Raw genomic sequence first — 72,089 nt, 5'->3', positions numbered from 1 at the left:
GAATATCATTTCAAAAGACGCCTTGAAGGTTAGAATTTGACAAGGTCGACTAATATGAACATCAAGCACAAGCACCAGCTATCCTCTCATTTATTATCTCACTATGGAAAGTTCAAAAATATCAAGCTGACAGTTGAAAAATTAATATTAATTGCATGTATATAGCTACAGTTTGTTATGCATATGACAGTACTTTTGGGAACAATTTTCCTTTCAAATTGTTCAATGCTTCATAACCAAGTCAATGGCGAAGATCCACAAGCTGACCATTTTAAAAAAATAACAAACCTTAGCACATGGATGTTTTTTTTTTTAATTTCAATTTCATAGATTACAAAATCACACGAAAAATGCCTTGGGGGCTGTAAAACATGGGTAGTCGAGTCCACAGGCAAATCCAATCAGCAACAAGAAAGGGATTCAATCAATAGATTGTAGAACCTCAACTTCATTCATCCCAAAGAGAAGATTTTCACTTGACAAACACATATAAGGAGTTAAAATGAGTAGAATATAAGAGAGGAAAGGATAAATGGTTTGAAATTATTTATCAACAAAAGTCATGGAACCAAACACAAAGGACCAAGCATCCCATAAAGTCAACATTCTTCACACATTGGGAACCCTCAAGTAATTTAGCTGAATATTCCAGACAACGAGCATTTATGTATAAACTAGAAAGCAGCTTCCAATAACGTCGTATTTTGCAGGATGCATTTATGTTTTTATGATTCATGTGTCTTAACCATAGTCACAAATATTGCTAAGTTTTTCAATTTACCATTTATTGCCAAAAATTAAAAAGACGTGGTTATGGGGAAAATATTGTGAGATTTTTTATTTATGCCAAAACGAATTTATCAATTATTGCAATATTATTGTGAGAACAAAAAAATGTATCCTTCTGGGGGCAAGGAAAACACCATCAATATGCATGTGCTTTTTGATGTTTTAAAATTGGGAAAGCTGTAAAAAACAAAATGGAACATTACAATCCGTGTATGTAAAAAAATTATGGTTTAAAGACTCATAGGGTCCACGTCAGCCCCCCTCTTTTTCTTTCTCTGAAGCTGCACTGGAACCTGAAGAAGATTTGCTATGAACCATGCCCTGCATGAAGACCGAAGAAGATCCTGTGCATGTCTGCTGCATTGTGTATTTGTTTGACATATTTTGTCAAATATGATTTGTTTGTGTTATCTAATTCTTAGATATTTATTAAGGTGATTAAATGCTGGTTTCCATATTGGTGTTTAGCTATATATGTGTGACTTTGGTTGTTCTTTGTCCTTTTTTTTTCATTACTTCTATTGATATTATATGTTTTACTTGTTTGAACTTTGATCTTGAAGTGTACACTTCACCGCCTCACCTCGTAATAGGCTCAAAGCCTCACTTTGCCTCTATGGCTCCAACTATTATCACAAATTTCGTTCTTGGGTTTTTTAACAGCGAGGTTTTTCTCGGGTTTTTTTTTTCAGCAAAGTTTGTTTTTAGGAAAATCTTGGCAATTTTTGTAAAAAAATAAATTGTCCTAAAATTGGATAAAATAAAATAAATGATAAACTAATAAGAAGGCATAAAAAAATTATTTTTAATGATAATAAAAGTGATGATACATAATTTACTTCAAATTTAAAGTTTAATCCATGATGATGTTAACATCAAAAAAGAGAAAAACGAAAAGAATGAGGAAAATGTGAAAAAAAAAATCTTAAATTAACTTTTACCATTTTTTCAAAAAAACACGTTTTTTCCCCTTTCTTTGTGCTTTCCTTTTTTAAACATTAATACCATGTTTTTCTCAAGACGAAAGCCATGTTTGTGACAATGGCTCAAACAACATTCCTTCCTAGAAAACAGCATCCTCACACTACCAGTTATTAAAAATAAGCAACTTTACATTATAACCATTGATCAGTTCCAGAAATCAAAGAAAATAAAATTGTGGCATGATAAGTTAGAATCTCCAAGTAATGCACGATTAGGTTAATTCATGCATATAAGACATGGGCAAGTGTACCTGCAACAACAACAATTGTGAGAGCATCTCCAAGCCTTTTCAATCGCCACACATTTCTCTTATGTGACTTGAACCTCTTCAATGCAGGATCTTCTTGTAAAAGCTATCAAGAAGGAAAAGATATGAAGATTAGAAGTATTTTCCTTGTTCTTTTGTTTTTTTGGTGAAGTGGTTGCAGCGGATGCTGCTCAAAATATAAATCTGTCGCTGTGTAATCTGAGAAAGCATGATTTTCCTTAGAGACGGACATTTTCAGCATTATCTAAGTCTACATGAATTTAAAAATAGAATGCAATACATATTCAGGAAACATCAATGATCAGAATTAAGTAAGGAAACTACCAGGAAGCAAGATCCTACAGGAATATTTAATCAAATTCACGTACGCAATATACACTCATATGTTTACAAAAAAGAAGAACGAATTGGAAATCAGGAGTACTACATCAACTAGTTCATTCGTCAAAACAGCACAAACTTATTTTCACGTTCTTTGCAAAAAACATGCTTTTTCGCTTTTTTTCTTTTTTCTCATTCTTCTCATTAATATCGCAACATTGTGATATCTGTGATAGTGATATTAAACAATCACCAAAACTAAAAGCATATGAAAAAATTGGTAAGCAAATTATAACATCTGCTAATATCATGACATCACCCTTTCTATTGAAGCACAACAAAGCTCGATATAAACCACTTCAACATAACACAACATATCTATCAAATTTGAAGTATTGAAGAACAAAATGAACAAAATCCACAAATTTTTCACAGTCTGCCACAGCATGAATAATTCCTCCCTACTCCACTAGAACAGCTATTTACAAACCAAATAAGAATCACGCTCTCTTTTTCACCATATACATCAGATTACACCAAATGCAAGAAAGGGAAAGGAAACAGAACCAATAAGAAAAGAAAAAAGGCAAGCATGTGATGATCTGTCCCATTCTCCAATCAGTCTAAAAGAGTCATGAAACTACGTCTAGAATTTTGTATGATATCAAACAAACAATACAAGGATCTAATACCACTGTCTCCTTATACAGTTATACCTTGCTAGGCAACAAAACTTAGACACACAAGTCCTTTCAATACATACTGTTGCAGTTTTACCTCACCACCTGAAGAGCTTCATTTAGTTAAGCTGACATAATCCCCACATGATTAAAAAGATGACTTGTCGATGGTGAAAGACAATCCATAAGCATAGTTACCAGTTATGCCTTCAGAAAATCACAGGTTTGTGAGAACTGAGAACTTCAAAAAAAAAAAACTTGCGATTTTTCAAAATATCATAATTATGAAGAATTGAGCACATCTTAATGAACCAAAAAAGAAACAAGAAAAAGCAGAACAGCAGATTTCTCTTAAGCAAAATCCAAGAAAACAGATAAAGTTTTAATAAGCAAGAAATTATCTTTTAAGTTTTAATTTTATCAGTGGCTCGAAGTTTGCCGTCGTTCACCGTGATTTAGAAAGTAACAAAAACGATCAACAAGCTAATGAAAATCAAGGCAACAATCTCTTAAATCACAATTCAGATGGGTGGTTATCAAAGCACTTCGTGATTTAAATGGCTCAAAACCACCTACAGACTGAACAATGAGTTCTCCAAATAAAAAGAATCAGGAAATCAGGTACCCTCCGCCTTACACAGAAAGTGAAAAGAAAAACAAAGAGTTGGTGTTCATACGGATTCAAAAAATGTAATCATTCTGCAATTCGAATAGCCGATCAATCTACAAAAGAAACAAGCAAATACGCTATCTGTAGCCAACCCTCCCACTTGAGTCAAACCATTATTGACAGAACTACATACCACCAAATTCATTCCTCATCAAAATCAAAAAAGACGCAGAAGCTAAAGTTCTATCATATAGCACTAAGTGAAGTCGGAAAAAGGAGTATCTGCCTAGGATGGTCGAGTAAAAAAAGGCGTAATATCCTGGAATATGCAACAGAAACAATTTCAAGGGAAAAACTAGAATACCCAACAAAGATCAAATAAAAAACAAATAGATTCGATTTGTTCAATAGGCTTTGTTGGGGATGTGACTCACAGCTTTCTCGCGAGCACCAAGCTCAATGTGGAGGGCCCGCGAGTGAAGAGACGACGGCGGATTCGCTCCTGTACTCCCTTGCTGATCTCGCCAGACCCAAAAGGCACAAAAACGTCCCAAAGTGAGCACGTAAAACCCAGATAGGGAACGAAACAAGAGAGGGAGGGAGGAATATAAGGGAGACCTGTGGATGGAGATGCGAAAGCAGCTTGCTTCTTGAGAAGAAGGACATCATCGCCATTCCTGCTGATGCAGGGAAACAGGAGAGAGAGAGAGAGAGGAGAGGGCTTGAGCAGTTGAGAACGGCCCTGGGTGCTGTGTTTTCAACTCCATGGGTTCCTAACTCGGTGTCTCGGTCTGCAACTTGTTGGATCTGGATCTTCTCTGGGTATGGACTTGAACCAAGCCGATCAAGTCGATGCATCATGCATGTGAAACTAGGACCAATTTGGAAGATAAGAAATGGGTCCTATGTGGATCAGATTCAGATCCATCCGGACACCTCGCTCTGATTAGTTGGATCTGGATCTTCACGGGACAAAGATTTGAACCAAACTGCTTTGTGGATGCACGTGCAACTACGTTCAAGTTGGGGTTGACAAATGGTTTTATCTGGATCAGGTTCAGATCCATTTGGATGCCTCGTTGTGATCAGATCCATCCGGACACCTCGTTCTGATTAGTTGGATCTGGACCTTCACCGGACAAAGATTTGAACCAAACTTCTTTGTGGATCCGTTGCAAGTTGGGGTTGACAAATGGTTTTATCCGGATCAGATTCAGATCCATTTGGACACCTCCTTCGGATTAGCCCTCAAGTCTCGCCACCATCATTTCATCTCCATAAAATTTAGAAAATTCAGATGCTACCATCACTTTCCCACCTCTTTTCTCTTGGTTTTTCCCTCTCACGATTCAGACTAAAATTGGATCCATTGTTTGATTATATGTGATTTAATTGAAGTAGTTCTTTGATTTGATTTTGGATTTGAATTTTAGAGACCAAGTTAATGTTTGGCAAGAGTAATATGTGAGTTACATGTAAAATAGGGTCTAATCTTTGACAAATATGTAAATGAAATAAAATATGCGTTTGTGTGGGCAGCTGTCCACACAAGCCCACACCTAGTTCTGCCATTAAGTATTCTGTTCATCATTTTCTCGAATATATAACAGTCATTTAGATTAAAAATATATTTAAAATGGATTCATAAGACTAAACATATTTAGTGCCAAACTTGCTTTTTAATTTAATACTTTATTGGAAACTACTTTCTCCTTAAGACATTAACTTCACTACCCAATTCATATAATCATAGTATGTGGACATCTTTAAAAGAGCTGAAATCCAAATTTCAAAACACCAGGCTAAGTGAAATGACAAAAATGTGGTCATCTGGCCCTCTCAGTGGCGGAGCTACGTTATAGCTGGTGTGGGCAGCCCAAAAATTTTACAAATAAAGAAACATAATTTATTTTTAGTTTTTTACATATTAGTGTTCCCTCAGCTACGAATTTCTAGCTCCCCCACTGGGCCATCTCATTTTAGATTTCACCTCATTGTCTTCAAAAAGTATAGGACTACTGCATCTACCCTCACTTATATTGGGTTTATGTATGTGAGCATTGATGTCTACTAGCTTCAATCACGTCAAGCTTGTTCTTTTTTAGTATGATGCATCAAGTAGTTCAGCAAGTCAAGGTGAATGAAGTTCTAAAAAGCATATTTCTTCATTCAAGGGAACAATCCCTTATATGTAGGAGTTTATGAGAATTCAAAAATGTCATTATTGGATTACCCTCGATTAGTCTTTAGAAATGAGTATGATATCTTACTTTCTACATGTTTCCCTCCAAATCAAACATAATTTAGTTTTGGTAGTTTGAGTTAATTCCCCCCCTTCTTTTTTCCTGCCTTTGTTTGCTAACTCTTAAGTGAGTGCAAATAAGAATAGGAGCATAGTCACAGATAATGTATCGGAGTTTTAAATGATGAGGTTTTTTTCGAGTATAATATGGCGAACTTGAAAAAAAAAATATGAAAAAAATACGGTAAAATTTTAAAAATTATAAAAAACTAAAGAATAAGGGGAAACAAAATGTGTGAGAAACTAATAACACAAACATCAAAAGATAAGTAAAGATTTACAACAAATAAAAAATAAGAAATGAAAAAAAAAACTGTGGCATTAAAAATTGAAAAAAAAACATTTTTTTTTTTCATTTTTAACATTTTTTTAAGTTTTAAATGGCCATTTAATTTAACACATTTTTTCTAAAAAACGAGTTTTATGTGACCATAGATAGGAGATGCCAACAGAGATAAAATGTTTTTACATATTTACGTGATTAATGAGCCTTTGAAAAGATTGAATGCTTTAAATATATCGACAAATAAAACCTAAGCATGCTGGCTGCACTAACGACATTAGAAAGGCAAAAGTCTTTTAAAACTTTCCAAATTCATGCATAACCATAACAACATTGATTAGCAAAAGAAGCATTACCCATAAACTTCACAGATATCGGAAGCTTCATATCAGCAATAAAAGTAAACCAATATATTTTTCATGGATATATCCAATTATGTAAAAAAAATTAAAAATTCATCAGTACTTTTTTATCATGAACGCTGGAAACGTGTTTGATTGCACTAATTTTATTCAACCAGGCTAAAAATGTCTCTGGATGGTTTAGTTAACGTAAGTATCATGTACATATCATACATTATATGCAATGTTCAGGTTTCTCTTGTCTATTAGATAAGTCATATGGAGATTTTAAGTTTTTTTTTATTAAACTAAATGAATGAAAAATGTCCAAAATGCTTCAATAAAAAAGTACTGAGACGTGCAATTTCTGTGGTTGAAAATCTATGTACATGTTTCTTGATGTTTACAAATTATTTTGTAAGGGTTGAAAAATTAAGTATGAATAAAAGTCATGTCTCTTCAATATTCAGAACTTATTTTATAAGATTTAGAAAACGACCTTTGTGTTGTTTTAAGTTACACGTTGGCACCATTATTTAGAGCACCACAAAATATATAGATTTATTGGCGTGAACAAAAAAAAACGTCACTAAATCTCTTAATAACATTTGTGAAGGTTTTACTGACATTTGCTGTTAAACATTAGTCCAGATATTGTCAGCAAAACTACTACTGACGTTTATGCAAAGGACATTAATGTAATCATACATTTATTGACATTTTGGAGAATGCCAGTGTAGGCTTGCCTTTTCTGGCATTAATAAACGTCAGTGAGAAGCAAATATATACTGACTTTTCGGTCATCAGTAAAAAAATTTTTGCCAACGTCTACTAAACATCACTCTAATTTTGCATTTACTGACATTTGCTTTAATATTGGTACAACTTTATATACTAACGACGTATGGACGTATACGTTTACTAACATTTTTTGCACAGTAGTAAAGACTTACATTTTTTTTTTATATAATTCAATATATCTGATAAATCACAATTTTGAGAGTACATTTGGTGCTAGAATATTATACAAAATAACTTGTCATAAACATGAACTTTTTGAGTCACTAAAAAGCGCGGACCATAATTCTTGTTATACGAACAGGGATTTTCCAAGTACCCAATTTCCAAAAAGAAGCTTTGTGCATAGAGGGTTTTCCAAGAACCCAATTTCCATTAGAAGGTTTTCTTCTACAGCTCTCGACTCAAAGACTCCACAACTTCATTCCTTTGCTTGCAATCTCTGCAACTTGCATATTAAAAAGAAGTAAATAAAATAAAATAAAACAATGTACATTCTCATGCATGGGCCGGGGTTAACTGATATATAAACAATAGTTTTTTATTGGCCTGTGTGGTCAATTGCCCACCCACAAGTGGCTCTGCCCCTGGTTATAATGTTACAAAAGTTCGATATGAATGATTTCAATGATTAAGCATAGATTTGGCATGAGACAATTACACATTATCCAATGGCATGAAAACAGTAAAAAGGGGATATATACAAGCTAGACTCACTTGTCAGTTATTTTGGATCTTGGATCTTGGATCCTCGAATAGAATAACATCTGTTGGTAAAGCCGGTAGGTCTTCAGTTTTTTTTCTTTTTAACTTCCTTCATGAATCACACATGGATTCATAAATGGTAAAATCAAGTGGAAACAGAAGCTAACATTAAATTCTTACCCTCACGTAGTAATTGTCAAACTTCAACCGTTTTACTGTTCAAGACCGTCCTTCAAGTGCTCGAGGCCCATCTTTCAATTCAAATGACCAAAATGGAAAATAAAAACTTAAAAAGAAAAGGAGTGAGCACGGTGTTTTAGCAAAATGGCATTCTACATAAATAACATCTTTACTCTTCAGTGACATCTAGTCAAGAGCATCTGTAAGCAGAGCTATGAGAGTGGAACTTTACTGACGTCGAGCCAACCCGGGCTAGCCTGACAACTTATCTGACCAGGTCAGTGCTTAATTTTCAGGCCCGAGCCCGGCCCAAGTCGTGCTGGGCACTAAGTTAGTCGGGTATCCAGCCCGATGCCCAAGCTTAATGTTAGTGGCGAGAGCCCATATATGCACCATTCTTTGACGTGTGATGACACCTACATATACGTGTGTGTATATGTATATATATTGCCATGTAGACATAAACCGTAAAGGGTCCGTAGAAGGCACCATCTTGTAACAATTGTTGAAGGTTTGCTAAACCACATGCGAATTCAGACTAAGAACAATCTGTATCATATTCAAATCTGAAATCTGAATTCCTAATATGAAACTGATCCGGATCTGATTTTTAGAATACCATCTGAATCCAAATCTGATTTTAAAACTGAATGTAAGCCATATTATAGATATTGAGTATATGATATTTATTTAAACTTATGTCTGATCCAAATCCAACCAATATTTACTTAAATGTGAATCGAAATCTGAACGGATGTCAAATTTTTTTCTGTATCCTTTTTTATGCAGTTCGGTGGGATATCGGATCTTTTTGATTGGTATCTTTTGGTATGAATAGTTATCCATTTGGGTATGAATTCGATCATGGTGAACATGTTCGGGCTATTATTTTCATGTTCTTAATTTCCTAGCATGGATGGTGATAATAATTGGTTTGAACCTTTAGCATGGACTCGTGAACATGTGCATAATTCAAACTAAAACTTGATTTATGAGTTATTATTTACATTTTGATATTTCGTGTGCCAATTTTTCTTATTTTTAAGTTTATGCCTATTTTTTCACAAATATAGAAATAATTCACAATCAATAGTTGTTTTAGTTATATTATATGGTTTGTTTAATAAACAAAATAAATGGAAAATGGAAAAGAAGAAAAGAGATCAAATTAATATGAATGAGAAACATGGGTTGGTTGCATGATAGCGGCGGTGGAGTGACTACCAGCCCACAAAATTCCTTTTATTTACTTTATTTACATATATAAACTTCATTTTAAAAGTCCGAAATTAAAACCTAGAGTGCCTCCCAGCTAGAAATTTTTATTTCTCGTTCCACCGCAGCATATGATGACATTCTACAACGTAAACATGGCCACCTTTTCTTCTATTGGGGATCCTAAAATTGTTCTTTCAAAGCACTAAATAGTGTATTATATGGCTTTGCCCATATTGCCCTTACAAAAGTGTGAGCTACCCAACTTATCTTTTAAACAACCCAAGTCTAAGTACTCATTTACAAGTCGAGATCAAGCAAGTCGAGGTCCATGCATTTAACCTCAAAGGCCCATTATACATACTAAGCCTCGGCATCGGGCTCGGGTACCTGACCGGATCGGATCCAAAAAAACCCGCGCAGGTGGGCTTGACGGGCCCAATTAGACCCGATTAATTTTTTAAGACTATTTTTATTTAATAATGATACATATTTTATTATAAAATATTATTTTATATTCAAAAATTTTGTTTTATATTTTAAAATAATTTTTTTATTTTAACCATGCTGGACTCACAGGCTTGGGATTCGGGCATCAAGCCAACCCAAGCCCAGCTATTATCAACCTGGCCAAACCTAATAGATACTTCTAAAGCACATCTTTTTAATGCAGCTTTGGCTATCAAATCCGGCATTTAAAGGATCTATTTCCTTTGGACGGGCAACTTCTCTTTACTTACGGTATTTTTCATTTTCTTAAGGGTAGAACTGTCACTCAAAATGTGTCTTCTTGCACTTTTACAATTTTGTCTTTATAGTTGCAACTGGAGCATGAATTCTCTCCTGTATATTTCCCTTGCTTTTGTAGTGAGTTTTTTTTGTTATAAGAGCGTTTTGTGAAGGCGAATCATGTTACATCAATGTAATCAAAACAAATTTTTGAGTGGAATCAGAAAGCTAAATGATTCAGCAAATTGGTGAATTCAATGAGAATCTGAATCATTTGTTAATCGATTTGATTAAAATGTATGTTAAATTTAAAATTAAATAAAAATTAAACAACTAAAAAGTCAGCCAGAAAAATAAAAAAATTCTAAAAGGTAAGATAACACAATAAACACACTTTATTGGAGACTTGCACCTACTAGCAACGTTTTCTTTTAACCTGCATTTAGAACCAGTTATTATTTAAGGTCAAATGCAGAAAATTAAAACTTGTTGTGTGATCCATTTTGTAAAAAAAAAGTTGATGGGCTTTTTTTGTAAAGCTGGAGTGGGTTGTATGAGATGACCTTAACGCTCTGTTTGGTTGGAGGGAAAGGGAAGGAAAAGGATGGAGGGAAAGAGAGGGAAAGGAATGGAAAGGGAAGGGAAGAGAAAGGGAAGGGAATGGAATGGAAAGAGGTGATTATAAAAGTTTGTTTGGATAAAAGTGAATGGAATGAAAAGGAAACGATACAATTTATAATAATACCCTCAACAGTCAAAAGGTTGGGAGGCAGAGAGAAAAAAAAACGTGGAGGGGTATTGTGGGCAGTCAACACTTTTGTACTTACTCCCTTTCCTTTTCCTCCCAATCCGTCCGATTTGGGAGGGATTAAATTTACACTATACAATCATTTCCTTTCATTTCCCTCTCCTCCCATCTAAACAGACTTTCTCTCTTTCCCTTCCTTTCCCTCCTTTCTAATTAGCCAACCAAACACAGGATGGATTGCTCAATCCCTCCCTTTCCCTTCATTTCCTTCCAACCAAACAAGCCCTAAAAGAAGGCTGTGGAATCAAAGAATCGCCCGATTTTCACACGATTCTTATGAACATCGGCAAATGTTTTATGGGCAATGAATCGGCCTTCGAACCAAACCAGTGAAGGATTTGATTCGAATCAACGATTCAGACCGATTCCCATCGGTTTTAATAACATTGGTTATATGTGGGGGCATCAATATCCCTGATTTGGATCCGATATCTGATCAAATCATTTCAAATAAATCAGATATGAAAAAAATATTGGATTAAGAAATCGTATAAAATTGAGACTTAAGAAATGACATCTAATTGGGTTCAGATATGTATAAATCGATCAGATTTGGATATAGATTCGTATTGTCAGCTAAAGTTGGATTTGGATTCAGATATCAATGTAAAATCAGATTCACCTTGGATTTTGATTGTGAAATCAGATTTCAAAGTCGGATTTAGATATAACTTTTTTTGTTCGTATTTGAAGTCTGAATTCAAGTACAAATATGTGAACATTTGAAAAACATATACAATTAAGGACAGATCTGATTCAAATCTGATCCATTGACATTGGTACTTACCTGCAAGGGCAGATATCAAAGCCTGCACCCCCTACAAAAAAAAGGTGGATTCACTTGCACATGGGAAAACTGACGTCTTCTCATAATGCTTTTGGTTTTTCTTGTGAATCTGATGTTTGTTTCCTTTCCTATAACACTAAAATAATTAGTTGAAAACTTGTTATTTTGTTCAATGATGAATTTCCTTCATTCATTGTTCATGGTGCATCGATCTTATTCTCTTTTGGCTGACATTGATCATTGTTATTGTTTGTTTCTAGTGGTGGAGTTGGCCAGCTCAAGCTCGACTCGGCTCAAAAAACTTGAGCTTGCTCAAACTCGAGTTGAGCTCCTTATAACAAGCTCGAACTCGACTTGACTACACAAAATCGAGCTCGAACTCAACTCATTTAATTTAGGCATTAACTCGTTTAGCGTTAACTCGCTTAGCGTTAACTCGTGTAAGCATTAACTCGTCTAACTCATGTTAGCGCCAACTAGTGTAACTCATTTAACTTGTGTAAGCATTTAAGTCGTGTAGCTTGTGAAACCAGTTTTTATAATATTATATGGGGTATCAGTTTGCGAATATAAACAAGTCGAGTTCTTGAAACTTGAACTCGACTCGTTTATCGTTTCGAGTATCTTTGTAAGTTCAAACTGAGCTCGTTTATAAACTAGTCAAGCACGAGCCGAATTTTTTCGAGTGAGTTCGAGTCAAGCCCGAGTTGGCTCGGCTCGTTGTGCAGCCCTAGGAGTTGGGCATGTGCATCTAAGGTTACTACGAGTGCATCAATCGTTAAAGACGAACAACTGTTAGGTGACGTAGGTATACAAGAAAATGATAATCAAAGTTTAGGCTACTTCGTTTCTATGTATGAATTATTGTCATGTGTAAGCTACTTTATTTTTAATCATTTTATGTCAATAAATAATTAGATGTACTCGATCTACATTTGTTTCTTGATTGTGCGTTTTTCATATTAAAAAAAAAAAGCATCTGAGGATAAAATATTGGAAATTGGTGATATAGTTTATGAAGATAACTGAAAGTATCTATCACTGTAATGGAGAGTCTGCAGAGCCTCTGGTGCGTAGCGTAGCAGAGCCTCTGGTGCGTAGCGTAGCTGGTTAAACTGAAGGTACGTAAGTTTCATATTCATGGTTCAATTCTCATTGGCGCTAAACTCATTGATCATATATGGTGTTGATACAAAACACCAAGCTTAAGGTACACCATTTCTTCACCAGGCTCTTTGTGGGTGCTAGTTAGTAATCAATATGCGCTTTCCAACATTTCTATACATAAACAAGATATTAGGTACAAAAACATTCACAACATCGGAGTTCCAATTTTCCAGTCTGTTTGTCTTAGATCTAGGGACGTATCAAGAGCTAAATTAAAAGACCCAATTCCAATTTGTAGTAAGAGTAAGTTTTACCTAAAACTTGATCAAGTATAAGCCACTAGCATGCATATAACCGTCACATTAATTTTCTCAAGATATTTAGGGCTTGTGTTATTTAGATGAATGAAACTTAGGTTAACCAGTGGTGCATATGCACAAAATCCCATGAATTGAATGAGTATCCGACCGCTTGAGTGAGAATGTGAACTGAAGCTGCTCCCAGGGGCGGAGCCAGGAATTTTTTGTTGCATAGTCTAAACTATAGTTTCATAATTTTAATAGGGGCCAAAATAAAATTTTTCAAAATTTATATATATATATTAAACTAAAAATTTTTAGATTTACATATTAATTTTTAAGGTTTTTAAAGTCTAAAGGAGCCAAGGCCCCTGCGCCCCCTCCCTTGTGGCACCAAAAAAAAAGGAAAAAAAAAAGTGTTGTGCATGACCCAATACACTTAGTCTCGCCTAATTAGCTCAAACCAATTTTTTTTTTAAATTGTTATTTTGTGTTTAAATGGATCGGATTTTTCTAGTTACCAATTTAATTTTGAATTCATTTAGCCACAATTTGGTAAAAGAATCTGAATTTGATTAATGATCAGATTTGGGTTAGGTATGTTGTCTCGTAAAAGAGTATTAGCTGCTAGTAAGGTAGTTGCTTTATTCTATTTGGTTCATGTCTTTTTTATTTTCTTCTTGTCTATTCTATTTGGTTGGTATCTTTTCTTGTTTATTATATTTGATTTATGTCTTCTCTATTTTCTTGTTGAATATCATCATGTTGTTTTCTTATTGGAGGTAATCATTTTAGGTTTTTTGTTTCACGTTTTTTTCAATTTTGTCGCACCTATTTATGTTTGGCATAAATGCAATACACACGGATATGGGTCAAGAAAAATAAATATATTAGCGATGTCTACTTGTAAGTGGATGCAAAATTTTATTGATGCTCCAAAAAACATTTTTTCTTTTTCCTATTTTCACATCGACTGGTTAGTGAAAGAAGGTCACCCAAAATTTCAAAAGCAGCTTTTAAGGGATAAATTAATTTATTAATAAATATGTTTTGTTCACATAAAATTTGACACAAGTATTCTTAAAAGGGAATAACGATTAAAAATGAATTACAACCCCAACATGCCGACATCTTTAAATAGTAAAAGTAGTTACGTTTATCAATATCATTTAATAGATTAGCCTTGACAAGTAAGAAATTATTTTGGAGAATAAATAAAAAAAAGCACATTTACATTTTGGAAGCAAGACCCCACGTTCCCTCAAAACCGGTATTTTTGAACTCGGTATGATATATACACCTGTTAACTAAAGTGTCATAATCTCACCTTCAAAAATACACTTGTTAACTAAAGTATCATCATTTCACATTTGACAATATACTTGTTAACTAAAGTGTCATAATCTCACATTTGACAGTTCAATAAAATAGTACCCATGAAAATCAAATAGGCAGTGCATTTTTTTTTGTATACCCACATGCTGCTCGACTAGTCATGTTATGCCCATTCTATGTGCTTGTTGAAGTTAGTCCCTTAAAAAAATTAAATGGTGAAAAATCTATTATCAACAAACTCAAATAAGGTGGCCATTAGTTCTACTTAAATAAAATAATGTAAAACAACCTATAACTACTTGTTTGTTTGTCAAATTACGAACAATTGGTTTAGATCATAAAAGTATGACCACATTTCAAAATTTTATTCCATGTGAAGCTAATATTGGTATTAAACTCACATTACTTTGCAAAAAAATACAAAAAAACCTTTAAAAGTTACTTGACAAACAAATATAAAAAGTTTTGGTTAAATTTGGCAGACAACAAACACCACTCAACTTTTAAAAGTTAAAATACATGTACTCACTTTTTTATAGAAATTTTGGAAAACGCACCCGCTAAAGGGATATTTAATTTTTGGTATAAAATATCAAAATTCCCTTCTTAAAAATAAACATATCTTTTAGAAAATTGGTCTTTTTTGAGGAACATTTTACCATTTTATGAAAAAAAACAACTTTTCTTGATAAGCGGTCAATTGAGAAATTTTCACAAAAGTTGTGTCCCCATTTATTAATTTTAAAAACTCGACCATTCATTTGTTAGTTGTGGGAACATTAGATAAGTTCTTATAATTTGTTCTATTAATTATACTCGACTTGCATGTTTAAGACTAAGCATTTCAAATAAGCAAGTAACTAAGTGACTTTATGTTTTTCACATATAAAAAACACAAAATGCAGGTGAAATGAATATCGCATTTTTGAAATACAAATATTTATAATCGCAATATTTTTCCTCAAACAAAAGAGATTGCGTTTATAATGTTTTTCTTCGAAAAATGCGGTATATTCCTCTTTGTCCCTTTTTTTTTTGTCTTTAAAATCTCCGGGATCGCCTCTGCATTGTGCCGCTCGTCGTCTTCACCGTGCTCTTCGGCTCATACTTCTTCATAATCGTTCAACGGGCGTTTGAATTGCTGGTATTATAGTAAAACGCCTAAACAAACGTAGAAGAAAACTCCCGGCTGTTTTCTTGTGTGCCTGTGGTTCCTTTAGAAAATCAATTTTGGTGGACCGTGGTTCCTTCAAAAACCATCTGCCTGCGTTTGCCTGTCTCTGTCTTTCTCTCTTCCTCTCGCTGTCTCCCTTTCAGAAACGCCCAAAAAGGGGTCGCCCACAAGGTTGTTGATTGGAGCAGTTATTTTTTGCAGGTATCTTCGACACTTCCTCTTTGGTGGAATCACATTGCCGAGCAAGAGGTAAATGGTTGCCCTCCCCTCTTTGGATTTTTCCTTTTCTGATTGAATTCGTGAAACATATGTCCCTAGCTGTCATGATATTGTTTCTTGAATAACCTTGGATGCTTGAATTTCTGTTGCCCAATCCGTTTGAAATTTTCTTCTCTGTCGTTGGATGATAAACTGAAAAGAGTGCAGAAGAATGTAATAAGTAGATCAGGTGACCATCCATGCTCATTTGTATGCGGAAGGAAAGTTTGCAGAATATGTTTTAGGTGACCAAGGCGATCCGATCGTGCCATGTCATGTCAGCAAGTTGAGCCCAATCCTGTTTAGGACAGAGTGTTTGGAGTTAAAATTAGCGACTGTAGGAGAAGTTTTATTGCGGGTTAATGAGAAGTTTTTTGCATCTGTAAATGATGTTTGAGCAGCTCAAAATATCTCCAACTAAGACAGAGCGAGTGCTCAATTATTTTATTAAAAATTATCTACATGTTTGGTCTTTCATTTCGTACATTATTTTCACCACTTATTATTCTGAAAGTGTCCAAATTGTACCAATTGAGATGAAGATATGAACCTAATGTCTTACAATTTTCTATAATACACATATATATCCATTGGTGCACTTTCAACACGTTTTGGGGAGATGATAATTACCTGATCGGAGCAGTTCGATTACTTTTTCTCTAAAAACACAGAATGGGAAGCATGCATTTTAAGTACTCGTTCGAGTAACTTTTTGCCATCTAATTTCTTGTACTTTTATAAAATTATTACTATGATGGTTTTAAGAAACAAGGACGTTTCACTGAATGGGGTGTTTCACTTCTGAGCCTCAAGAAAATCTCCATTGTTATCAAAAATAGTATTACCTTACAAGTTAGGATTATAGGAAGGCAAGTGGCGAAAGAAATCGAAGTCAACAGATGCAGCGGGAATTTATCTTCTTCATGTATACTGGATCAAGTCACAGAAATAACTTACAAATTGCTCAGTGTGTCTTTGTTGTATGTCTGTCTCTCACCTTCACATATGGATTTCACACGTGAAAAGTTCTCGTCCAGGCTATCTTCTTGAAAACCAAATATACCCATTTTTATCAGTCTGGGATTAATCTCTACCGGCATAGGTTTTTCGGCAAGGTCCATCTGTCCATGTTCTTGTGATTGATACTCCAATGAACCAAGAAACAATATGTGAAGTTTTTCTCGTACATGTCCTGATTCATCTGATTGAAATTTCTCCCAAAGATGACTTATGAACTGAGAGTTGACGTTAGTCATTGCAGCCCTATCTAGAACAAAATAAATCTTGAGTTGATTATGATGCATTGGCTAAACCTCTAGCATGTTCCATCTTTATAGGTTAAGGCCATATTGGTTGCGACATATTTTTCCTTGATATTTTTGTAGCTAAAACAGTTCAATGCCACAAGGCTTATGCCTTCGTGGTGTTTGAATAGGAAGAATTCCATTGTAGCAGAGGCACTTTACTTCCATCATCGACAAATGGTTTTCCGATACCTTCCGTCAAAGATGGAAATTAATTCGTGAGAGGTTTTGATAGACCTGGTATCTCAATACCAGCAATAAAGTTTCCCCTGGGTGTTTAATTCCACCTGTACACTTGCCTTTCTTCCATGCGCAATAACCCTTTCACTCCTTCTGTCCCTTTTCTGGGCTTCTCCATTTTCATCGAAGTTGGGTTCAGCTCAGAGGGCAGCGTCCTCACGATCTCCTCTCCTCTCAGGTATGGAAGGTCGTCTCTCTTTCTCCCTCTCTCTCTCTCTCTATTTATCTATCTATCTATCTATCTATCTATATATATATATATATATATATATATATATATATATATATATATATATATATATCCCTCTCGTTATCTGTCTCTCTCCGTCTCCCTTCCTCTCATTCCCTGTTGCTCCCTGTCCCTCTGTTTGTCTTGAGGGAATTGAAACAGGTCCATACCCAAGCGATTGTCTCCGGATGCATTCTAAATGAGTATTTCTCTTCTAAAATTTGTGTCTTTGTGCAATACCAGAACACGATTATCTTGATTACGTTTGTGGCATCTTTCACCAGCTTGCCCATCCTCCAATCTTCGCCTAGAACATCATGATCTGTGGCTTCTCAAAGAGCAAGGCCCCAATTCTAGCCATTTTCTTGTATATGCAGGTGTTGGTTGCCACAGTTTCGCCAGACCCTTTTTGTCTTGCAGGTGTGCGTGAGATGGGCGTGAACTCGACATATTTATTCAAAACCTTTTGATGCACATGTACTTTTCTTGTGGTGAAATAACGAGCATCAGGAAAGTGTTCGACGAACTGGCACAATAATACCTTGTGTTGATGTAGGGTTTGTGCGCCTCCTATTTGATCAAATGACCGAGAGGGATGTGGTCACCTGGAGCCTATGTCACATAGGTGCGGGTGCTGGGATGGGTATGGCATTTTCGCCAATCTTGGTACGGCGGTATGGCGATAGTTATATATTTTAATTAATTATATACATGAAATCAACAAAAAAAGTAGCATAAATACAAGAAATTGATGTTATTTTTGCCGTAGATATGTTGTATGAAGGTAAGGAAGAAGGAGGAAGAAGCATCATGTGAAAATAGGTTCATTTAAAGTGACATAGGTATTATGTATGAGAAAGAAGGAGGAAGAACGTACCAAGACGTACTGCCGTTCCGGTACGGGTACGTGGGCCTCCCCACGTACCACTCTGACATAGCCTCGAGCACCACGAAATGCGGCAGAAACTAATGCAAATTCTAACAATTTCATCAAACTCTTTTCATTGTATGAGGAAGAGAAAATACCACTCAAATCTGCAGCTTCCAATCGAGTTGGAAAGTACTGTCGTTGTGTTCCCAAAGATCCCAAGTATCAGCTCAAAGTCCCACCGTCGCTTCTTCTCGCGAAAATCATCTGCTGAAAGAAGGCCTGTGATCAAATGTTTCACAACGCTGAAAGAAGGTAGAGATGGTATTTAAATACCATGTGCATCAAACATGGTATTTTAATACGGAGAACAATTAAACGAGGAACCTTAGTTCCACCTTCCAAATACGTGGTATCAAATGCCTGACATTTTAATGCCAGACGTTTAAATGCCATGCGTTCAAATGCCCAGTGTTATCCGTATCGCACGATACGGGCCTGTATAGTGTGGTCCTAGAGTGGCTCTACCGACTGGAACACTTAGAGGAGCTCACATGTCAAACCTATATGACAAGCCTATGATACACGATACACTTATGTATCATAGGCGTATCACCTGTCAATGTTGTAAAAAGCATATTGTAAGCCATATCGGTCTGGCTTTAAGATACATTGTATTGTAAAATATTGTATTCGTAACGTATCGTAACTATATTGTATTTTTTTTAAAATAATCAGAAAAAATATAAAAAATTCTAAAAAAATAATAAAAAATCAGTAAAAATTACCGTATCGTACCTGTATCGTAACGTATCATAACCGTATCGTAACCATATCGTAACGTATTGTAATCGTGTCGTAACATATCGTAGCCGTACCGTAACCGTATCGTACAATATGGTGCCTGTATCGTAACTGTACGATACATGTGGTGTATCGTATCGCATTTTTGAAACGCGATGATACGGCCCTGTATCATACAATACGTACAACACTATCGCCTGTATCATGTGACACGGAGGCCGTGTCATACGATATAAGCCGATACAACCCTATATCGTACGATACAGGGATAAAATGAATTTTTGTATTTTTTTTACGAGAGAACCTCTCGTATCATCTTTCTAAACATGTCTAAAATTTGTGAGAGAAGGAAGTTTTATTAATTTTTTCTATAAAAATTGCCCATTTATATCATAAATCATTGGTTTAGGGGAGAACTCATTGGTGGAAAAGAAGACTCATGGTCCCGTGGGGACGATGAGACCTTGAGTAATGATAATCATGATATATTATATGTTGTGAACTTGCAATGTAATCTAAAACAGTTTAAAGTTTAAACATTAAAATTGTGATAGATGCTTACTATGTTATTATGAATTTCTTATTTCCAATTTCTAATGTGTTGTGCTTATGAATGATGTGATGAGTTTTTTTATATAGAACACATTTTCTCTGAAACTTTCTTTGTTTTTCCTGATTTACTAATTTTTTTATTTTTTAAAATTTTTATAAATTAAAAATTAATTTATGATATGTTACGATACAGTGTATAGGTCGGCCTGAATGATACACGTTACGATACGCCTTTTACAGCATTGCAAAATGTCCACTCAATGCTTCTAACAACATTGCTTTTGGCAACTGCAAATATCTCTTAAATTGGATTTGTGTGAATGTTCGTTGTGAAATTCAACTTTTTGCAGGATTTTGACTGCAATATTATTTGGTTTCTGAGCATTCAAAGATGATGGCTGGATCCACGGTTGAGAACCTCTCCAACCCAGAAATGAGTGATGGGGATTGGGCTCCTACCAATCTGAGAAAAAATCTATGCATCCTCTCCCGTAATGAGGTCTCTCTCTCTCTCTCTCTCTCACACACACACACACACACACACACACACACACACACACACACACACACACACACGCACACACCCGGTGTGTTTTTATTGAGGTTTTCTGGTTGTTCATTTGTGCTAGGGCAGGTAACCTTGTTTTATCTCTTTTCTTCATTTCCAGTTTGATGTTTCTAGCAGTGTTTCATGTAACATGGTATAACATATTGTATGACTTGCTTTGTCACCTCACCTCTGAGAAAACTGATATGTTACACCTTTCAAACTAGTTTAATGGTGTAACGTATGATGTGTAATGATATGCCTCTGTATCTTATGTTACAGTACGAAAGGGGGTGTTTCTTACATTACACCTCCAAATTAAGAAAACTGATTTCGTCATTTACATAGTTCCTTAAGGCCGAATGTAAAGTTTTTCATGGAAGATACTCTTGCACACTTAAAGTAAAAAACAAATCCATTTTTTTTTTAAAAAAATTCAAGTTTATGACCATTGAATTGCTTCAAGGCTTCAAGGATTTAGTCTTACACAATAAAACTTATCTCATACTAGAGAAGCTTAGTGTGAAGATCCTTGAAGGTAGGCAATACTGGCAAACAAGATAGAGAAGTATTCCCATCCCAAGCCATTAAGAGTCTGCTGTAACTTGCACCCTACTAAGGCAAATTGATTTCTGACACCTTTAATTTTATTGTCATACTTCTAACTGTCATGCTTCCTTTCCTTAAAGTTTAAAGTATAAACCTCCCGTTCAAGGCAGGAAAAATGTGCCTTTGATATCAAAGAGTAAAATTGGGCGAGCTCATTCCATAATTCAACAACTATGGGTTGCCAATCTATACCTCTTGAGATAAAGCGGAAGTGATGTATGCTGCCAATGCTTTGTTTTCTTTATCTAGGTGATGAATTCAGGATTACAAAATTCAAGACGGAACATCACTTTCATCTGTCTGTTCTTCATGCATAATAAACTGTGGTGGGGCTAGAACTGGTCCATCCAGATGCCTAGAAAGATCTTGACTCCTTATAAAAGGGACAGCTTGTGTTTTCCAAGTTAGAAAATTTGAGTGATTAAGTTTTTCAAACACAAGTTAGCTCACTGTGGTGGGGCTAGAACTGGTCCATCCAGATGCCTAGAAAGATCTTGACTCCTTATAAAAGGAACAACTCGTGTTTTCCAAGTTAGAAAATTTGAGTGATTAAGTTTTTCAAACACAAGTTAGCTCAAAACATTGGAGGATAGAGCTGTGTGACTAGAATAGACCATAGCAAAAGAAAATATGAGAAACCAAAGAGTAACAGAGCACATGATGAAGAACTTTGATTTCAGGATGCCCTCAAATTCTGAATCTGATTTTTGACCACTCACAAAATTAGAACTTCACGTGGAAAACAGTTAACATTCCTTTCCCCTTTTTTCCTTTTCCTTTTAGAAGGAATGTTTAAGACTCTGTGCACTTACAACAGAGCAGTCAAATTGTACAGAGATGAAAATCATGTTAGACAAAAGAAACCTTTTGTTAGATGACAGAATAGGGTTCTGATTGGCACAAAGGGAAATTAGAAATTTTAGGTTTTTGGATAGATAGGATAATAAAAACAAAGAAGCAATGAAAACCGACTGGCATTTAGGCCAAAGCTCAGATTAAAAGGCAGAAGACGTGTATGTGCAGGACAAAACAGAATTAATGAGGAAAATAACAGTTTGAAAGCCATGCACAGCATGACTGAGTTTAAGAGGACAGAGCATATGCTGTGTTATGTTCCAATGCAGAATTAAGAATAATGCTTGTGAAAAATATTTCAAATAAACATAGCACATGCAGATGAGTAACAATTAGAGGTGGTGGCAGAAGTGAAAGAAGAACAGATGAACAAAGATACTTGAGAAAATTGAACCAGATGAGGAGAATGAAGGAGGAAATCTGAAACAGGAGAGAAGATTTTCTAACTTGGAAATGTTCAATCTTATTGGGCTTACCTTTTGGAGATGATCACAACTTCACATAACCTGTCTCTGAAACTATAACAGAACCTATGAGATTATTACCATTATAGTTTATTGCAAGAAAATAAACATGGATGAGAAATAGGTGGAAACTTATGTCCTTTAATGGAGGCTTGGGATTGCATTCTATTAACTTTATATTAACGTAAATCTACCCACTATGGGCAAGTACAATAATTCTTGGTATCTGAGATACTTTACTCAATTAACATGAATGTGCGGATCTGGATCTGGTCTGATTTGGGATCCAAATCAAATATGTCATGTCTTAACATGTCAGTGCTAGTATTATCATGAAATGTCAGTTTGAGTATAATGAGTACATAAGGAAAACAGGCATGACTAATGGCAATGCACTTCTTTGTAATGGCATTTCTGTTGTCAAAATAAAATTATATTCTATTAAAAATTTAGTGGCACAAAGAAGCCCCTTATGTAAAATGGGAAGCATTCTAAAAAATGTAATTAATGAAATAAAAGTAGTTTAGAAGTAATTGGTGCAAAAGTGCTGCAGTTCAACATGCAACATAGTAGGTGTCACCAGCTAGATGCTATTGGATGTGGTGCAATGTCATCTGATGATTTCAGTTTTTCATGTCTAAGAGCTGTTATTTCAGATTGTATAATTTTTTTTTCTTAGGTGCATTTTTTTTGAATGAGGGTTTTGTTGCATTTATTAATATTTATTTAATTAATTCAGATTGATCTCGCAAAAATGCTAATTAAAGAGAAACAAGGGCACCTTTTTGAACATTGGCCTGAGCCTGGTATTGATGATGCAGCAAAACATGGTTTTTTCAATCAGGTTGGTTTTCTGATGTTGGTCTCTTTATATCTGTTGTATTGCACTGAGTGAACCCTATGCCATGCTGTGAACACTTTATGTTACTTCTGAAAGTAGGGAACATGAAAAATGATCCACTCCTTTTTATCAGCTCTTTCTTGTCAGTTTCGTTGCTATTGCAACTGTATGAAGGTACACTACTGAAACAGAGTAGTCCTTGGATTATGGTAATCCTTGATCTACAGCTAAGATGGTTGTTAGCACTGGTTTATGATGTAATAGCTCACTGTCACCCAATCAGCTATGTTGCAAATATGATTGTACCAAGGTTGTCTTCTTCTGCTTGTGCTGATTTAGTCTTCTGCTTTCCCACCTGGAAAAATGCTTGTGCAAGCAGCCTCTGACATGACAGAATGATATGGTTATGTATGGGTCGGTTTGGTTGGATGCCTGATCACCTATATCTGCTTATTTGAATTTAATAATGCATTCAAAATATCAACTGGGTTGGAATTTATTATTTGATTGTGGGGTTTTGGTATCAGACTTAGTTTTACAAGAAAGATACAATAGGAGCCTTTAAAGTTTAAAACTTAAAACAAGTGGTTCTTTGTTCCTCGGAATGTTATAACTTAGGCAGATGTATACAGAATCAGCTGCAGTAAGTGCAGCATGTGTTCTTTCATGTAATAACATATAGCTGCAAACTTCTTAGCCTTAAATGAGAAAATATTGGTTTAAAACTTCTGGGTTATACTTTTTTGAATTTAACGGAGTCATGCTTTATGATCGATCTCAGCTAGGTCCAGGTTGCATCAATATTTCTACGTTGATGCACTTGCACTATCCATCCGTCTAAATTTGACCAGGAAATTTTCTCATGTTAGAGAAAACCCAATAAGCAGAACTATGTAGTCCACATCTGCTCATGAATCAAGCTGACTAAATCCCTGTTTGCATCTTAGAAAGTCAGTATTGACTTGTCCTAGGCCATACTGAGCTTGCATTTTGGACACATAAATTTTTGTTAGTCAGTTATTCCTAATTTACTCAACTTCCCAACATGTAATCAATTAGTAGATGAGGGATGTGAAAAGAAAAAAAGAAACGGCATTCTGATAATGGGGCTCAAGGATAATTCATGCATAATTTTGTGCTGAATTGTAGCTTGCTACCGCATATCATTTAGCTAGCTTCACCAATTATCTACCGCTTTTGTAATTTGGAAATATATTTAGCCTCTCTCTCTCTCTCTCTCTCAAATGCCTCTTCATCCTCTATAATTTTCTTTAAGTTGCTCATTGCATCTAGCTTGTCAATTTTGTATATGATGATTGCAGGTAACTTTGCTCAATAACAGCTACCCAGGTGGTTTGTTATCATATATTCGAAATGCTAGAAGCCTCTTGGCAGATTCAAAGGCTGGTAAAAATCCATATGATGGATTTATTCCATCAGTAAGTGAAGTTATTCATGGTTTATGTTCTCTAGGCATTTATTTTTTCCTTTAGCTCTTGATTTTTTTTTTCCTTTGTATTAATTGGAAATGCATATTGTTGTTTGCACATTGATGTGCCATCAGTTAAAAAGCGCATATTATTCTTAAACCTGATTATTCACTTGTGTCATCTCTCTGGAATGTCAGAATTTCCATTGTTAAGAGTGTTAAAAATGGTTGCGTCCCATGTGTGACATTCTTAGTTGTCACAGTCCTCATTCGGTTGAGTCAGTTATCAACCAACCTGTGTTTCAGACATGCAAATAATTGGTCAGACTAGTCAAGTAGACAACCTAATCGTTGGTTGGCTGTTTGATCCTTGATCTGTAAATAGATATGCATTCTTTGAATATATATATGTGTGTGTGTGTGTGTGTGTGTGTGTATATATATATATATATATATAAATATATATATTCAATTGTAAATATGCATTTGTTTATCTATAGTCAATTGGCTTGGACTGAATAGTCTCGGTCAGTTCTTTGAGGGCCTTGAGCAACCTGTGTCCGACTTCCATTTTTTTCACTATCCCAATGCAAAAGCAAACTAAGTGTATGTTGTGTGACATTGAATAGAGCAGCCTAAGAAAAGGATCGTAATTTGTTGAAAGAATTTAAAGTAACAGATGTTTGGAAGCTGCTACAATCTCATTTAATGAAAATAGAGTCGAGGAATAAACAAGGGATTGAGAAAACAGCAGCCACACACTAGGCTGCAACTCCATTTTTAGTTCTACAAGGTAACTCATTATATATTAGACTAATACAAGTAAATTGTATCCCTGCTATTACATATTGATTAGAATTATTTGGACCAATGTTGTAAAAGGCATAGCATAATGCATATTAGTCGGGCCGACCTATATGCTGTATTATAACATATTATAGTGCATCCTAAATGTATGACAAAATTATTTATTAATCATAAAGAATAAGAAAAATCAGAAAAAGAAAGAAAATTTCAGATGTGGGACTCAATTTGCTTGTCGTCAAGCTTCTGAACCTTTTGTTTGATGAAGTGCTGGTCTATCTCAATCTACTTTGTGTGATTATGTTGTATAATTGTATTGAATTAAAGACAACAAGAGAGATCAAAAACTCCTTCCCCTAGGTTAGTCAACAGATGTCTGATTCAAGTAGCTTTATTTGTCCCTGCCGCCATAGACCTGTATTTATCTTCAGTACTAGATCTAGCCACAGTTTTTTGTTTCATACCACTCCATGACATTTGATTTCTTCTACTAAATATGTGATATCCAGAAACAGATTCCCTATGTAGAGATTTTTCCCCCTTTAGTTTGTACATAGTCCTATGAATTTCCTTTACCATATCGGGGGGTTGTTCCATATGAACTTCTTTTTAAGGTCTCTGCAAAAATGTACTTTTTTACATTTAATTGACTTGACTGCCATCCATAATTGTCTGCCAACAGTAGGATGATGCAAACTGTTCTATCTTAACTACAAGACCAAGAATCTTATCGTAACCCTGTTCATATTCACGTAGCCTTGAATGACAAACTTTACCTCTTATCTCTCAATGCTATCATTGTGCTTAACTGTTTCTATTTGATTTTAGAAAATATAGTCCAGTGATAGTGATCAAAGAAAAAAATATCTGGTCAGAGAAAGGAGAATCTGATCAGACAAAACCGCAAAATATGATCAGAGAAAACAGAATCTGATCAGCCAGAACACCTACCTGAATATTTTAATCTCTATAGACAGATCAGATAATACCGGATCTGATAGAACACAGTGACAAAGAAACTCCAAACACAAAAATTCTGTTCTGATGTAAGAGAATGCCAGGTTTCAGATCCAGAGTTTAGACAAGAGGATATGAAATTAGTTTAGGAAGAAAGGAACAAAACGAAAGGTAAGAAGAAGGAAACAAGAGTGTAGACTGGAAAAGAATGAGGAAGATTTCTGACAGGAAGATCAAATTTCAGACCTCTGAAAGCATACCTTTCGAAAGGATGCACAGCCTTCCTCTGATATTATGAGAGAAGTGTCAAATGTTTGGAAGCCACGTACATTCTTCATTCAGCAGACAATAGAGAGGAGGAAGAAAAGAAAAGATGGACTTGAAAATAGCACTCACACACCAGATGGCATCCCTAATTCTCTTTTTGTAATAGAAGTGAATTGCAGCCCTTCCATGACAAATGAATCAGAACATTCAGACGTATATAAATCTGGATTCAATCCAGATCCAGTCACATTATCACTACTGTGGCGCACTGTGGACAGCTATGATCTGCTTTTGGATGAAGTGGCCTCCCCCAACTGGAGCTGGTATTCTCTCACGTGTGGCCTGAATACTTTTAACTGAGAAATGGCCCTGTAGCATAGCCCACCTCAACTTGAATGTCCATATCTAGAATCACAACCCATGGTTTGAAGCAAGTGTTATGTGGCGTTTACTGTAGGTGAATTCAGCAGTTTCAATCTAAGCTTCATATCAAGTTGTTTGGAGCCATTCAAACTTTTCTTTTTTATCCATAAACAAGCAAGAAACAAGAATCCGGCTTCATATTCTAAGTTTCTAATTGATGCCTAATGAAGATCTCCAATAATATGTACATTAAGTGGTAAACAGTTCATACTTGAATTGGCTCCTTATGAGGATCTCTAGAAAGGTAGCTTCATAGGCCTTCGTTTAGTGATGTGGTAAATGTGATCATTGGTTCTATATTAAATATTTGGGCAATTGGGCCCACTTGCAGTTTATATGCATTTATTTGAACAGTGTACATGTTTCCCAATAGGAAAAAACAATTGGAGATGTGCAAACTGGTTGAATTTGCCTTTATGGAAATGAAGGTGTGACAATTTTAGCGGTTTTGATGTTTTATTTCCTGCATTGTGCCCTTCAGCTACCCTGAATTGGAAGGTTTTAGATTTTAGAGAATAGGAGTATAAATGTTTTGTTTTCCTTTTTGATTTGACATTTCCAGGTTCCATCGGGGGAAGTGTTGTCTTTTGGTGATGAGAATTTTATGATGCTCGAAGAGGTTGGGGTTAAAGAAGCATGTCGTGCTGCATTTGTTCTTGTTGCAGGTGGTCTTGGCGAACGCCTTGGATACAATGGAATCAAGGTTCTCTCTCATTCTCTTTCTCTCTCTCATGCATAATATATTGCTCCCATTCTTTAGCTTGTTGATAAATTTATCCATATCCTGGGTAGTCTATTTTTCTATCAGTTGATGGTTTATAGGCATCCTTGTCTGTTTGATTGATTGACATTTATCATAAAGTTTCTTTCTTGCCTTCTCTGTGGACACGTGTAGACTTCAGATATCTGTTTTCTTCCCTTGGAATGTATGATATGAAGCTGTTATCTATAACGTCATCAATTTGGCTTTCTATTTGCAGTTGGCTCTTCCTTCAGAATCAACAAGCGGGACATTATTCTTGCAACATTATATTGAATCTATACTAGCTTTGCAGGATGCTAGTTGTAAATTGGTTGAAGGTAAGGAATCCATAACTACTCTCTTTGTGCTGATTCTGCCCTCCTTGCTTTTCTTGCTCTTTCCTCCATAGTCAAAATGGTAAAACTTTGTAAGACATAAATAATTCTAATGACACAACAATCAGGAAGACAAAAAGTAACTGTGAAATTGTTAAGTAACACTCATTCACAAATAGATTCCATTTCCTGTGTCAATTTGAACACATGTTAGGACTGAGACCAGTTTTGAGGTTCAATCAATCACTCTGCAGAAAGCTTCAATCATTTGCTTCATTGTTGGCTCCATTGAAAACCTAATTAATTGCATTGTGTCCCAATGCAGCAGACCTTCAAATAGTTGTGCTGCAGTGGAGCAGCCTGCTGACTGCCCCCTTCCACTCGGCATTGGACTTGGGATTCATGAAATGGTCGCCTAAACTGCTTCTGGATGCCTGACTGCTTTTCCATCCTTACCTATTCTTTTGATTGTTTTATTTGATTTGAATGAATTTCTTGACATTTATATTTTTTTGGAGCAACTTAATTGTAGGCCTTAATGTCCTCTTCTTGCAATGGGCCCTACATCATTCATTTGGCATCCAGATGAAGCTTATTCATTTCCTAGACTTTGGGCCAATACATTACAACGAAATGTGTTGAACTTTTGAAGATTGCATTGGAAGTTTCATTCTGAGAAAACAGGCATTTAATTCTATGAGATGACTTGAAAGGGCAAAACCATGGTGGTGTTGACTTATCTGACGCAAATTGCATCAGATCAATGCCTTATATGGAGCTCAACCAGTTCCTCTGTTGTCAGAAGATGGCAAGGACATTGTTGTGTATGGCAGAATGTAAGAGTTTAGGTGGACAAGAGAAAAATGCCTCCTAAATGTGGGTGATTCATGTGAAAATTGTAGAGGGTTTCCTGCATCTCATAGTAATGAAAAGGTTTGTCATGTGGCACTCTTTCTGGATACCAGGAAAAAATACCTGTGGAAACTAGAAAGTGAATTTGTTCAATGGAAACAATTCGCTCTTGAATGTGGTTGATATTGGTATCATACATTTGAGTCTACCATTGAATATCCTTCTCATGAACTATGCTGTGGTCAGCTATGTCACATGGACTCACCAAAACAGCAAAAGCACCCGAGTCGACATGACTTAGGTGCGGGTGCCCCTTCGACATGGCACTGGTTGTGGTCAACACAAATTCTGGTGTGGTCAAAACCACGTCGAGATCATTTTTGTCTTTTTTTCGATGTTTTTTTAGAAATGATGCTTCTGTTTTTCAGTTTTTTCTGTTTTGCTTCATCTATTAGTATTTTACTACATACTTTCACAGGTCAATACTAGATAGTATCAGTTACTCATAATTTTATATAGTGCATATGCCGTATAGTCATGTATCCTCTTGCTGTTTATAACGTTGTCACAGAAAATGCATCTTATTCGAAAAAAAACGCGTATAATACGCAAAAAAAAGTCAGCCATATAAAACGTGAAAAAAACATGTCTTTTTAAAAAACAACGCCAGAAAATAAAAAAACGTGAAAAGAATGTGTGTTATTTATGATTATTTATGCATTTTTTGTATTTTTTATTATTTTTATTATTTTATAATTTTCAGGATTTATTAAATGTTTTAATTTTTTTTTAAAATTTGCCGAGATTTTCTAGAGATATTCCCGAGATATACAACTTTGCCGTATTATTCTTGAGAAAGTCCTCGCTATATAATACCCGTACACGATATATATGACAATGGTTTATAAGTTTTCTTAATCTGGGAACATGTTTTCATATATGTATTAATTGTATAAGTTTCATTAATCAATTCTGTTTTATATATATACTCTGTTTATAACTTATATGTAAGATATGTTACATGTTTGCACCCATGTTTTTCTGAAATTTGCTGCACCTCTCACTCGCAACCACACCCGCACCCATGTGACATAGGTGGCCAGAGTTTGAAAACTTGATGTAGGCAAAAGGGAATTAACTAACAAGGTCCTCCTCAAGATCTTGTGTTCATTAACAAAATTGTCATATTTATTTGAATTAATAGGAAACAAAAGTCAATTACAAAAATAGAAAATTTCAAGCAATCAATTAAATATTGGAAGGTTTACTATTTCCATCTTTCCAATTGTGTAGTATGACTGTATGAGGCCTTCGAATAGGCATTTTTCCAATATCGAATTACATACGACCTTTTTCCTCTTTTACTGCCCATGCTGAAAGAGTGATTGATGCGCCTTAGGTACACCTAATCGCATTCAATCAATGAAGTCAAAATAAGAATTAAGATCCCAATTTGGAACAAATTGCTTGAGAAAGCAAATACAATTTATTGTTCTCAAAACAAAGGGAATGAAACTTAAGTCTGCAGCAAGTGCACCCTGACTGCCTGTCAAGAGAATTTGTCTTCATGTTGAAACTGCTCAAGATTCTCTGTATAAGTAATTACAGTGGGTGAACAAAATAATTTTGACCATTTGTCCTGTTTCTTGGTTTGACCAGGCAAGTAGAAACCAATTAACTTAATACTCATAAGGCTTCATGTAACTGAAAAATGGTGCCAATGCAAATGATGAATTCTGGACAATCCAACAAGAATCATTAACATAGAATCATAGATACCATTTGATGTCATTTTTTTCTTTTCTTTTTGATGATAATAGAAAACACTGATTTCTCTTGGATTTGAGCTAGGGGGCTACATTTTCACCATTTATTATGTAATTTTTCCTCCATAAAATCTTTGGGAAACCTTCCTCATTCACCAAGAAGGCCTTCACACTACTTCATCCTTGCAGACCAGTACATACACTCTGGTTATCGAGTTCAGCTAAACAATTTTGCACTTTTCCAAAGTCTTTTATGATGATATGTCATAGTTGAAATCATTGGTCATCTTGTCCATGTTTATAAAAATAGAATGCCCCTTGTTTACATACCAAGATTTACAATTGACAGCAATTGGTCAGTATACTTTCTTAAGAAATAGATCTAGATTAAGAAAAACAAGGAGAAAAAGGTGATGGGGGCATTTTGTCATCTAGTATTAATTCACGTTTTTTTTCTCCTTGTTTTTCTCTCAACCGCTGATCTAGAAAAGATCTAGACATGAGATTGTTCCTTATCCGTCTAGCACCTACCAGTTTCTCTCAGTCTCTTTATACACATACATAAACACACACCCTCCCTCCGCACCCCATGAAGGATTTACAGGTTGCACTTTTCTGGTTAACCCATAAGGAACGGATATACACTTGCACACACACACACAGCTCCTCAGTTTCTTGAAGAATGCTATACCATACTGATGTCATCTGTTCATGTCAACATCTCAGCATTATGTACTGGCATGCAGCCAGATTAAAATTAGACCTAGCCATTCTATTTGTTGCTCATATTTATTCTTTGCACTAGTTATTTAAAAAGAAGTTTTTGGAAAAATTATGGTCATCAAGAACCTGTTCTTGATATTTGAAATTTATCACCCTCTAGTGTAGTTCTAAATAGCCACAAATATCACTCTTGTTTTCTTGGTTTTCTTATGGTGAGGCTTTTCTTCAGCATTTTTTGGCAAAAGTTGTTTTCTCAGGAAAATCTCAGCAATTTTAAAAAATGAAGCAAATGTTTGGTAGAAATAAAATAAATGAGAAAAAAGACATAGAAAATAACTAAATAAAATGATAAAAATGATTATTAGAATATCTTATAACATTGCATTTAACAGGTATCAAACTGTGACTCTATGGGAGCATGCCGTGACATAAAGTATTTGCATTTTCTATTTTATTCTAATTCTAGTCTTGGATGTATAAACAATTTTTATAAGTAACAGCTTTTCCTTTCTGAAAACTAAATATAAGTTAAAAGGAGAGGACCTATATGGTGCCAATGTGATTCTTTATATGGCTGATAATCGTAAAGGAAATGAAACAGAAAAATGGAACATTGCAGGCTTCTCCAATGGAATGAAAAAACAAACTGTAAAATTAATACATGCGATTGCCTCTTGCAGGCTCCCCAGCAGTAACATGGCAGCATCCTACTCAACTTCATGGTGCAAATGAAAAGGCGGGGATTAAAAGCTCAGACATGTCTCTAAGTTCTCTTTTTCTGTTAAAAAAGGAATTGCATGTTCAAAATGCCCCTTTTAGCTTGTTTAACTTTGCCCCTTTCTTAAAGGAATTCATCACGTTCTATTTTTCATTCTTAAAATTTTTTGTGATGATGATAATGCCCTGAGCTTCAGTTTATAAATAAAATATGCGAAAAAAACTCAGTAAGTTTATTTTCACATTTTTAGAAGAATGTGATTTTCACATTTTTGTTTTTCCTTGATATTGTGTTTTTCTTTTTTAAATTTTCTATAGTTATATTTAAGAGTTTTCTTTTACATTTCACGTGTTTCCCATTCTTATGCTTATCTTTGCTTAATCTGGACTAAATTAATGTTTTTTGCTTTTAGGTTCATGTCAACGACAGATTCCTCTGGTCATAATGACATCTGATGATACACATAGCCGTACCCTAAAGCTTTTGGAATCAAATGCTTACTTTGGGATGAGCTCATCCCAGGTTATACTCCTCAAGCAGGTACCAGTTTGCTGGCCGGACTCATCTCAAAGGTCTCTTGAGGTCCAGCAGGTTCACTTGTGTTTTTTGATTCCTTTCTAGGAAAAAGTCGCATGCTTGGCAGATAATGATGCTAGCCTAGCATTAGACCCAAATGACAAATACAAGATTCAGGTATGGCAACTTAACTAGTTTTGTAATCCAGGCTCTGGGATAAAGCAGAAAATGCGATGACTTACTGCGTTCTCCATCTTTTTATAAAATAGCATGAGCTGAGTTTCAATAGTCTCAGAATTTTGATGATTAACCAGAGTCTGTTTCAGCAAGGACCAGAAGCGGAGGCACAAAGTTGCACAAATACTCATGGCAGCCAAGTGTTTGGGCATGCCCTGATTTTATTTTATACCCTCCTCTTTGTTACAAAAGATACCCTTAAGTGCATGCTACTGTTACAAGCACATCCTTGTATGTGCCCAACATCTATAATGAGTATGGATCTGGGTAATCCCAGTTCTGACTCCTAAATTGAATCCGTATTAGGCTATTAGCAGCATCCTTCAAGTTGTACATGGTCCTAAACCATGAAAAAATTGAAAATTCTTTCTTTGTTGGTAGACAAAACCACATGGACACGGAGATGTGCATGCCCTTCTGTATTCTAGTGGCCTCCTGAATGAGTGGTATGGTTGGATAAGCACTTAATATTGTTTTCAATGCTGTTACGTTTCTTTTTATAATTTGAAAACACAGGTATTCATAAATAGATCAACTTGGAAAGTTCATTTTTAATATATTATAATGGTGTTTGATGTTTCAGGTGTAAATTGGGTTTAAAGTGGGTTTTGTTTTTCCAAGATACAAATGGACTGCTTTTCAAGGTTCTGTATCACTATATTTTATTCAGTCATTTCTAGAAATTGAAGACACCTTTATATTAATCTTTTGTTGGAATATTCAGGCAATTCCTGCTTCTCTGGGTGTAAGTGCTACAAAGTCCTATCATGTGAATTCTCTCGCCGTCCCACGCAAAGCCAAAGAAGCTATTGGTGGAATCACAAGACTCTCTCATGCTGATGGTAATGTTATCTAAATTTGCCTTTCTTCTTCTTCTTCTTCTATTTTTCCAAGTTCTTAAAGGTAGAGGTGGAAAGGTATTGGAAGTGCGACTGTCTTCCAGCCATGCTTTTCCTTGTTGAAGCACAGGTGGTGCACACATTAATGAAGCATCAGAAACTCAAGTTTATATTAGAGAAAAGTTTGTCCATATGGATGGGAGCACAAGGTTTAAATCAATTTAAAGGAAACCTTTATTGACAAGTTGACTATTTGAATGAATTAGCAGAAAAAGACGGGTCATATCTTTCAAGAACACAAAGAAATGAATGGTGAAGAGCATGTCCAATGTTCACTAAAGAACAGAGAGATGATCAAACCATTTAGAGGGTTAAAAAAAGGTTGTGGAACATGTAATTACCTGTATCAGTTGGGCCAAAAGTTATAACATTACACAACATAAAAAAATTGCAAACTAATTTGCAAACTTGAAAATCAACAAAAATTTAAAATTCAGAATAAATGAAAAGAAAAATAAGAACATGGCAAAAATTTGCACTTTATGAAAAACATGAATGGCATAAACATCACAAAATAATAGGTAGATGCTGTGTGAAGCACACATCATAGGACATCTTCCACATGCTTCTAAGACATTCTTATTTTATAGTTCTAAACCATGAGTGTATTTGGTAAGAGGAATGCTGCATTCTTTGAAATACAGTCTTGTTAACTATTGCCTTATATGAGTGATTTTTGTAAGTTCCAATGTTGAAGATGGTCTCTGTTTCATGTTTCACATAGACTTCAAAAGTCTGCTTTAATTTTGTTAATGATTTCATGGTTCTGCTTGCTTTTTCCTGATAAGATAGATTGATCCTGACTTCATTCGGCATCTTAGGTTTTGAGCCTTCAATTTTGACAAAAGGATAGATTTTTCTTTTATATGCATGTATATAGTTAGATGTTACTGACACATCTTTGTCTTCACCTTTTTAGAGGTTAAGCGCTGTGGTTCCATTCATTAGCTGTCATATGTTTAACAACTGTCAGTGCTGACTGCTGATTGGTTATGTCCTCTAATTTGCATCTCAGTTGCAAGCTACTATGAGTCTTGAGTCTCTAGACAGCCCTCATCCTCACAAAAAAATTATTCAATTGCATGTGAATGCAATCAAATATCTGATATCGAACTAATAAGAACAGATATTGCAAAAATAAATGTTAAAAATCTCCTCAAGGACCACTTGATCAAGCTACAAATTACGGCTTGATAGTGAGCTTCAACAAAGAAATAACATAAAAGTTCACTAAGGTGGGAGTAGTGGATGACGACAACACCCAGGTCCTGCAGAAGATGGTGAGATTGATTTTTTTTTTATGCCATTGATGCTGTCAGATCAAGGCAGACAGCAAGCACAGTAACAACTCATAGAGAGAGAGAGAGAGAGAGAGAGAGAGAGAGAGAGAGAGAGAAGCTTGCTTTGGTGGTGATTAGTAAACTAGTAGTAGTGTAGTACGTCCCATGGAAGGAGAAATCTCTTTTTTGATGTCTGCATTGCTATTGGATTCGGCAATGTTGTGAGGCAATTAGGACTAGGCATCAGGCCAGGCATGGGTCAAAAAATTGACCTCAGGCCTATGCCTATTATAATACAGGTTGAGCGGGATGGCTTAAGGATGAAGTACGAAAACCCTAGGTGTAAGTATGGGCCACTGCTTCATTGCATGCTTTTCCTTCTCTCTTTGCTTGTTCTATTCTCAGCCCTCTATCCCCCTTTGTTTCTCTTTCTCCTTTTTCTCTCCCTTCTCCCTTGATTGTAAAATGGGGTAAAAGTGCAATAACCTGTATCACAGAGGAACATAATCATAGATAACGTTTTGGAGTTTTTCAACAGCGATCTTGGGTATCATATAATACGGTGAACTTGGAAAAAACGGGAAAAATACGGTTAAATAAAAAATAAACAGGACGTGTTAACTATTTCAAAGCACAGAAAATCAAAGAAAAGAAAATCAAAGAAATATACGTATATAAGTTATAACTTATCTACTTGAGAATTTGAAATGTCAATCTAAGTTTCTAACGCATATCAAATCCAAGGCTTTACAAGAAATCTAACTTTCTAATGCACAAAAAATCCAAGGCAGCCAAGGCACAAAGTTTCTAACTGACAGTTTCTAACACACAGAAAATCTAAAGCAAACTGAAAAATCCAATGTAAATAGATTGAAAAATCCAGCGCAGATGGAGACCATGGGCATAGACTGCAGTCGGATTTCTGCTGGGTGCTGGAAAATGCACCTTTCCACCAGAAAGTACCACTGTTGTGGGCCTGTGACTGCCGCTCACCAGAAATCACCCAAAGGATAAACGTCAGTGAGTTTGCAGGTCGGAAACGCTCGTCGGAAGTCAGAAATCTACTAAACCCTAAATAGATGGTGAGTTTTCCCTCTGTTTGTTGACTAAGTTTTCCTCTTTGTTGATGGAAGCTTTTAACTTTTTAAGTTTTTAACATTCCTTTGTTTGCTTTTAATTTTTAAGTTTTAGCTTTTATTAAAATTATTCTGTATCTACCATTAAAAGTCTTTAAAAATTACAAGCAATGCCACCGTCAGCCAAACAAAGCATCTAAAAAGACACGAAAAAATTCATTTTTTTCTTTTTGACCATTTTTTTGAAAAAAAAAATCTTTTTCGCTTTTTTACGCTTTTTTTTCGAAAATACCACACTTTTAAAGGAATTTCCCCATTTTCCCTCTTTGACTATATAGTATCTTTTTAATAGTTGGATCTGCCTCGATTAATTTAAATTGTATCAGGCAGGTATTAGACAGATTTCCTAGCTTGTGTCCCATATAATCCCTGGTCTGGCCCAGCCTGTTTGTTCCCGAGCCAAGGGAAGAGCTTCGCTTGGGCCCTTATGGGCCTGCTGGACCTTTTGCGGGTCTGCTGACAGACTAGCCCAACTAGGACTAGTAGCCAACCATGAGATAGTGGCAGCACAACTTTATGATACAATGATAAGTTGTCAAGAAAGCCCTTTCCATGCGAGTAGCAATAGTGAATTGTGAAAACCTCTTCGCCTAGATCCTGTGGATGGCAAGCAAATCAGCCTGCAAAACACATGCACAAGCGTGCACACACATATGCGCGCGCGCACACACACATATGCGCGCGCACACACACACACACACCCACACACACACATATATTAAATAATATGGAAAAATACATTTACTAAGATTTTAAACAAACTAAAATGTATTATTCACCATTTCAATGATGATTCATCAATTCAAGTCAAGTTTGATCTCAAAATTGGATACAAGATCTAAAATTTAACAAATTAAATAAATATGAAGTTCCATTTCATCCAACAAATGTATTGTCATTGATTTGTTGGTTGGGCGTAGTCGGCTGAATGGAACAGAACACAGGGAACTGAAGGTAGAAAGAAGAAGCATAAGGAGTAGGTATGGGCAAAAGCAGAGGAGTTTGGTGGGTTACCTGACGCCAGAATTGTGTGTGATGCCACCAATGAGGGGGAGCGCAGTAGAGAACACGAGGTTGGTTGAGGACGCTTGGAAGGGGGAGCGCAGCAGTGAACAGGAGGTCGGAAGGGAAGGATGGCGAAAGAAAAACAAAACAAAGGAAAAAAAAAAAAACCTAGAAGGCAGATGGAATTGGAGTCGTTCAGCGCTGACCGTGTCATAAAATGGATGGATACGTCCTTGGACTCGGTTAAAGAGCAGGACGCAGCATATCTGTGTGTCTGTACCCGAACCCATGTTGGGCCGAGTCGACACCAACACGCTACCCTCCAAGCCACACCTGTGTTACATATATATATATATATATATATATATATATATAACAGAGAGAGAGAGAAAGAGAGCGAGAAGCTTGAATTCATTATGGAAATGGGTACGTTGCAGATGGGTTTCAGGATTTTTAAGATCCGGATGCTGTGAGACAACAGGGCTTATGGAATACGTTTCTTGAAGCAGTGGTGGGATGTGATCTGTGGCAGTAGTCAGACCCTCTTTTTATGCGAGTAGCGATAGTGATAGCAGCAGATCCTTGTAACACCCGTAGCTAATAATGGTGCCTTGTGACTACTAACAACAGTGAGATCCGTATGATGCCTAATGCCAAGGCAATGGCAAATCTGCAATCGACAACAGATAGCGGCAGCGAGCAATGGTGGAAGCAGCTGAAACAGAGAAATCCTTGATTGACTGGTTAAGCACGTGAAGAAAGTCAGACCCTTTCAAGGTCGAGCCAACTTTCTTCACCCAATTTTCTGGATACATCGGGAAGCAAGCAAAATTTCCTTCTCACTTGTCTGATGCATCTCAAAACTGCATTCTGATTTTCAGGAAGCCATCAAAATTGGCCTTATATACAACAAGGCAAGGCTGGGGCAGCCAGTCAATCAGATCCAATGGCTGGAAATCTAGCTATTGGGACTAGCGAACTGCCAGCCCAGCTTCTCAAAACCCATGCTTGACCTAAAATAAAAGCAGAAAAATAAAATACATAAAAAAGGAAAATGCAAAAATGAGATAAAATCCATAAGTATGTATATTAGTATATATCTTAAATATAAAAGTATAAATATAAATATAAATATAAATAAATAAATAAATAAATAAATAAATATATATATATATATATATATATATATATGTATGTATGTATTTTCAAGGTTACATAGATTTCAGTAAATAAGATGTCTATCCAAGTAGTAGATTGTTTGATATGCATAACTAACCAGGCTACAACTGCCATGGGACAAGGTTTTCAATAGATTGGGCTGTGGGATAATACAAAGATACGTAACCAATGCAGAGACACTTTAAACCTGAAGCATCTGAGTCCAACACTTCTTTAAACCTGATAATGTCACTACTAGGGCAATGGTTGACCCTCTTTTTTTTTTTTTGGCGGGACAGAAGAAGGAGACTCTTCCTTTTAATTGAAAAAGAAAAATGGAAAGCAGTTAGGTGTTCGAGTCATGCCCCTTATTCCATCCTAACCATAAATGAAAGAAGTGTACACACACTACTCCTTTCTTTTAATCTCCTATCATATGTGTGTGTGTGTGTATTATAGCCATGTTCAGGTGTCTTAACTTTTCAATCTTTGCCATGTCTAAACCATGTAAAGTGTCCGAGACATCAATTTGACATGAAATATCTGCGTACAAATGCATACTCACTTTTAGTTCTAGAACTTGACTACTTGTTGTGTATCAGGTAGGACCATGGTAATCAATGTGGAGTATAATCAGCTTGATCCTTTACTTCGTGCCACTGGGCATCCTGATGGAGATGTGAATGATGAAACTGGTTATTCGCCTTTCCCTGGTAACATAAATCAGGTAATCTTGATGATTTCACTTTCATGATGCTTTTCCTTTGTTAAACTATAAATCCTTCACCAGCACGTTGAAGAGGAGTCTTTAGGATTCCACATCCTTGTAAAATGTGTTAAGATATTTAATGTCCTTGTAACATATGAAGAGTCTCCTAGGATTCTATGTTGTAGTTAATATCCTTGTAATATGTGAAGTCTCCTAGGATTCTATGATGTAATTAATGTCCTTGTAGCTTGTGAAATCTCCTAGGATTCTACAATTGGAGACTCTTAGAATTCTGGAAATGAGATTATAAATAGAGGCGGTGCAAACCATTTTGGTCATGGCTTCTTCTTCTCATCTTCTTCTTATTCACTCTTTCTCTCTCTATATTCCTGCGTGAATGCTGATTTCAGAACTCAGATATTGGTGCTTGAATTTCTTACATCCTTCTCATGAGAAATGGTTCACAGTTTATTGAATTTTTAGAGTCTGGAAGCATTCTATTCCCACTCTAGTTTGTAATTTAGATATTGACACATGCTGACCATAAGCCTTGATTGATAAGCCATGATCCGTCCAATTTTTTAATATGTGTTTGTGTTACTATTGATATTCTTCATCTCAGATGATGATGACAAAATAACTTGAGGCATGTGGTTTTTGATGCAGCTTATACTTGAACTTAGTCCATATATGGATGAACTGCAAAAAACTAATGGTGCAATCGCAGAGTTTGTGAATCCAAAGTAATATTTCCTGAAGCTTATGCACTTCTCTTTTCTGACTCTTGAGTAGCTTTATGCTCTGAGTAGGTCTACTCATCAATTTTCAGAAGTTCTAGGATCTAATGTTACATTTTTGAAAATATCAGGTTCAAGAAGTTCATCTTACATTCATTTAAGTTTTAGATGGACTGAGAAACTCAGTCCTACTTGGGTTGCAATATGCTGCTTATGTAGAAAAGGAAACAAAAATTGTTTTTGGTCATTGAACTGAAAATACACAATTAGAAGCTCAAATATTAAAAAACTTCATAGAAACTTGAAAGGGGGTAATGATGCTTCTGGTTTATGGAGCTGCTTCCTCTTTTCTTATAAATCCAACAATCTATCCTGTTATGTATGGCTTAAGCTTTATTTCCATGATCTATAACTACGTCACATTTACCACACATTGACCTTGTTCCAACTGTAAATTCTATTTCGCATTTGTTGCTTGTTATTCTCCTGGTATTATTCTACCTGGTGATTGATTACTTGAATGTGGAGCTACTTAAACATAATCTTTTTTTTTTCCTTTATACATGGCCACAAGTCTTTCTGGACATCATCCCAGCTGGTAGTTGGGCGAATTTGAGGCCTTCCTGTTCCTGCTGGAAAATTTTACTTCTACTTATTTTATTCATTCAAGCAGACTTAGTTCCACAATTTTAAGACAATTTATGGTTGTCAGAGTCTAGCACCTGTTCTAGGCTTGGACTATTTATAGTTGGCTTTTATAGTGCATTTCATAGATCACGTCTGATTGTTACTCTAAAATCCTGGCACAGTGGCACTCCTATAGTTGCTTGTTCCGTTCTAGGTTTGGACTATTTATAATCTTCTTTTATAGTGTATTTTATAGATCACGTCTGATTGTTACTCTAAAATCCTGGCACTCCTAGTCTCCTACAATTGTTTGTTTGGCTGGCTTAAAGAATTCAGTATTTTAAGGAGTAGCACAAAGGATTCTTACATAATGATCTTTTGCTCTTTATGCATTGTATGTCAAATCCCAACAAGTTTAAATTTTCTAAGATCTTTTTGAATTCATGTGTTCTGAAAACAAAAAAGGTGTGTTCTTTATGACCATCGTCTTTCATTTAGTGGTATCTTTTTTACTCCACAGCGAAGTGATTTTTTTCCTTTGGGAAATAATCAATTTTATGTATTTTAAACCCAATGCTAGATATTTTCCAGTTACCGGTACTTTTTCCTCCTACATTTTCATGGCAATATGGTGTAAAATGTTGATAACGTCCTTGATGCTCTTTGAGTACATCCAAGCATGTGAATAAACTTTATGGCTAATATCATTGTCTTTGTCCCCTTCTTACATCTCATCAATCATGATTTTTCAGGTATAAAGATTCCACAAAAACATCATTTAAATCCTCAACTCGTTTGGAATGTATGATGCAAGATTATCCAAAGACATTACCTCCGACAGCCAGTGTTGGTTTTACGGTTAGTACATGCTGCAAAATCTCTGCCAATTTGGATGCATGGCGTCAATGCAGCAGTTTCATTTTCCACTCCTATGAAATCTTTTCAAACACATGGTTGCTTATGTACCTCTTGTGCTAAAGGGGAATGAATTGGCTGGGATATTTTTTCTGCAACATTGTGCTCTGATGCAGATCTTTGATGCAACATTTTCTTTTTCTACTGCTACAAAATGTTTCTGGAACATGTGATTGCTTATGTATCTCTTGTGCTGAAGAGGAATAATATGGCCAGGATATTTTCCTGAAATTTTTTGGAGGTGTTATACCCTAGAAATGGAACTTTTCATCAGAGGTTATCAACTGTCTGATGGCCTCGGTGAGGTTTTCTTACTGCAATAGATTGTGAAATTCATACAATGCTTAAAAATAATATGTGGTCCAGATTCTGGAGAAAACATTGAAGGAGCTCATCCTTCTTTTGGTTTATGCTGCTTTGTTGTTTTCATTTTTTCATTAGTGTGTTGTTGTAATATGTGAATCCAGATATGATGAAGGTAACTTTGATACGCTGGAATAAGCCTCATTCTGGTTGAAAGTTTTTTGTTCTTAGCACTTTAGCAAGTAATTGTCACTCTCGTGCACACTTGTACTTTCTGTCTTGTCCAGTTGTTTCTAAATAAAAATAATTGATTTTTTCTAAAATGATTTTAGGTAACACTTGTTAGGTTCCTAGTTTCTACTGCCCACTTTCTATGTAATTTTTTTTGAGTATGGGCTAGTTTCTGTCCTTTAGGTGATGGACACATGGCTGGCTTATGCACCTGTGAAGAACAACCCTAAAGATGCTGCCAAGGTACATCTTTCGTCATTACAACTTAAACTGATCCATTACTAAACTCTTCTTTCAATTAGGTTCTTGTTGCATATATTTGCTTTGAAACAATTTGAAATGCATTCTAGCAGTATGTGTTGCTGATGTTATTTGTTTAGCCATGTTTTTCTTTTGCATTATTTATGCACATTGAAATATTTTCGGCAGGGATTTTTTTTTTTTTTTTCTAATCTGACAATTTGATGAACAACATTTTATTGCAAAAATTCCGTTTTCAATAGCTGTGACTGGTGGGAAGGGTATGACATGTAATTCCTACATTGGGACAGGAACACATGCATGTGTATACACACCATTATACATGGTTTCATTGCATAACAGCCATTTTTTGTTTTATTGGTTAAAAACGAGACAAAGTACCCCCAACTTTAACTAATAGTCTAAGACTGATGATCGGAAAAGAAGTTATAAATATAGGATCTGTTCCATCCATACAGTCCTGTTGGTTGAATCCATGTTGCACTTTAACGAAGTGGTTGTGATAACTGCTTTATGTAATACATTGGGTTGCCACAGCATTAGTTTTTAATGCATCTTCTCATTGTTGTTTCAGCAGTGAAAAAGCTTCTCAAATGTAATGCACGATATCTGTAATTATCCATTTTCTTGAAGAAATATTACAACTCTTTTGATCAATTTATTGAATATGAAAAAGTTATTAGAGGGTTAAAAAAAATACTTGAGGCAGTGGTAATAGGTTCAAATGTCCTGCATGTGATGCTGATTCAATCTCTTGGGATGGCCCTTTTGCAGAAGAGCAAACTTTAGAACCGACCTCAACCTGCCTTCTGTACCCTGTGGTAATGGTCTCCTGTGGATCTTCTAATGATAAGCTAGATTTAGATCTAAGTAGGAGCATCTGATCCATAAAATGAGATATAACAGTCAGTGGCGCTGCTTGCATGACAACTCGAGCTAGTATAATGCAATTCTGATCTAAAACTAGGTAGATAATGGGATCAAATTTTCAACCAGAGAAGTCTTGGAAGGCTTAAGCATATAATTGTGTGGAAACTGTACTTTAAAATAGCATCTCCTGCAGACTCTTCAAGAAAAAAAAGAAAGGACTGAACTGGAGGAGTCTCCTGGCCTCTGCATATGTGTTTTTTCATGTTTTTGCACTTGTATGTATTCCAGCGATTTAACAATTGCTTGGTAGTTGATAGTTGTTGAGTTTGCCGCTTTCTATGTTTATTACGTGATTTTTACTCAAATATGAGCTTGAGAGTTGTTTATTAGCATCTATTTGAACCATATGGTGTGCCATTGACTGCCAATAATGTGGTGTATTTGTAAAGATCACCTTTCCATTATATGTACTTGATTGATGCTCATCCAAAAAGCAAATATATTCCTGCCTGTAATCTTATACAAACTTGTAACGTTGGGATCTTGCAGCAATTAGTGAAGTTAGACTCTGTCTGTTGACATGGTTCATTCTACATGTTGAGCTTAGGAACGGAAACTGTTTCCTGGAAGAGGTTCTTAGGATCCATTTTATCATCCATCCACTAACTTCTATGCATTTCCTTTGTTTGATCCAATTACAGGTTCCTAAAGGAAACCCACACCATAGTGCAACAACTGGAGAGATGGCCATATACAGGGCCAATAGCCTCATTTTGAGAAAGGTAGCTACAAAGAAATTTTTCTTCAGATTACAGTAATAATATTAATTTCACTGAAGTATGCAAGCAAAATATTTAATAAAGTTTAGGCTGCTCTTTCTGAAACCAGTTTATATGGCAGGCTCATGTTATTGGATATTATTCTTGATTATTACAAAAAACAACTGGGAGTGGCATGCTGTATTACAATCTCTTAGAATGCCAGGTTCTCAAGTTCTCGTCTTAAGTTCTTATCTTCAGTATGCACCCATTTTGATAACCTAGATCTTCAGCTTCTTGAAGGACAATCTAAAACCGAAGAATTAGCAGCGAAAATAAAAAACCTTGTATGGATATTTTCAGAGGAAAAAAAAAGAAAAACATTTCCTTCAATTCTATCATTGGTGAAATAGTTTTTCCGAGTAATCTTATTAGCTTGGGTAAAAATGCTTGGCCTTTACATCACACATCCAATATTTGTAAGAAATTGTGAGAATGATCTTTCCATTAGCTTTTAAATGTTCTTGGTGAATTAATCTCACCAAGTCATGGTTATATTATGTCTTTGTATTTATTTAAGCATTACATTTGTAACATTTCAGTTTGCATGTCAAATAATGATTTCCGTTCCATGCCCAGTTATAGTTTGACCTATTTGTCATGGAAGTATATGGGGATGAAAGGAGCTACGAACATGGCTGTAGGCTTGAATAGAAATGGACTCCTGCAGTTAAGGTTACTTTCATAGTTTAATCCAGAAAAAATGGAAATGATTTATATATATATGGTCAACATTATTTGAAACAAGGATCTTAATGTTCACCATATATTGTTTGACTGTGCATAGTGTTAACTGTTAAGAGATTTGTTTCTGATGCCTTGAAAAGAATGAAAGGATTTATATGTGCTCAACATTATGGCCTTGTAAGGTTTTCTTGAATCTTCAGACTGAGCTCTTTATTTGCGAACATGTTTCTTTATAAGACGTCACCTTAAACTGGGTTGCAAAGATCCACAACTTGCTGAATATTTTTGGATACCAGGCAGGTGGACACATTGAAGACCCCAAGCTTGAAGTATACAATGGGCAGGAGGTGGAAGTCTGGCCACGGGTTGCATGGAAACCTAAATGGGCCATCACTTTTGCAGATGTGAAAAGAAAAGTTAGGAGCTGCAGAATCTCCCAAAGGTCCACCTTTGTCTTGAAGGGCCCCAATATTTTCATCGAGGATCTTTTCTTGGACGGAGCACTAATTGTCAACTCAGTTGAGGATGCAGAGGTACTACAATATGTATACATGGTTACGTTCCCAAAGCATCATATTTTTTGTCAGACCAGCTAAAGCATACGCTTCATTTGCAGAAAAATTGTAACTCTTGCTTTGTTTGCTGAAAACATGCAAATTGAGATATAGCGATCATTTGATCCTGCCATATAATAATGTCAGCCCTAAAACCATTTCGCTTTTTCACAAATATAATCATGCATATATGATCTACATGTTGAAAGATCTTAGAATCAATACGGTGTCTAATTTTCTGATGCATTCATCATATTTGAATATGTCAAAAACTTAATGGTCTCTATTTACTTGGTTCATAAACTTTGAACTATAGATCATAAAAATGATGTATAATATCTTGTATTCTTGGGTTTCTGCATATAGAATCCATGGCATAATATTGCTGATATTTTGAAAGCGTGGAGATATTACACAATTTTGAAGCAGTTAAAACTAATTATATTTCAAAAATATCACCAGAAACTAACTATTTGGTAAATCACAATATTTACTTTTTTTTAACAGAACTCAAATATTTATTTTTTATCTTTTATGTAATTTAAAATGTTTTTTTGAATATTTTTTCTAAGTACAATAGTAAACCATCATTTTTTCTATTATCCTCTATATTTTTTAATTTTTTGAAATTTTCAAGGTTTTCCCAAGGAAAACTATTGAGAAACTTCCAAGGAAAACTATTGAGAAACTTCCAAGAAAAACCGCTTCTCCAAATTGCTGGAAATGATTTTGTGTCTGTTGTAAAATGCATGCAAGTTTTCATCAAAGAATATTTCTAAATATTGACCACAATTTTCAATGAGTGCTTAGTTTTGGATCAGGGTTGAAGAATCTACTTTTTGTAACTAGTAGCTTCTAGACAACTTATTCTTGAGACTAATCAGATTCCTTGAAAGTACATCCAAATATGCTTTTAACTTAATTGGAAGATGTGGACTATAAGTAGCCTAGAGCACTTTAGTATAAGAAAAAGAAAAAAACAAGAAAATATAGAAACCAACAAAATGCAACAAACAAATGTCATTATGTAGAGTGACATACACAAAGTCACAAACACGTACAGTTACATGAAAATAATTCAAATAAATAACAAAGTCTCATTAAGAGAGAGTGTGTGTACATATATATATATATATATATATATATATATATATATATATATATATATATATATATATATATATTAGATTGCTTGATGTCTAGGCAAGACTGTTTCAGTGGTACAAAGAAAAAGAAAAGAAAATGCAAAAACTAATAAAATGTAATATTAAACATTATTATATACAATCACATATGCATACTGAGTTACATAGTCACATAAAGATTGTTAATACATTATAAAGGCAGTGCCTAAATAGTTAAATGAGCTTAGAGCGTAGGCACATTAATCAGCACATCCTCAAAAAGGGAAACCCTTAAAATGAAATGGTAATTATTAAAGCTAGTAATGAAATGGAAGCATTTCTTAATCGAAAACCTGTAACTGTCAACTTATAGCGACAAAACAATTAAGGTGCATGATAACACAAACAAGTTAAACATTTCATAACATGATAATAAACATAACTAAATGTTTGAAAAATCAAAGTTAATAAAGTTGAACAATTTAAGTTTTGCAAGTTATATAGCAAAAAAAATGTCTACAGTTAAATGTTTTTAAATGTTATAACTTATAGAGCACACAAAATCTTTCCATTTCCTAAATGTTAACTGCTGAATCTCTAATTCTAATTTCTAAATTAATTCGAAATCCTAAAACAAAACTGAAAATTACTAATCTAATAAAAAAATGGGAACACAAATCTTCAATCTTATCATAGTTCCTATTAACCCTGCCATAAATTATCTTCTGTTATAATTCTCTTAAAGAAGAAAAAGTATCAAGATGATAATTACATATATCAGCAAGTTATAGACTTAGAAGCTATGTCATATAGGTGCAAGGTGCGGGTGTGGGTGCCGGAGAGGCACATCCCAAAAAATTTAGGTGTGGCGGTGCGGCGATGATATTTTATTATTATTATTAATTTATTGTATATATATATATATATATATATATATATATATATATATATAGATAGATAGATAACAGCATGTGCATGTTTGTATTATTATTATTGCATATGAAAATATCAAAACAACATATATTATATATAGTAATTTAGTAATATAACATACTAACAGTCTAACATAGAGCATAAAAAAATGATAGAATCATAGAAGCAGAAATTGAAGATTTGAAGTTAAAACTTCAAAAGGACAGACCCCGGTGGTCGGCTGCATAATGCATACATGCAAAAGATTATATTATATATTGTAAGTTTATAACATGACAATATATCACTATATCACTTGCAAAGTATATATACATGGCTGACAATATATATTTGTTAGTTGAACTTTGAAACTTTTATAGTAGATTCAAGAACAACTGAACAAGCATCTAAAATAAAATGCTAAAATGTATACAGCAATAATAGCAATTGCAGTCCACCACTCAGCAGTGTATTCCATGATGCACAGAACTGCAGAAGTACAGAACATGAGAACTTGAGAACCGTATACTGTTTAGGCATATAGGCTGTATACCACGATGACATGATATGAAAGTATCAAACAGCAGTAAAATTGACTTAAAACTTAAAAGAGATGCAATGAAAGACAAACACACAAGGCTACAGCAAGAAAACAAACAGATGGAGCGATTCCTCGTGCCGGAATGTAGCGTGTGGTTGGGTTATGGTGAGTTCAGAGTCTTCAGCTTCAATCTGTTTGTTTTGCAACGGATTTGGGTGGAGGCGCAGCGGCTCTTGTCACTATAGGAGATGGCAATGGTGGAGTCTCAGTGCAGCATTGCCTCTCGTGACCTTGTTGTTGGATGGTGGCTGAATCAATGCCGCTTGTCGTCGGAAAAAGGTTAAAAACTGTCGCCGCTTGTGGAAGATTGCCTGCCGGTCACTAAAAAAACGTGAAGATCGCCGAAAGGAGGAGAAAGCTGCACAGCAGGCATGGGCAAAGGAAGCAGAGGTGAGGGCTTTGACTGAAAAAGTCAAAGCCCTAACCCCCTTTTCGTTTATATTTTAACAAATTAAAACAAAAGACCGAAAAAATGAGACACATTTAGATCGGACGCAGGTTGACCGCACCCGATTCGAGTTTGATGCTAGTCAGGTGCACTTCGGAATTGGACGAATATAGTCTAGTACGGCCGACCACATCCGACTCGCGTTGACTGGGCTCGGGTGCGAGTCGGAGCCACACCTGAGGCTGCGTCAAGTCGACTCTGGTGCGACAGCAAAATAGAAGAGTCTGCTTAGCTTAGGAAGATCTTAGCACAAAATATTTGAAGTATAATAAGTTAATAACATATGAATTATAATTCCAAGTTTCCAACCATTGCTCTAAGTGTTTATCCTTGCATGCACATATAATTTAATGCTATTGCAAGAGAAAAGAAAATACTGCACAAAAAACAGAAGTAGAAAAGAATTATCTCAGAAGAAGGAAAAGAATAAGAGGAAAAACAAAGAACCGAATTTAAGTTGTCGACAAGAAAAGCCTAGGCTGTTGACAACATAGGATGTAGAGCTATACAGACATCATATTTATAAGGTTGAATGAACGAAGAGCATCGGATGTGGGAAAATAAGTACTGCCTTGCTCTCTCTCTCTCTCTCTCTCTCTACATATATATATATATATATATTTATCGGGTGTGTGAATCGGGATGCAGCTGCACAGCTGAGGCAGGCCACCGGCCCTCTTAAAGTTGTGTTAAAAAGTATTCTAAGCAAAATGTAAACCTCTTACTATGTTTATAAACTCTAATTTAATGTAAATCATATTTTAGTTTAAGTTATTTTCAATGTTGTAAAAGGCGAGAAAGCGAGGCGAGGCGTTGAACCTCTTATGAGGCGAGGCGAGGCGAGGCGTTAATTGAAGTGTAAGCTTCACGGACAAATTTGTGAATTATATAATATTTATAAAATAACAACAAAACTGAAAAAAAATTACTACAATCCTAAGCATATCAATAAAGAACAATGGTTGCCATATCAAGATAACTAAGAAGCAAGCCCATGCTTGCCGCCGGTCCAAACCCAATTTAAATTGGAGGGAATTGAATCCCATTTTCTAGACCTGACAAAGAAGAGAGCCTCATAAAATTTGACCCAAAACTGGTCCTGATCAAACCCACTTGCACCTTTAGAAGGGGAAGAGGAGGGAAGGAAAGGAGATCGATACAACTGAAAATGGTAGAGCGTTGCACCTTTAGAATGGAAAGGAGACGATACAACTGAAAATGGTTGAGCGTATCACCAGAGAGGGAATTTGCCCCAATTTGCTGTGCGAAATCGGGGATGCTTGAGGCTCTGCCTCGTTCAGAGTTTTCAGGCGTCTCTGCAGCAACAGGCTGGTTCAGGAGTTGTTGTCGCTCGCAGATTTTTATAAAATTCATCCGACCTCCGATTGAGCTGAAAATTGGTCCATAGCTTCGTTATATGATTAGGAATAGACACTCAAAATTTGGTCTCAATCTGATGCTTCTACAAGAATCACACCCCTATGGAAGACCTCGAACTGTCGCAGGATAGAACAGGCGACCACCGTGCTCCTCTTCGATTCTTCTCGATTTCAGGCGAATTAAACGAAAATCCCCAAATCAAATGCAAGGAATTGATCAAATCAACTTTAGAAAAGATTATACGAAAGTCAGATCACCAGATTTGGAGTTTTCCCCAATTTCTAACGAGATTGGGGTCATTGCCGCCAACTGGCGGTGGAATTCTGGAAATCGCCGCCGATTTCCACCGGATTCTGGCCGTGTAGGATTTCTCTGCGGTCTGTGGTCGGATTTGCCTCAAAATTTGTCCAGAAACTCCTTAGGATGTGAGGAAGATAACCACGGTGGCCGATTGCTCAAATGTTCCACCGATTTGCCGTGATCCTCAACTGATCTATGGGTTGGCGGCAAAACAGAGAACAGAATGTTGGGGAGATGTCCTTGAGGCATACGCCTCAAGCATTGAACGACCACAGATGGAGGCATACGCCTCTACCATATGAGGCGCATGCTTCAGGGATGCGTGCACCTCACACCCCTGCCTTAAGGCGTTTTTTTGAAAAAACACCTCGAGTCACTTTTATTTTGTAAGAAGCGTACGCTTCTTACAACATTGGTTATTTTTGTAAAAGAATTGACTTTTCTACTATCAAAATTTTGATGTGATAAGAGCCTTTCATTTTTTGATGGTTAAAAAAACATTAAGTAAAAAATGAACTTAATGTATGTTTCTCACTGAATTACTCTTAAGATCATCTCTCTAAAGTTAGATTACCAAAAAAAAAGAAGCTTTAGTAAATTTTATTAGGTCTTGTTTTTATCTCTTACATAGTGGTCTGGTATTTACTAACTTTCCTATATATATATATATATATATATGGCGTTTTTCTTTTATTTATTTTCTGTTGCTAAAAACCATCACAAAAAGGTGCATTAGCGACAACAATTATTTGGTCCCTATTTTAGCAACAAAATGCACTTTTTGCGACAGTTTTTATGTGACACAAAATTGAGATAAAAGAGACCATTCGACCACAGAGGCAGCCAGACTGATTTCAATTTTTCTATATATACATGTGTGTAAATCTCTTGTTTGTGACTATTAAGCACAAAAGCTGATATTTGCAATGCTAACTGTATGGATGTGATTAACAGGATCAATCAAGAATCAATGCTTATTTTGCTCAATTACCACGCCCGAAAATTTTGCAAATGTATCCATCTAAAGAATCATGCTTTACTCTGTTGTCCTGTTTGGTAGTATGGACGGAGAATTATGGCTTATTTTTTATAGGATTTTTTCAGGTCTTTGTTTTTAGCTTGTTGAAGTCAATTTGGTACCTTTCATTGTAGATTCTTTTATGCTTTCATGATTGAAATGACCATAGAGAGAGAGAGAGAGAGAGAGAGAGAGAGAGAGAGAGAGAGAGATACTGATACTGAGTTAATAATTATTCAGGTGAAGTTGAATGGGCACGTGAAGAATGAAGGTTGGGAGATAAGGGCTGTTGACTACAAGGATTGTTCTCTTGCTGAGGAAGTACGTATCAGAGGCTTCCAAATTGAAAAGAAGGGGCAATTAGAGCTTAACTACAATGAACCAGGCAACTTCAGTTTCAACGGTTAGATCTTTTCACCACCTACGAGCTTTTAATACTGATCCTGCACATTATGGAGTCTGCAGAAAAAGTTGCAGCACTAGCTTCAACTTGCGGAGATGGGCTATTTAAATTTCATTCATGTGCATCGAGTGGTTGTGTTGGCTGTTTCGTGCTTAAATTTTTGTTTTTCTTCGAAAATAACTAAAAATGGATTCGTCAATTTTCCTCGGGGTGAACTGGTGTTGCCTCATGTAATAATTTTTTCTTTTCAATTTGTGATATTGCAATAAGTGGTACTTGGATGCCAATTTGTTAATGTTGGGAGAAAAGCGGAATCTTGAATGCCAGTTTTAGAATTCTCTTTCAAATATGCTCCTGCACGTACCTCAACGGCTCAACCTGTAAAAAATAAACTCCATATTGCAAAAAGCCTATTTATGATAATTGACAGATAAACTAGCAAGTATATCCCACTCAACATTACTAATCGGGTGCAAAGGACATGGACAAGCTAGAGATTTAAATGGAGGACTTAAGAACTATGCGGTTGGTGCGTAGCAGGCACGGGTATCCCATTGAGACACGGGTATGAAGTAGGGGATCTCGACACATATTTGCAAAATGTTGAAAAACAGCTGTTGTACGTCCAGTTAAAAGCTTATGTATGATGTTTAATCATTTGGAAATGCATTCCCTTCTACACTTAAACAAACTTTCTGGAATTGATACCAGAACGTTCATCGTGTCCTTGCTAGAGCATCTTAAAGCTTCACGAATAGTCTTTCAACAAGGAACTGAAAGCATCCTGCTAGCCAATGTGCGCCAAGGAGCAGAGCCAGACAGAATTCCTTGAGACAGCTCAATCATTAACCCCATTAGACAGGCAAAATAAAAATCTGAGTCACATTCTTTGCCGTGGACACTTTGAGAAGGGATATAACTCAAGCTTATCCTGGTTACATGGCAACGTGTCCAATGCATCATTATATAGCCAGACCCGTGATAAAAGAACCCAAATTGATTTAAGGCAACCACATCCAACCTATATTGCTGTGGATGCATGGTGGTAATTCAAGGGGATCAACGTTGGGGATAATCTCGAGCAGATGTTCGTTACCTAGGTCTGGACAACAAACCCAGAATACAATGTATTGGATATGTGATCTTAAGCCAACTGAGACTGAGCATACAAACATTATTGTAAAAAATTAGCCAATAAATCTTTCGTAGATATTACAATCATAATAATGCAAATGGTAATTTAAAAAAAGTTAGCCATGAAAACATTGTGCATACTATGGTACATGTATGCAGTTGCTTGTATCCAGCGTCTGCGTGTAGCTAGATGACTGACAATTCATAGGCTTCTTTCTTCCCACTTTCAATCAAACAAGATGTACTGTTTCTCCCACTATCATAACTCTGTTGTCTGCTTGAAGTTTCTGCAAATTGGGTCAAAACATAAGTCATTTATAGAGAATGGTAATCACAGAGAGAGTTGTCCTAGTAAAATAGTCGCCAACAAAAAGCTGGGGTTATTCGTCTATGAACAGTTCTTTAGATAAATGACTAATCAGTTCTCATATCTGAAAATACCTGTAACATGACTGTTATCTCCACCCTTGAGAAAGGCGGTACAGTCCCCAAGTTAACAATTTGTTCAACCTCTGATATTGAGATAACATCCAGATGGCTTGTTCGCATATGTGCACTAAATTTATGATTAAATCGATCAACCCTGTGACATTCATAGTAATGATTGTTATGAGAACTTGTGTCCTGCTGTTCATTAATTATTTTTTAACTCTTGATAATGGAATCATTGTTTATGCTGATTGCTTTCCATTGACAAGCTAAAGAGCATTTTGAAAAATGAAGAGAACATCAATGTACCTTTCAGAAGGAATATTGACATCAGGCACTTCAGCTGAGCCGTCTATTTCCATAGGTTCTGCTGCCTCACTGCATAAAACAGCCGTTTGAATTAAAAAACATTATAAAAGCATAAATGTAATGTCAATGCCAATGCCTTGCACCATACTTCTAACTTCATTATGTGTGACGATTCATGTAATTTCTAGAAAATTAAGATGATTATGCTATTTACAAGCATCTTTCAATTCCTTGAATCCCATTCACTTGTACATGGACAGTCCGATGGTGTGTTCCTACTATATACAAATAACTCAAATCACATGGACCTGGTCAAATCCCAAAAAGGACGTCAAAAGACAAAGTATAAACTTAAAATGTCTATACCATAATACCAGGAGAGTAATCTGAAGCCAACAGTTATTGTTAAACAAGGGGATGCAGACTTTATCTTCACAGTAAAGATTCAGATGACTAGGTAAATTCAATGTTCATGGGATAAATTTTGAACAACTTAAGGTTGATATACAAATATGCATACATGCACGACGACTCCTAAATTATGTCAGTGAATAAATTATGCCAACTACTTTAACTGATTCTCAGTAATCCTTGGATGAAAGAGATGTGGTTGAGATGCCCCCATAAAAAAAAAGTGTCTTTCCTTGTGAGTGAAGAGTACCTCGTGCTACCCTTCTTTTTGGCGTACTTTTAAAAAGGACAAAGGTGTCCTTGAAAAGGAGCACTTTTGGAATGATAAAAACATCCACAAAAAGAAGGAAAGACTCTTTCTTATGGGACATCTCAATTCTGAACCACTCTTGACCAAGTGCTGCATAGAGTTACATGATTGAAGAATAAAAATGTTCAGTAGGATATGGGACTTCCAAGTCGAATTTACTTACTTTATGCCATTTGAAGGACGAGCATTGCGATTTGTGTCAATATTTTGCCCTTTATCATGATCCACTTTACGTTTTCTTTCTAATTCCCTTTCTCTTTCTTGCTCACGTTCTTCCATATCTGTAAGCTCTTGATGATAAATTGCAAAGTTGAGAACTTTAAGGGCAGCCTCGACATCAACTTTTAGAACCTACAAATAAATCAGGATGAAAGTAATTCACTCTTCTGAGCATGCTTGGATGTATCACTTCACTTTTCAAACATTCACAAATATCATGTGCACTTTCTTATGCCCATATGGTGTGTGTATACCATACAATTGTGTGCAAGACTACAAAGTTTACATGAAGCATTGAGAATACCTAGTTGAAACCAAGGAAGAAAGATACCTCACTCCTCAACTTCAATTTAGCATGTGCAGTTGAAAGACGAATAATAGTCTCTAATGTCCTTGCAGTTATTGGAAGAGTTCCACCACCAGACTGCAGGAGAATGGCAACCATAACAGCTTCATCAGACATGAGACTTTTTACAAATGTGGAGGGCTGCTTTGATTTAAAATGGATGTCTAATTCTAACCTTTTCATTTGGATTTGCATTCCGAAGTTCAGCATATGCTGTTGCTATACAATCTGATGCCTACAGGACAAAATATAAGAGACTCACATACAGGACTCAAATTACACTTTTTGACCTTACAAGTTCAGTTCAAACAGGAACTCAATCTTATAGTGGAAATAGGTGTCTCCTTCATGGCCATTGTAAGAACTCACATTCGAGCCCAAGAGGAAATAAGGATCAACTTACCTCATCGGTTAGCACAGGTTGATGTCTGCTTTTTGCATAATGTATGTATTTCTTGAGAAATTTAATGGTGAGAGTTTCTTTCTTGAATCTTTTTGATTTTTTTTCACCATGGAGCATACGGTTGTACTTGACAAAAATTTGTGTTGTAACATCAGCTTCATCCTCTTCAACATATCTTGAATTCTCATCCAATGTTGTACCTATGGGAATCATGGGATTATCAGTTTCCAGTTTTCATGACAAAGAAAAGCCATAAGATATTCTTCTACCTCCATCTTCTGTTGCGGAACGATATCTATGCATCCGTAGTACATGTTCTGAAATTTGACGATCAATCTCTGCATCCATTTGGTCCAGCACAATAAATAACAAATCAAAACGTGACAGCAATGAGTCAGGAAGGCCAATGTTCTTTGTTGGAGTCAGCGATCGATCATACTGCACATGCCATCATTGAAACAAACTTAGGTTATTTAATGGGCCTACATTACATAATAATTATCTTCTGCAGACAAACATGCTCATTTATAAGTTGAGTAACTAAATGTTGAGGACTGGTCATGTTTCAAAAAACTGCAGTTAATGATGAGAACAATTGAGCATTGAAAAGACAAGATTACTTGTAGCACAATTCTCTAAATTTTATTGCAAATGATTCTAGCAGGCTGTACATAAGAACAATAGAATGGTAATTTCACTCTGCAAAATTTACAAAGATTTAAACGCACCATACTTCTAGTTATTAGATACAAACTAGAGTCCCATAGAATGAGTACTTACAGATCCATATATAGGATTAGCAGCTGCAACTACACTGCACCTGGCATTTAGAGATGCATGGATACCAGCTTTGGCAATTGTAACAGTCTGCTGCTCCATGGCTTCATGTATGGCAACACGATCCTGATCGCTCATCTTGTCAAATTCATCAATGCATACAACACCTCGATCTGCAAGAACCATGGCACCAGCTTCTAGCCTTCTCTCTCCTGAAAAGACATGACCATATTAGACTACTTAAAACTATGGATAGCGGTGCATGTGTGAGCATCTGATACTGTGACATTTACCTGTTTCTTGATCTGATGTAACAGCTGCTGTCAGGCCAACACCAGAAGAGCCACGGCCAGTTGTTGATATAGCCAGTGGTGCAATGTTCATGATAGCTCTTAGAAGCTGAGATTTTGCCACAGATGGGTCACCAACCATCATCATATTTATGTCACTGTAAATGTCCCATACACAACAAGTAAGAAAACCATATATCAACATGATCGAACCAATAGAACTAACTACAAATGGAGTCCCATCATACCCTCTCAAGTGCGTCCCATTTGGAAGGTTCTTCTCCACTCCACCAAGCATCAGTAAGACTACAGCTTTCTTTATCCATGAATGCCCGTATATAGATGGTGCAAGCGAATCCCCTAGTATATCAAATACATCAGCTCTGTTTCCTATTCTTTTGATGTTCCTTATATCATCACTGGTGAAGACTGGAGCAGCTATTTCTTTGTTGAGCAGATACACATTGTTTGCAATTAGAATGGTCCTATTGGCATATAATTTTACATAAGCACCATGATGCATCATTGACCAAAAGCAACACGAGAAAAGAAAGAGAGGCAGTTTAGAAACCTGAATACCCCATTGACGCTTCCCTTGCTCTTTCCTGGCAAAGCTTTGTAGACCCCAACAATTGCGACACGGTCTCCAGGCTTACATGAGTCTACCAGATCATCCTCTACAATGACGTCAACCGATCTTGGAAGCTGACCAGGAGCTGAATTCTCAGGAACCTCTTGGATGGATAGAGTTTGGTGATCTTTGTACTTGCACAGCCCATACTCCGTGACCAACAAATTTCCATTGTCATCCTGAATTATATATTTCGTAATTAATCACAGTTAATGCATACGGACATACAAAAATAATATCTTGTGCATTTCATTAGAAATGCCTATACTTAAGCACTCTTTTCATGTGAAGCACATACAAATTAGTTGACTTGTCTGCGTGCATCATATTCTCTGAGGCTACATCGTAGTTAAGAAAAAGTACAATAAACATTATGTTGACTGTCGTCGATTCCACCACATCAATCTGTAGAAAACTATATTTTCCAATAAAACAAGGTTGAATTGCAGCAAGAAACTTTCATTCTTACCCTGGTAGGATACACGGACCCTGTAGGTAAGCCCACAGACGATGTAATATCACGATACTCACGGGACATGAATTCCCCTGTACTTGGGCAGAAATGAACACTTTTAACAACCTTAGGCCTTACTAACGAGCCTGCATAGAAAAGCAACGAGAGAGGCAATGGGGTCAGGACACATAGGAGTAACAGGAACACCAGATTCCCCATTGAGAAAATATAGGCTGCAATTTGTTCGAATCAATTTTTATTTCAGGCAAAATACACCATTCTAGTTAGAAGGTTAACAAAGCTAGGCGTATAATTCACCCACTCAATAACTACAGAACAGACTCCAATTGTCCAATTCCCAGATATTTGTCCGAGACTCCAAATCATTTTTCCTTGTGCAACTCGTTCATGTCGTTCTATTGAAGCGCATCAAGCAACACGAAAGAGAAAATGTAAAGTGGGACAGTTTCACACGTGGGCAGAAGAGATACGAACTCACATTTGGTAACAATGCCCTCGACGCAAACCATGGTACCCAGAAAAGGAGAGAGGAGCTCCCTCGGAGTAACCTTGTGGAACCCGAACTGCCCCTGAAATCCCACGAGCACCCGCTCATCTACGTGTAGATACTTGGGATTCACGTTTCTCGTCACCTCCGTGAGGGCATCCGAGAACGGTTGAATATAATCGCCTGGGTTCCTGAGCAACCTGAACCAAACCACCAAAATCCAGACGATGTGTGTGTGTGTGTGAGAGAGAGAGAGAGAGAGAGAGCGGTGAGTGAATGAGTGAGCGAAAGAGAAGCCGCAGTACCTGCGAGCGAGGTCGTTGTTGAAGTTGCGGAGATCGGAGAGGTCGATGAGCAGGCGGTGGCGGCCCTGGCTGATCATGCTCCTGATCTTCTCCATGTAGATCCCTCTGCCCGCCTGCAATGGCACATCCAAAATCAGAGATAGAGAGGAAAAGAGAGTTCAGAAAAATCTGACCTGTTGGGAGTTTCAGGTTTGCGGTTACATCTTCATCGAGGAACTCCATGAATGTTCTCTTCGATGCCAACATCGTCTCTTCGCTGATATCCATCTCTGCCTACCAGGAGGAGCAAGCGACGGGGAGAGAGAGAGAGAGAGCAGGTGCGTCAATGGCGTCTCCTTGCAAGAGAGAGAGAGAGAGCGGGGGGCGAGAAAAACCCTTAAACCCGCTCGCCCTTTTTGGCGGGAAAACAAAGAGGAGGGGAACGTGGCTCTAAGTTTTGGCGGGGAGTGACGTGAGAATAGAGAAAATTACTATAACGTACACGTTATCGTTGGTCTTGGACGAAAAAGATCTTCAAGTCTGGCAGTTTCAAGGCAAAGCCTTCCATTTTGTCCATAATCCCAGGGAGGGCCTCAAACTTTTGAATTATCAGTTGCAGCTTGCTATTGAAAAAAAAAAGGGTCTACCAATTGAATCTGGTATTGGAACGCTTGACAGATGGTGGGTTTCCCAATAATTGATGCGCTTGCTGCTTATAGGCGGATTAGGATAACACTTATCGCATTAAAATTTATCAAAGGAGTATGTGAACTGACTTATAAGTTTTTGATAAAAAAAAATTGATGGTTCATAAAGTGTGATATCTAAACTTAGTTTTACCTAGTTATTTTAGTTAATTTCCACAACCTAACAGCGTGAATGAAACAAAATATCCAAGCTCACAAAATTTGAAAAAAAAAAAACCTGACGTACATGTTGGCATTTTTTTAAACATTGAATATCCCAAGATGTTAGATTTGTGTGTAGTTGAAATAAGCTATATAACAATATTGTTGAATGGCATAACATTTTAAATCAGTGGGGGAACCAAGATTTCTCATCCGTGGGGAATTTGAGTTTGTGAAAGAATTTTGGTGTAAGCATTATATATATAATTTTAGAGTCATAACACTGTGAAGTTAATGTATTAGAATGAAATTTTCCATGGGTTGGTGTGGGTAGTGGCCCACCCCAGCCAACAAGTAGCTCCACTACTATTTAAAACCGTTACTAAAATTACCATACAATAGAAGTACTAACAATTGGTATAATGATAATTTATAGTGTTTTAACATTAGATTATAGTGCATCAGCCACAGGATTTATATATATATATATATATATATATGTGTGTGTATGTTGAGTGAGTAAATAATGACTCTAGCTATCTAGAGTCACCGAGCTATCTAACCAAGGCCCTTCATTTGATGCAAATGGTTGATGGAAAAACACAGGAAAAAAGGTAAGAACAAATACTAAATGACAAAAATACCCAGTACTTTTTCTCATTGTTTTTTCTTTTACCGTTTATCATTTTAGATTGAACGGTTCAAATTAAATGGCTGACTCTAAAAAGTTAGTCAGCATGCAATTTATATATATAGTTAGATTATAAAATATTAAAAATTCATTATTAAAAATACAATGCAATTGAAGAACCAGCAACAATTTATGGTATAGCAATAACTTATGATATTTTTAGCAATGAATTATGACGCATTTAGCCACAGGTTTTAAATATTTGATCAACTAGCAGCCGACAAGTTTTAGTTTCCTACATATATGTATGTGTCGCACAGGCGGTTGGATCCATTCTCTCCCTCTTCACGTGTGTGTGTGTGTGTGTGTTTTAACATTTGAAACCATGGTAGATTATGGTTACTTAGTTTATAAAATATTTTGTTGTGGATTTGGAATTGCCAATAATAATCGACTCCTCCAGTGCTCGTCAGATTTGAGGAGACACACTTCATTGTGATAAAAAGGAAAAAAGGGTTATTAATTCCTAAACTTCACTTGGGGTAATTGTTCCTCAAAAGCCCGTCAAAATATGGTAGCATAGTTCAGAATCCCACTAGAAAGGTTTTGAAATTGAATACCATAAGGGCTGGTTTGCATCTGCTGTAAATTTATTATGACTTCACAAATTTCATATATATAACACACATCCTCAATCACTGACTTGGTAACTCGGCTTAAAAAGATCAGAAAGAGTCGGCTCAAAAAATTACAGTTACATTTGAATATGACTTGTACTTCAGCGGGAAAAAAAGATACAACGAAACTGAAGTGAACACAGGCGAAAATATCGACTCCTACCAGAGATCAGGACTCAACCAAGAACACATCGTCTCAGGTTGCCTAATGTGAACATCTATTTGTTCTGGAACGCGTTTTTCAACAAAGCCATTAACAAGTTACGTACACTTTTCGAGTTAAAATTGATCAGGCTCGCGATGACTAGAAGAATATAAATATGCACCTTCTTAAAACCCAACTCATCCTAGCCATGCTTGAAGGAAGGCGTTAACCACCAGCATGGTGTATGGGGAGGCTGCCCTGTGCCTGGACATTCCCAATCGTATATCCGGTCGTTTCCCGCCAGAACATGGTATTTTCTTTGCTGGGCAATGCAGAACCAGCCAATTTTCCATGATCCAGGCCATTTCTTAGCTAACTGACGGCCAAAAAGCAAGAGAACACCTTGTTCTCGAATACAGGAACAGAACATCTTCAGCCATCCACTAACCAGAGTTGCTTGAACTCAGGGTTTAACAAGAAGATAATTATAGCTTCTCAAAAATTTCGCAGATTCATAAATGTGATGATAGTGCAACCATCCAAACTGCCAATCTTAAAATGCACCAAAAAATTAAAATGGATCTTGAATCGGCCAAGGTTGGTGCAAGAATCTTCCTGCCAATCTTAAAATTCACCAAAAAATTAAGATGGATCTTGAATCGGCCAAGGTTGGTGCAAGAATCTTCCGGCCAATCTTGCTTTCACCAAGAAGCTGCGTTAACCCTTCAACCATCTTCCTGTATGTGAATAAATAAACTCCAGGGAGTATAAACTGTCAAGTTGGTGAACTCAAGCACACCAAGCCACAAAACCATGCACATTAACCAACTACAAGTGGGAGGTGGCCCCTCAAAATATGCAGGTTATATCATACAAATAAAAGAATAACCTTAATTAGAGACTAATACTACTTATGAAGTTCGCAGGATTCATCAAGACACACACTCTCCTCATGGAGCTAAGCAATTTATGGGCCACAGCGGTCTTCACTCGGTAAAGAAACCAATTCCAAAATCAATCAGCCAGTCTTCATCTTCTCATAGGCATAGAACGCTGTGAATGCAAAAAGGATACCTGCAACGGTAATTAAGGTAATAAGCACATGAACAGTTCCTCGATATTGCTTAAAAGTGCATCAGATCTCGTTGGGACTTCAACCTATTCCAATAAACGTTTTTGTTGAAAAAGCTCCAAGAATGCTTGTGATCAAAAGCAATGCAACCACCTGGTCCATAAAAATGTAAGACGAATGAAACACAAGAAATGGCATTATTAAAACGGTCAAAAGCTATTTCTCCAATAGATGAATCGAAAATGAAGCTGGTAGATACACAAAAGAGAGCATTTCCAATGAAACCAATTTTGATTTAGAGGTTGGGCACCATGAAATGAGCAACATAAATGCCTTAAAAAATGAATCATACAACTACATAAGAATTGTCCCTTTCAGCCAATACAGTAAAAAAAATGCAACTAACCTTAGAAAAAAGTGCCCAATCCTTCCCTCGAGAAACTGACATGAGAACACCCACCATAGAATTCCAAATAGACATGACAGCAATTGTTGCATGACGGGCCACATCTCCAGATATCTCAAAGCAGGCAGCAGGCACCTTCTCTATTTTGTAGCCAAATCTGCAAAAGAACCATTTCAATCTTAAAAGTCGATGGCAGGTAGTCTGGATTTATATATGAAGATTCTAATGATGCAAACCACCATGCACTAAGACCATATCCAAACTGACAAGAAATGAAGTTCCTTTTGACATGTCCATAGTAGGAGACCTACTCAACCCATAGTTCATGTAACGTACCTTGGTCTGACCAAATTTGGTCAGAGCATAATCAGCTGGGTATCACAACTACCAAAATATCATGGGGCAATTCCAAGTAAAAAATGAAGTCCCCAAATTGAAACATCCAACCACACATGATTGGTCTATTGTTATAATCTACGACACACGGATACGTGGGTTTAGCCCACGTACCCGTGTCGATACGCCGACATGGGAATATGGATACGGGATATGGGGTGGATACGTTTTGGATCGGGTCTGGGCCAGATTCGATCCGAACCAAAAAATGAAGTTGATTTGTATGATTTTTCCCGTTGTATTAATTCTCCTCTTATAGAAAACAGTAGAAGAAGACACGTTTTTTTATCAGAACTATTAATTTAATGATTTTTTTTCATTTTATCATTTTTGAGAATATAAAATTTGCCGTATCCACGTATCCAAAAACTTTGAAAATTGCCGTGTCCGTACTCGTTTCCCTGTACCCGTACCCATATCGTACCCGCACCCATGTGACATAGGTTATAATGGAACAGAATTAAAATATCAACGGATACATAAGAATTCAGTGCAGGGACATACACAGACTGAGGCAAGATTCTATTGACAAACAGGAATACCATCACCAACAGCAGTAGCTTTGAGACAGCAGTGATGACTGTATATCCAGAGATAAAGAAATGGTAGTATGCTGCAAAGAGTAGTAGCATCACACCAAGTGTCTGCTTTTTGTCTTTCCAGAGGAGTATGTCTGCAACTGAAAGATATACGGTACCATAATACAAACTATTTTTTCCATCAAAAACAACAAATCAAACACTCATATTTTACAACCATCACACCTTTTCCGCCTCCAAGATACTCAGCGGCTTTTGATGATCCATCTCTCTTCATACTGGTTGCTTCAGCTTTCATGTGAGAAAATGACTCAATTGTTCTTTTTAGGCCTTCCTGCAATGTGAGAAAACGAATATATGGGCAAAGATTTCATCACAATTAAACATAAAATAGTTGGTATAAGTTTGAGACCTTCAGTGACACAATTGGTGAATAGTCCAGCAGTTTCTTTGCTCTTGAACAATTGAAGGTTCTGTCAATTGTAAGAAGCCTGACTCTTGAAGGTGTCAGTTGAGGTACAGGCATTCCATATGGACCAAGCAATTTATATGTCCACTCCACTACATGTGCAATTGGCATCAAAACAGGTGCAGGGATATGAATGCTGGGTCTGCAAGTTCAACAGAATAATGAAAAATTACAACCAACACTAGGCAAATGCAAATGCAAGGAGAAAAAAGGGGAACCAACAGGCAAACTCAAATGTGATCCTTCTATATTGAAAGTTAAACTATGCAACATGAGAACAAGGCAATAAAAGCAAAATAAAAGTTGTAAATTGCAACAAAAAAACATAAAATGGTTTCCCATCTACACTAAAACATTGATAACATAAAATCTCAAATAAAAGAGAATGTGATCATTATTTGTGAGGAAAATGCAAATGGTGTGGCCCAATCAGCAAGGAAAATCACAGTAAGCGGCCACCTAATGTCATTCTTTAGCAAGATGTCAGGTAACTTATAAAGGTTAAACACGCAGAGAGCATAAGTCTAGCACCAAAGACATAATCTTCTGATACGTCCATTGAAAAATAGAAGCAATAACAACATATAGTGATAACTTCGATCAGAAAAAAGCATTTTCAGTAAAATCATTGAGAAGGTCGCGAATGGACAGACAAAAGGGAAAAATGAGAAGAGTCTCCACATGGTCCAAAAACACTGTGCGCAGAAGTCATAGAGTTCCTAATTCCTGTTAATTCATACTCACTAAGCACATTTTTTATATTTGTAACAGTATAATGATAACAAATGCATAAACCAGTACCCTTATCTACAGGAACAAAAGAACCACTGTAATGCAATCTTTTAAGCACTACCTTACTGGACTTTACATTCTATTTGTAGATGGCATGCACATAAACCAAGGAGACTACTGATACCTCTAGCTAAAAGAGTCCAAAGGCTTTGCAGTGATAAACGGATCTGTACTAGAGCATGCAAACCAGTTTTCAGCACTTGAAACCCAGTTTAAGCATGGTTCTTGGCATTTCCATAAATCAGCATATAATCAATGCCAAGTGAAACACTGAAGATGCAAGACCATGTATCCTTATGGAATGCTGGAGATGGGCCAAAACCAACAACTACATAGAAGGATCTAACAAAAGAAGGTGCGCCCTCCTTGAACATTCATGTGTTACTTAACAATGAAAAACTATGACCACATCAGAGCCCAAGTTTGGCACTTGGCTTCAAATGGCATTACGCTGGTGAGTTCAGTCTTGTTCAGAATCAATTTAGCCACAATAAGTCAGGAATCTTTGTTATCCAAAAACTTACATATAGAAGTTGGATCAATAATGGTTATGATACAAAATCTACAAAATTGAAACTTTTTCAGTCCCAGTTCTCAACCCAATTGCCATGCCAGCATGGCTCGCTATGAAAACTCATCAGGTGAACTACGTTTATGCTTCCTGGTTTGCTATGCAGGGATGAGATTGCAAGCACAAAAATAACCAGCCATGGCCCTATACGAGCTCTGTTTGATTGAAAAGGTTTAAGTTTAACAACTTAAGTTGAAAGCTGTTTGAAGTTTTTAAGATTTTCGTATCTCTGCACAATTCACACAGTAGCTAGCAGCAAAAAGCATTCAATTATAGATCTGAAGTGCAATAAAAAGTAGAAAATGTATAAATGTTGAATACCTTGGATAACCCAATCCCTCTAGAATTAGTGATGTAAATTCCCAAAACTTGATTGGTTCCGCATTGGTCACAAAAAATGCCTTCAGAAAAGGAAGTGAACAAATTATCATACAATTACATGCATCAGAGATGAAACAAAGAGAAAAACATTACCTTTCCTGCAGCAGTTTCCTCACCAGTTGCTTCTGATCCTAGTGCCTTCTCAGCACATATATGAGCATGTGCCACATTTTCCACATAAGTGAAATCAAACATGTTGTTTCCATCACCAATTATGAACTGAAGCCCAAAATTAGAAAAGAAAAAGGTCATAAGTGATAACCCAACACATATAAGACAAAGCAATTACATATCCTAGATCCCTGAAAGGAAGCTAATAACATTTATTGGTTGGCAATGAAATTTCACATACAATTGATTCTGTAAAGCCTGCAGTTGTTTTTCTGTTTGTCCTATAAATATTAGTCAAAGCTTTTTCTGTTTGTCCTACAAATATAAATCAAAAAGTGCATGAAAATGTCAGAAAAATTCAAGCACTACATGATCCAGGGAACATAAATTACATGTACTCTTGTATAGAATTCATAAGTTTTTCCTGACCTCCATGGACTAGTTGCTACTTACCAGTTGTTTTTGTAGTAACAAACCATCTTTGCTTAGTACATCTATTTACATGCACGATACATTAGCATGTTGGGTAGTAGCTTAAGCTCTTAAAATCAGAAAGCAAGTAAGATAGCTGAAATGGATCATAAATTAAACAGCAGTATGTGTAAAAAAGAGCTATATGCATCTTTGCATATACCATTAAACTTCTAATTTGCTTCTAAACTGCATTCCATTCATTTCCAATACCCAACTTCATATGTACTTACAAGCCCCACATATACTGCTTACTTTTCCTTTTCTGAAAAAACCATTGTTCCAACTGATCACTATATCCTAAGGGTAAGGTTCATTATGGTATGTCTGCCAAACATTTTTGTGAAATCAAACACAAATAAATACAAGCCAGACATATATGCAACTTCTGATTTATCAATTAGGCCACGTACTTTCCAGAAAAAGTTAACGTATTTGGGACACATACCTTAGACTTGTTAGCTCTAGCAGCAGAAACCAAAGATGGCACAAAGAGCCTATCACCAGGGCCAAAAATACTGCTGGGACGTATACAGCAAGTCAGAAGCCCTCCTCTTCCATTTGCCTGTAAAACGAATGCCTCTGCTTCTGCTTTGGTTGCTGAATATGAGTCATTATGCTGTGAAAAGTATTAAAGGAAATGAGACAATAATGTGTATATAACTACATATCAAAGAAAGCTGCGCCACAATATTTAAACAAGAATGCCTATTATTGAAGAGAAAGGCTAACCTGTTTTGGGTAAGGCAATGACTCGTCACCATTAAGAATTCCATGAATACCATCAAAAACAACACTCGGGGAGCTAGTGTATATGAGTTTCTTTACTTTGCATTCCAAACAGGCATCAATGACATTTTTTGTACCTGTGTAAACCAATTTATGCTTAGCAAGTAAAAAACCCCGCACTAGGAGTAGAACTTCAGACCTAACAGCACAAATTTCTGAAACCATGTACAAGAACACAGACCTTTTACCTTGAACATTAACTGAATAATGAAGCTGATGATTATTAATTGATGAATCTGGAGCTGCCGTGTGAAAGACCACCTCTGCCCCTTGACAAGCTTCACAACAACAGAAGAAGCGATACCATCAGAAATGGGTAAAATGTCAGATAAACTTTCTAATAAGCAGTACATAAACTTCATGAAAAGTTATGGTATCATTTTCTGTTCATCGCCCTATAGACTTCAACAGCCGAGAAATCATCCAAATGTCCTTTGAACTTCCTTTCCATGTTGTACCCTGGTTCAATGTGACCCTTGTTGGCAGAAAGACTAAGCACAGGAAAACAGTAAAACTTATGCAAAAACCAATTGTAAAGTCATCCAGAAATTGTGAAACTCCCAACTTTGTTTAATTGATATACACTACTCAGCTCTTGAGTTTGCGAAAGTAAACCGATTTTACCAGCTGCGAAAGTAAACGATTTTACCAGCTGCAAACAAACTCAGTATCTAAACTTTTTAAATCCGTATAGCAGTTAAAAAACCATGTAGTTCTACAAATTTGGTTACTTTGACAACCTTCAAAATGCATTTGATCATTCCCTCCTCTTTGTCAAAGTTCCGTAAAACAACTTGGGATGGTGGTAATTGATGTATCATCGTGGCACCCTTAGGAACTAGTAAGCGCCAAACTAGTCGACGGCTTTTTTCAACTTCTTATAGAGTTGCAAACCTACGGCAAATAGTGCATAAATTAATCCACTCAACAAAACAAACTGACGAACTTCAGAACCCCTGGATCTGTATCAACTCTGTAGCAAAGAGTACTAACTCGTAGTAAGAGCGCAAGACAGCCATGTTGGTATACCACCATTTACTTAAAATTTGTCCGCTCAGACGGGTTTTCTAGCCATCGCCTTCTTCCGCAGCCATTGCGTCCCCAAAAAAGTTTGCACCAACTCGGTCTGGAGTTTTTCTAGATTAAATGGAGAATGTGGCCCACCAGCTTGGGCGGAAGCCCAGCCGCCCAAGCCTCGATCCGAGTGGCCAATGTGGACAATCATCTGCTCTGAAGTATATATCTGAGGTAGGGAAGAGGACCTTCAATCAGATCCTAGCCGTTTCCCCATTCATGCAGCTAACACAGCATACGGCGTCGAGGAAATTGTGAAAGAACCAAATGTGGCACACACATACACAGAAAGAGAGAAAGAGAGAGAGAGAGAGAGAGAGAGAGAGAGAGAGAACCATTGATCACTTGAGCCTTGTCGCGGAGGTCGGCAGAGACGTAGACGGCGCGGCCAGAGCGGAGAGCGTCGCCAAGGGCGCCGGATTCCTCGCTGGGGTCGAGCTTGATGGAGGGATGGAGATCGGAGACCCTGACGATCCACGACCCAGATTGCAGGAGCATCAAGACGATATGCCGAGCTGCGAAACCACGAGCCCCCGTCACCACGCACACCCGCCCTTCCCCCATCAGCATCATATCTCTCTCTCTCTCTCTGGTAGGAAGCTAAAGCCCTGAGTTCAGGCAATCTCAGGCCGGAGCTTCCATCCACAGGCTTGTAAGGAGAAGCAGAGCCTCTTTCTCTCTCACACACACGTATCTTTCAAATGCTCTGCCTAAATATTCATTATTCTAACTGAGGTGTCTTCAATGGGGGCCTGTCATCCTGAGTGAGAAAAAATAAAATGAACGAAAAGACAAGTCATGCAAAAAGGTTACTCCCCATAAATGATATATTTCTTTTTTCGGACAGCCAAATATATATTAAAATTATTCAAAAGTTCGACATTTCTATCGAATAACTACTTAATTCAATAGGTGATTTAATGTTGTTGAGCAACTCAAATAAAGGTAACTTGATCTCAACTCTACAAAAACATGTTCTACAATGTGAGAGAGCATAGTGCATAGCTAAGAACACAGTTGAGTTCCTAAAACTAATAGAAAAAATGTGATGCATATATATATATAGCTAAGAAAGTAGTTGTTCTGCTAAGTAATGCTACTGAATTAGGGTTGTAAGTGGTCTGAATGATCTGAATATTCTCTCTAAATATTTAATTCAATTCTAAGTTCTAATCTAACTTTTAATGCATCTTGTTGCACTTGCACCAAATCTGATCTTATTCTAAGTGGAATATGCAAGATATCTTTATTGGTTGAAAGATAAAGCAAACAGCTGTCATCCTTTGCATTTTCATGACGAGCGTTTTCAAAAAAAACCTCCCAATAACTTTTTCCAAGGTCTCATGACAAATTAACCAAGAAATAAAGGATAATGTGAGACATTTCCTGCTTAAGTGAACTAAGAGAAAGTGTGAACTGCCCTTAAGGTGTTTGATGCAAGTGGTTGAGCCAGTGGCTGGTGGGTGGTTTATGGCTGGTTTAAATGTCAGTGTCATTAATGCTTTATGAAAGTTATAGCATGTCAAAACTCTAGGGGTGGGAAATGACCTATGACTATAGGGACAATAGGTCTGCACACGAGTCAAGTCGAGCATGAGCTTAGACAGCTCGAGTTCGACCTCGGCTCAAAAAACTCGAGCTCCTTATAACAAACTCAAGTTCGACTCGACTACAAAAAATCGAGCTTGAACTCAACTCGTTTAACCCACTTGTTTAGGCATTAACTCGTTTAACGTTAACTCTTGTAAGCACTAACTCGTTTAACTCGTGTAACTCGCTTAATTCGTGTAACTTGTAAAACCAGTTTTGGCAATATTATGTAGAGTACCGGTTTATGAGTCGAGTTGAGTATAAACGAGTCGAGTTCCTTAAACTCGAACTCGACTCATTTATTGTTTTAAGTATCTTTGTAAACGAGTCGAGCACGAGCCGAGTTTTTTTGAGCGAGTTTGAGAAGAGCTCGAGTTGGCTCGGCTCGTTGTGCAGCCCTAAGGGGCAAGGAATCGCCTTGAGGGTTCTATGTCTCTCCTGAACTTGCCAATGGAGGTTTTTTTCAAGTAAATGCTTAACAAAAGGAAGAGAGAGAGAGAGAGAGTGTGTGTGTGTGTTTGTGAAAACCAAATTAGCCATAACATACATGACACAATTTTTTTCTTTTCTTCCTTTTGCAACATAGTTCATATGGCAAATCATTTAGTATAGAACTTATTTGAATAATTATATTTATGAATGTCAAATACAATTCACGTTGAATGCTCAATTACTTGAAATTACTCCCTTTATGAGCGACAAGTGTCCCCCATGAGAGAAGCCAATGGCTTTTTAAGAAGCTTCAAGCATAATGGCTTTATAATGAGACAAGTGAACAAAGCAGTAGCGGAGACATATATAGGTTAGTATAAGCATTTTGCCTGCGTCATTTCATGTACATTAATTTTGATGCTCTCAATGTTATACATTTATATATACTAGTGCCTCTAAAAATTTAAATTTATCAAATTGGCTCTGTACTTGAATATGATGTTGTATATCGAATGAGACTAGAATAGCTTATTTATTTACATAGTTCCTACCCTCAAATGTTATGTGAATCGGCATGAATATGATTCAAATAAGGCTCGACATCGGGTTGATCGGACACCTGAAACTTAAGTCTGGATGTAGTCTCCCGAGCCCGACCCAATTAAATTAAAAATATATATATTTAATATAAAATAATAAATCATAATAAAATATTATAATTATATATAAAAATTAATAGAATATATATTAAAATTTTTTATCAAGCCGAACTGGCCTCAGTTATAGCTTATGGGGCCTGCCGGTTAATTTTTTTTTGGGTCTAAGCCCAAGCCCGGTAGGGTACCATGTACCCGTCCGATACTCGAACGCCCTGCCTTAGATTCAAACAGATTTGATTCCACGCCCAGCCTTAGATTCAAACGGATTTGATTCCTGATTCAGAGATACAAGCCAATCCTTCAAATGAGATGACCTCTGCTTGGGGATATTTCCCCCTCAAAGATGAACCTTCTTCTACGGTTCTACCTTTCATCGCCTTCACTAGTAGGCATCTTCAACCCTTCTAAAATATCGTCATTCCTTCTCTCCATCCGTCTCCATTTGCCCCAACAATATGAAGATCACTTTCACCACCTAGTTTTCTTAATAATATCATGAAGAGCTTTGGGTTTACTTGGAGCTATTTTTTTTGAGAAACTATTTGATAAATTGGTAGATACCATACTTACAAGCTGTTTGATGGCGTAGGGATGCATTGGAACAGGCAGAACCTGTTCAATTCATGGCAAAGAACAAGTGCATACATTCTTGACGTGTTCTCTCTCTTTCTCTCTCTCTCTCTAGAAGAGGCACTGCGTCCCTTTCACCCTCTCACTTTCTCTCCCTCTCCCTCTCTCTCTCTTTCTCTCCCTCTCCCTCTCTCTCTTTCCCCTCTGCAGTCTGTATATTGTCTCTCTTTATAGTTCTCACTCACCGTATATGTATGATCCGACGCCCTAAATGTATGATTATAGACATCTCACTGCGGTGTTGCTCCATGTGTTGTAGTCCTCATCGCCCACGCTCCCGCAACGCGCTAGGTAAGATCGTTTGTTGATATTCAGCTACTACCCTTCATCGATCGATTGTTTGCCGATATTCAGGAATACACTATGAGCAATCAACTTGTTTGTTGAAATGCTCGTGCGAAGCTTATCATGTGTTGGATTGATTTCTCTGTGGAGCATTATTTGAATGCTTGTTTATGCGCTGCATGTTGGCCCGGCCCGACCTCCCAATGTGTTTATGTGTTCAGAATATGCCTTGTTTGCATCTGCAATTCTAGCTGATCAGATCCTCGAGCTTTGTTGGGGCTTTCATATTAGACTCTCAAAGAGATAATGCACGAGTGGATGCTACTCCCTTCAGAACACAGTTAGTTTGCATCATGAATCAATTGAATCAGCCAATTAAGATCCTCATTATTTTAGTGGTTTATTTGTTCTTGATTTTTTTCAGCAAGACGATATAAGTACACAGTAAAGGGAAAACCAGAAGTGCACTATTTGTCATATTCTATCTCTAGAGACTTAGGCTTCAAGTAGTGTGGTCCTTGAAGGTATCCCCATCGTAGAAAATACTGAACACACTGAAAATGAAGGCTGCCTCGTTATTTATTTCATGAAGATTTCCATGGTGACAGGTAGATGAACTATAAAAGTCCTCTACTTAAAATCTATGATGGACCACACAGCAAGTAGCTCCCATTGGATACTGGTAAGAGGAGCATTAGTATCTAGGAAGACTACTCACCACACAGAGTTGAAACTAATGGCAGGAATGTGATGGTAAACCAATAACAGTACTAGCACTATTTATAATAGCTTAGGTCCTTGCTTCATGAATCACCTGTTTTAATTTTTCATGAAAAGAATGAACAGATACCATATTATATATGTAGTGATTAGATTTTTCAACTATGGCAATTAATCCTTAGAAAAGATTGTATAAATGAAAGTATGGTATAGATGATCTCGATCAAAAATCATTTTTTCCTTTTAAAATATTTATATCTCTTTCTCAAAAGTACCAACACAATTGCATCTCTACTTCATGATTATAGTTTCTTTCATTGATTGCTTCCTCATGTGGAGAATCGGCAGTCTCTCATTCTTAAATAATTAGAGAGTACTCAAGAACCAGTGCTAGTCATTCAACTACACATAGAGCTCTCATCAATATCGTCGATGGTAAAAGAATATCAAAGGCTTATATTTTTC

At 36.4% G+C, this 72,089-nt stretch overlaps 4 protein-coding genes across 12 annotated transcripts in view; 1 reads left to right on the top strand and 3 right to left on the bottom strand.

Moving 5' to 3' along the window:
* Window positions 1-4,424, bottom strand: part of LOC116250274 (succinate dehydrogenase subunit 7A, mitochondrial-like) — a 5,049-nt gene extending 625 nt beyond the window's left edge. The window contains exons 1-3 of the mRNA XM_031623891.2: window positions 4,271-4,424; window positions 4,087-4,167; window positions 2,024-2,126 (exon numbers count right to left, since the gene is read on the bottom strand). Of these exons, the coding sequence (XP_031479751.1) occupies window positions 2,024-2,126; window positions 4,087-4,167; window positions 4,271-4,327 (241 nt within the window). The 5' untranslated portion in view covers window positions 4,328-4,424. The remainder of the gene's footprint in view (window positions 1-2,023; window positions 2,127-4,086; window positions 4,168-4,270) is intronic.
* An 11,151-nt stretch (window positions 4,425-15,575) lies between these two features.
* On the top strand, window positions 15,576-51,778 carry LOC116261024 (UDP-sugar pyrophosphorylase). 9 transcript variants are annotated; one of them, XM_031639660.2, is made up of 19 exons: window positions 15,576-15,685; window positions 15,917-15,964; window positions 20,362-20,469; window positions 23,185-23,289; window positions 24,609-24,725; window positions 27,729-27,869; window positions 28,147-28,246; window positions 32,715-32,842; window positions 32,924-32,995; window positions 33,437-33,501; window positions 33,639-33,699; window positions 33,780-33,897; window positions 39,136-39,260; window positions 39,909-39,985; window positions 41,359-41,464; window positions 42,239-42,298; window positions 43,888-43,968; window positions 44,988-45,224; window positions 51,269-51,778. In XM_031639660.2, exons 3-19 carry the CDS (start codon window positions 20,362-20,364, stop codon window positions 51,434-51,436), a joined length of 1,869 nt encoding a protein of 622 aa, XP_031495520.1. In that variant the 5' UTR covers window positions 15,576-15,685; window positions 15,917-15,964; the 3' UTR covers window positions 51,437-51,778. The 9 variants fall into 9 exon arrangements, with proteins under 9 accessions (XP_031495520.1, XP_031495460.1, XP_031495487.1 ...); XM_031639600.2 differs by having other exon boundaries at window positions 15,577-15,685; window positions 20,321-20,469; XM_031639627.2 differs by having other exon boundaries at window positions 15,591-15,685; window positions 15,904-15,964; window positions 20,321-20,469.
* Window positions 51,779-52,575: 797 nt separating this feature from the next.
* On the bottom strand, window positions 52,576-58,337 carry LOC116251459 (DNA replication licensing factor MCM3 homolog 3). Its single transcript, XM_031625752.2, has 16 exons — window positions 58,159-58,337; window positions 57,958-58,070; window positions 57,644-57,852; window positions 57,160-57,290; window positions 56,631-56,869; window positions 56,308-56,544; window positions 56,063-56,217; window positions 55,773-55,981; window positions 55,262-55,430; window positions 54,993-55,192; window positions 54,765-54,824; window positions 54,575-54,667; window positions 54,188-54,375; window positions 53,304-53,372; window positions 53,007-53,148; window positions 52,576-52,852 (listed from the first exon to the last, which is right to left on the bottom strand). Exons 1-16 carry the CDS (start codon window positions 58,222-58,224, stop codon window positions 52,796-52,798), a joined length of 2,337 nt encoding a protein of 778 aa, XP_031481612.1. The 5' UTR covers window positions 58,225-58,337; the 3' UTR covers window positions 52,576-52,795.
* Window positions 58,338-60,954: 2,617 nt separating this feature from the next.
* Window positions 60,955-68,011, bottom strand: LOC116246422 (3beta-hydroxysteroid-dehydrogenase/decarboxylase-like). Its single transcript, XM_031618290.2, has 12 exons — window positions 67,644-68,011; window positions 66,423-66,512; window positions 66,178-66,311; window positions 65,894-66,064; window positions 64,957-65,082; window positions 64,804-64,883; window positions 63,063-63,261; window positions 62,876-62,984; window positions 62,616-62,790; window positions 61,716-61,872; window positions 61,396-61,462; window positions 60,955-61,311 (listed from the first exon to the last, which is right to left on the bottom strand). Exons 1-12 carry the CDS (start codon window positions 67,879-67,881, stop codon window positions 61,256-61,258), a joined length of 1,602 nt encoding a protein of 533 aa, XP_031474150.1. The 5' UTR covers window positions 67,882-68,011; the 3' UTR covers window positions 60,955-61,255.
* Window positions 68,012-72,089: the final 4,078 nt, after the last annotated feature.

This window comes from Nymphaea colorata, chromosome 1 (assembly GCF_008831285.2).
Source record: "Nymphaea colorata isolate Beijing-Zhang1983 chromosome 1, ASM883128v2, whole genome shotgun sequence".
Taxonomy (NCBI): domain Eukaryota; kingdom Viridiplantae; phylum Streptophyta; class Magnoliopsida; order Nymphaeales; family Nymphaeaceae; genus Nymphaea; species Nymphaea colorata.
Note: the sequence above shows the minus strand (reverse complement) of the source record. Positions and strands in the feature narration are given on the sequence as shown.

What these genes read in the sequence shown, in the direction of transcription:
- LOC116261024 (XM_031639660.2), top strand. Translation starts at nt 20,362, where the DNA reads ATGATGGCTGGATCCACGGTTGAGAACCTCTCCAACCCAGAAATGAGT. An exon ending in GCAGAGTTTGTGAATCCAAA is followed by an intron (nt 39,986 to 41,358) that starts GTAATATTTCCT and finishes ATGATTTTTCAG; the next exon opens with GTATAAAGATTCCACAAAAA. An exon ending in ACCCTAAAGATGCTGCCAAG is followed by an intron (nt 42,299 to 43,887) that starts GTACATCTTTCG and finishes ATCCAATTACAG; the next exon opens with GTTCCTAAAGGAAACCCACA.
- LOC116246422 (XM_031618290.2), bottom strand. Translation starts at nt 67,881, where the DNA reads ATGATGCTGATGGGGGAAGGGCGGGTGTGCGTGGTGACGGGGGCTCGT. An exon ending in CATTGCCTTACCCAAAACAG is followed by an intron (nt 66,065 to 66,177) that starts GTTAGCCTTTCT and finishes TACTTTTCACAG; the next exon opens with CATAATGACTCATATTCAGC. An exon ending in AGAATCTTGCCTCAGTCTGT is followed by an intron (nt 61,873 to 62,615) that starts GTATGTCCCTGC and finishes GTTCTTTTGCAG; the next exon opens with ATTTGGCTACAAAATAGAGA.
- LOC116251459 (XM_031625752.2), bottom strand. Translation starts at nt 58,224, where the DNA reads ATGGATATCAGCGAAGAGACGATGTTGGCATCGAAGAGAACATTCATG. An exon ending in AGCGTCAATGGGGTATTCAG is followed by an intron (nt 56,545 to 56,630) that starts GTTTCTAAACTG and finishes ATATGCCAATAG; the next exon opens with GACCATTCTAATTGCAAACA. An exon ending in AATGGGACGCACTTGAGAGG is followed by an intron (nt 56,218 to 56,307) that starts GTATGATGGGAC and finishes GGACATTTACAG; the next exon opens with TGACATAAATATGATGATGG.